This window comes from Oncorhynchus kisutch, linkage group LG3 (genome assembly GCF_002021735.2).
Source record: "Oncorhynchus kisutch isolate 150728-3 linkage group LG3, Okis_V2, whole genome shotgun sequence".
NCBI lineage: Eukaryota > Metazoa > Chordata > Actinopteri > Salmoniformes > Salmonidae > Oncorhynchus > Oncorhynchus kisutch.
This window is the reverse complement of record NC_034176.2, coordinates 15,142,034-15,214,122: the sequence shown is the minus strand read 5'-3', so window position 1 is coordinate 15,214,122 and position 72,089 is coordinate 15,142,034. Positions and strand designations below refer to the sequence as shown.

Below are 72,089 nucleotides of genomic sequence, written 5' to 3'. Positions count from 1 at the left end.
ACTGCAGTAAAATGAAAGAGTTGCCAAACTATTGTACATAATGATAGACAAGTCCAAATTCTGCAAATATGGACAACCAAATACTTCAAGAGTAACTTTCATGTCCCCTTTACTTAAGTGATAATGCCAGAGAAGCCGGTGTTTGGAGGATATATTGGATATATATATATGTATATATCCTCCAAACACAGGCTTTGAGGGCATTATGACTTTTATACAATGGGTCTCCAAATGAATACTGATTTACATATTTTCAATAGAAACTAACTTAATTTTTCTTAATTAATTCATACTAGTTCATCCTTCCACAAGATATAGTCCTGACACAAACCTAGGGTATCTACCCAAGCCGGCTGGTTGTTGGTTCTATCATTTCGGGTTGCCAGAGACGCGCCCAGTCGTTCAGTCTTTTTGTTCTGTATCTATGGACGCGACCCAGTCGTTCATTCTAAATGTTCCATTGGCTGGCAACGTTCTTATCCCTTTGCTTGCTAGCTAGCCAACGACGGCTAACTTACAGTCATGGTAAACAGAGCAGCCAGAATAACAACAGTAGCTGCATTTGCATTTGTTTAAGTTGTTTTCTAGTGACATTTATTTGGATACATCCATAACAATGAGCTAATGAGGACCTATTTTGCCTGACATAGAATATGTGCTCTCTCGTCAGAACACTGTAGTTCAGAGGAGCTAGCCAACAACACAGCTAACACAATAACTTCAAACTGAAGCTGGAAAGACTCCAAAGTAGCTGCACTTTGTTTGTTTGACCTTTTTTTCAATTGATATTTCTTTGTATGTATCCATAAAAATTATGACAGCTGATTCATGATTTCGACTGGCTGAGAAACGCTGCCTGCTTGTCTGCCTCGTCCCGCATTACTATGGGAGAGCTGGAGATTGTTTCAATATTCAAATTCAATGTTGCAATTGTTGGGAAGACCAACAGCAAAGTTTATACAAATCTCCCATGTTGAAAACTAAATGCTAGTCTGAAAGAAATGTGAGATAATGTCTAGATGCTTTTTGTAGTAGAGATCAAGTTTATAAATTGCCTGGCTGAGCTGATGAGAGTGGATTGCGCAGTCAGATGGAACAGAGTAAATAGGCATGTGTGTGTCTGTTACCATTACGCCCTAGTGGACTGCTCCAACTCTTTTCATTATATCTTGACCTATAAGGAACAGTGATGATGCATCAGTCACATCAGTCAATGAAAATAATTTTACTAACAGTGTACAGCAGGCATATCACTCCCTGTATGTCAACCATAAGTCAAAGAGGTGTTGTGCCCTCATGTGGTGATACAGTTCCATTACACTTTATACTGAATGCCCATATGTGTAAACAAACATCTGGCATATCACTCAATTATCCTGTAGCATGCATGTCTTTTAATTGGAATGATTCAGTAAACATGTCTTTTTCATTTAGGCTTCATACAAGACCTTGTGGAACATAGGTTACCAAGGGAGATTAACATGATACGTTGAAGAGAAACATATTCAATTATGCAGTACCTACATTGGAAATTGAGGTCAATGTTGGGGCTTGGAAGTAACAGTACTTCAAAGCTTCTAGAAGTTAAGTTAAGAATATGTCCATAGACTGATGTCCAATGATGGCCATGGACTGAAAATGCTAATGGTGTGATGTTTACATTAGTTCTGTATCTGTGTCATATTTGAACCCCAAAGACATTTTTCTAAACAATAATATGGAATAGGATTTATTTTTAAATGATTGATCTGCTTTCACTCTCACTCTCTCTCCTCGCTCTCTTCCCCTCCCTCTCTTTCCCTCAGCCACTCCCCCTCTCTTTTCTCTGGTTGATTAAAAAAACACAGTTCATGTATTCCTTTGAGCTGTTGAATGCTCTAGTAACTGCTTGCAGCACATACGGGTCTTTGTGGCTTTTCCAAAATGTCTATTTATGTCATTGTAATTCAGATATCACATAATATTTCATGTATATAGTAATATTTAGCAGCCACATGTTGAGATTATTTCAAATTTCATGTACTGTAGACACTGCACATTATATTTTTTATACTATTATGCAGTAATAAGATATTTTACAATTTACATTTCACAGTAATATTTTTTAAATAGTTTATCCACGGACTAGATTATACTTGCAGAGAATGTGGCTAACATTGGAACTTTCATGGGAGGTTATTCAATAGCGACAAATATCTGGACTCTTTACATACACTCTTGCGTCCATGAACGAGCTCATATGGGATCCCTCAGAATTAAGTGATACCAAATGTTTTTTCTCAGGCAACAATAGGCCACTGTTGAACTTGCTTGTTTATAGACTTGGGGTCGTATAATAGTAAAATGGAGATTTGAGCACTTAAGGTTCTTGACGTTAGTGGAAGGCATTAAGGGTTCACAAACAAAAAAAATCCCCACATTGGCAACCAACCTAATTGCATCACACTCTGGCAGTTTTCATAGGTTAAATTTCCTTCTGTACATTGCAACAGGAGATGGAGAGTCTGGAGATGATAGTGCTGGAAACAAAGTCTTCTGACACAGTCCATGGATCAGTATAGCATTTTGTGATAGATTGATCTCTCATAGTTGCATCCTCTACCGACTATTGTATGGCGATAGGTTTAAAGTCAGCAACTTCTTTACAGAGAGCGGGGAGCGCAATTACATCCAGATGTGTCTTGTTTAATTTTCCCCCTATGCATTGATTGTGTTAACTGAAAGCAGGGGCTGTACATTAGAACGTTGACATATTGTGGGGCAGATAACTTGGCTACTGCATTACATAAGCACACAGAAGCTTGGGGGACTCTTCTCATGCATGCCGCTACCTACAGTACCCTGAGCTGGGCCTACCCTCACAGTACCCCATGCTATGAATGACCCATAGAGCACTACCATCCCGAGCACATCCCCTCGGCTCATAGCACAGGCCAAAAATCCATCTTAGACCTGTGTATCACCCCTATACGTAACAGAGGCTCCTTTTCCCCTCTGGTAGCCATGACCCCGTAGGAGACCATGTTGCGATTTGGGGTGTGGTGAGAGGGAGGTACTCAAGCATCAAGCGTGGCATGGGGGAAGGAAGATCTTCAGAAGGATGGCATTTCGGAGCTGGGAGTTTACACGGCAGTTTATTTTTCTTTGTGTGTTTGGGGGGTTAGGGAGAGTTGAGGGTGAGAGGCAGAGAACCGCAGGCCTGCTCCTATGAAGTTGGGGCCACTGAGGTCTGGTTGTTTTAGCCTAGGAGGTCGTGGAGCGGGGAGAGGAGGCTGGAGACCCACGAGGTTGGCCCAAAGTGCACCCAGACTGCCTCCAGACTCCCTGGTCGCCAAACCTGAACACACAACTACTAATAACTACCATCGCTTGGTCTTTAGTGGTTTACATACTCCAAAATTCACTAGAAATATATTGAACAGTATCATTTAGTTACCATATTTGTCTGCATATTTGATCTGTGCTCTAAACACGAATGAAGAGGTGTTGAAAAGTCATAATTTTGAGTAAAATAATTGCAGCAAGAGCTCCAACAGCTCAATTCATAATTGAGCAAGAAGTGAACAAGGAGTCTACATAAGACCTCATATGCTGTCCAGCCTCCCACTCAGAGGAGTGGATACAGTGCATTAGACAGTAGGGTGCATTTTGGCTCATTTTGCACTTTGTACTCAAAATACTGGTTCAAGAAGACTGCCGGCCATTTAAAGTTTCCACTTGGCCTTAAATGCCTGTGGAAAATATATATGCATCCAGCAGATCCGTGTATCTGGGGGATGACTATCTACTTATAGCCAGGGGGAGGAGGGATAGAGAATGTACATACTGTATAGGGGGGGGTGTCTCATGTCTCTCTCTTAATTGTCCTGGAGCTCGTTCATCAATAAGGTTTTTAACAATGCGTCCGTACAATTCTCCCTACGTTTTTATGCCTTTAATCCCATTACTGCCTGCTGGTGGGAAAGACAGAGCGATGGATGAGAAACAGATTGATGTGCGTAGCCAATGAGCTTTACTGCCCAGAAGGGAATTGTATTCTATAGGCTGTAAACTGAAACATAATTATATCAATATGCAGCCTTTGGTCATTTGTTTTCCTTTGCTGGTATGATCTAAGCACAGTGTGCATATGGGACACGTACAGAGCCTTCGGAAAGTATTCACACCCATTGAAGTTTTACACATTTTGTTGAATTTAAAATGGATAAAATTCTATTTTTCTTGTCACTGGCAAACACACACACTATAATGTCAAAGTAACACATACAAATAATTATTTGTAAGGTCACTCAATCGAGCAGCAAATTTCAAACACAGATTTAACCACAAAGACAAGGAAGGCTTTCCAATGCCTCGCAAAGAAGGGCACCTTGGTAGATGGGTAAAAATGTTTAAGCTTTGTTTAACTAGACAAGTCAGTGAAGAACAAATTCTTATTTACAATAACGGCCTACCCCAGCCAAACCCTTCCTTAACCCGGACAACGCTGGGCCAATTGTGCGCCGCCCTATGGGACTCCAAATCACGGCCTGTTGTGATACAGCCCGGGATCGAACTCGCCTCTGTGGTGACGCCTCAAGCACTGCAATACAGTGCCTTAGGGAAAATGCTGAATTTCCCATATTACCAAAAAAATGCATTAAAAAGTGTGTATTTATTGTTACATAAACAACGATTGGTGTCTCAGCATTGAATTGCCAAATACATTTGTTTAATGTAAAAAGTATAAAAACAAAGATCTACTTCGTGCTAGCTCAAAGGTCTTCCATGTTGTCTGTAATCCAGTAGATACTCTTCTTCATGTTTCTAAAATTGATAATTACAGAAGGCAGGACAAAGGAGCATCTTATTATTGGTCTTCAAGAAAATAAATCAGAACGAAAGAGATGGTAGCTAGCTAGACTAGCGGTTAGTAATCTCTGAAGTAAAGTAAGGCTCGGCGAATAACGTTAGTAATCGAGTAATCGTGACATTTGTCAAAATAAAGTGCAGTGCTATTCCAGTCAGATACAAATACACTAGACATTTCCACTCTTGTCCTGACCGCGATGGAGATTTCTGTCAGGCATGGCTGCAGGCCATCCGACATTGTGCTTATGGTGTCGATGCGACGCCTAAAGTCATTCACCAGCTTAGGTTGACCGTGTCCAGTGATCACTTTGTGGCCAGGTTCTGTTCCCACCGTCTTTCCACCACGGACGGGAAAGCGCCAACCATTGAAGGTATGTTGCTAGCTAGCTAAGTTGCTAACACCTGTACCTAGTCACCACAAAGTCATTTATAACATTATTTGTTTGCCATTCCTTGAACTAATTTGTGGTGTTTTTAGCTTAGCGGCTAGTGTAACGGTAATGTTATCCTGTCCTGCTGACTGTTTTGTTTGTTTATCTTTGTGATGCAATTTCCTATTTCATTATAACGTTACTGATGATAAATAGTATATTATTTTCCACCTCACATCACAGTTTTCTGTAGTGCTATTGATTGCATTAATGTACTTGCCAGAGTTAAGGTTAATGAGTAGGACACAACCCTAGCCAGAGCTATATACTGTAGATAAACGTAATTCCCTGTCCCTAGCTGGTACATGAGTTGTAATGACAACAATCTAGCCCAACCTTTACATTATTTACATTAAACCATTTAGAATATGAGCTCATGCACTAAATTGACATGTAATGACTGACTCTGTTTTATACCATGCAACTTCACCAATCACTCGTTCTGTTTCTGCCTGCCTGGAAGGGAATGGAAGAAGGAGAGGGGTAGTGGACCAGGCATGAGGATAGGAAAATTAACTATACAGTCTGGGATTTTATCTTTGTTCAATTTCTCACATCTTCTGTCTTTGCATCCTTTTCAAACCCTTTTCAAAGAGGGGACCCAATGTTCCTCCAAACATTTTTCAGGAGGATGCAAGGAAAGACTTAATTAGGACTCATTTCTATTTTTAGTTTTGTTATTCTGTTACACATCTTCAACCTCAGGAGGCTGAAGAAATTCGGCTTGTCACCAAAAGCACTCACAAACTTCTACAGATGCACAATCGAGAGCATCCTGGCGGGGTGTATCACCGCCTGGTATGGCAACTGCACCGCCCTCAACCGTAAGGCTATCCAGAGGGTAGTGAGGTCTGCACAACGCATCACCGGGGGCAAACTACCTGCCCTCCAGGACACCTACACCACCCGATGCTACAGGAAGGCCATAAAGATCATCAAGGACATCAACCACCCGAGCCACTGCCTGTTCACCCCGCTGTCATCCAGAAGGCGAGGTCAGTACAGGTGCATCAAAGCTGGGACCGAGAGACTGAAAAACAGCTTCTATCTCAAGGCCATCAGACTGTTAAACAGCCACCACTAACATTGAGTGGCTGCTGCCAACACACTATCAATGACACTGACTCAACTCTAGCCACTTTAATCATGGGAATTGATGGGAAATTATGTAAATATATCACTAGCCACTTTAAACAATGCTACCTTGTATAATGTTACTTACCCTACATTATTCATCTCATATGCATATGTATATACTGTACTCTATATCATCGACTGCATCCTTATGTAATACATGTATCACTAGCCACTTTAACTATGCCACTTTGTTTACATACTCATCTCATATGTTATACTGTACTCGATATCATCTACTGTATCTTGCCTATGTACCATAACTCATTCATATATCCTTATGTACATATTCCTTATCCCCTTACACTGTGTATAAGACAGTAGTTTTTTTGGAATTGTTAGTTAGATTACTTGTTCGTTATTACTGCATTGTCGGAACTAGAAGCACAAGCATTTCGCTACACTCGCATTAACATCTGCTAACCATGTGTATGTGACAAATAAAATTTGATTTGATTTGATTAGATCTTTCAGGAGATACAAGAAGCCATGTGGATTATTCCAAACAGGCCAGGGACTGGGTAGAGAAGAGTGTATGAACAGAAGACATTAAACTTTAGAACCCGAATGGTCGAGCAGGCTGTCTTGAACCCAATTGGCCCAGCCGGCTGGACCAGTTGACCAGACCTACCTCCCAACATCGCCAACCAACCAAGGAGATTGCCTATAGAAAAACGTTTCAGCCATACTTTGCAACTAAATTTATCTAGCCTAATGATGGCAGTGTGATATTGTGGAATGCCATCAATGACATGTCATGCAATCAGAACAGGCTTGGCTTGAATAGAACAGGCTTGGAATCTCTAACCCTGGTAATTTGACTGGTCAACTCATGGGTACATTTGCATGGGCTGCCTGGTGTCGTCATCAAATCAGATTATATTTGTCAGATGCTTTGTAAACAACAGGTGGAGACTAACAGTGAAATGCTTATTTCCCGGCCCTTCCCAACAATGCATAGAGAGAGAAAACAGAGAAATAATAGAAAAGTAATAACAGTTAATAATAAAAGTAATTAGTAATGATAACTTGGCTATAATAATATGCTATAATAATAATAATTAGTAATGATAACTTGGCTATATGCAAGCGGTACCAGTACCGAGTCGATGTGCAGGGGTACATAGTAGTTGAGGTAGATATGTACACATAACTGGGAATAAAGTGACAGATAATAAACAGGAACAACAGCGTACGTGATGAGTCAAAAAAGTATGGCTTGGGGAAGAAGCTGTTTAGGGTCCTCTTGTTTGCAGACTTGGTGCATCGGTACCTCTTGCCTTGCGTGATGCAATAATTTCCGTGGTAATGTAGAATGTTCATTCAAATGATGCTAACTGATGTGGCTCATGCAATGGAATGTAATTTTTGTAATGTCAGTTGAGTTGATTCAACAAATCACAGCACAGATTGATGGGGTACACTTCCTGCTTTTACTTTATGCTTTTACTTCCTGCTTTGCTCCTATGGTACACTCGCAATGGCCAGCAGTCCACCCATTATACCATCATTCCCTTGAATGTGTCACGCCCTGACCTGAGTATTCTTTGTTTTCTTTATATATTTTGGTTAGGTCAGATTGTGACATGGGTGATGTATGTGTTTTTGTACTGTCTAGGGGTTTTGTAATACAGAACATGTATTCATATCATGCTGCGCCTTGGTCTCCTCCGTACAACGAACGTGACAGAATAACCCACCATAAAAGGACCAAGCAGCGTGGTAAAAGGCAGCAGCAGCGATCGCAGGACTCATGGACTTGGGAGGAAATTCTGGACGGCGGAGGACCCTGGGCACAACCAGGGGAATATCGCCACCCCAAGGCAGAGCTGTAGGCAGCGAAAGCAGAGAGGCGCCGGTATGAGGAGGCAGCCCGAGAGGCAGCCCCAAAAATTGCTTGGGGGAGGGCACTTGGAGCAGTCGGCGAAGTTGAGGGTTGAGTCTGTAAATTTGTTTTAGTGTTCTTTCTTCATTAAATATAGAACATGTATTCATGTCCAGTACGCCCTGTTCCTTCTACCCGCACTCGCCCTGAGGTGCTTGTCCTCTGCCTAGTACCACCAGTGCCAACACCACGCACCAGGCTTCCTGTGCGTCTCCAGAGCCCTGTATGCCCTGTACCTCCTGCCCACACTCACCCTGAGGTGCGTGTCTCCAGCCCGGTACCACCAGTGCTGGCACCAGGCCACCAGTGAACCTCCAGGGTCCAGTACTCCCTGTTCCTGCTCCTCGCACTCGCCCGGAGGTGCGTGTCCCCAGCCCGGTACCACCAGTGCCGGCACCACGCCTATAGTGCGCCTTGGCAGTCCAATACGCCCTGTTCCTCCTCCCCGCACTCGCCCTGAGGTGCGTGTCCTCGGCCCAGTACCACCAGTGCCGGCACCGCGCACCAGGCCTACAGTGCGCCTCGCCAGTCCAGAGTGTCCAGCGACAGTACCCAGTCCAGAGCGTCCGGCAACAGTACCCAGTCCAGAGCGTCCGGCAACAGTCTACAGACCGGAACCTCCTACGACGGGTCGCAGTCCGGAACCTACCACGACGGGTCGCAGTCCAGAACCTACCACGACAGGTCACAGTCCGGAACCTACCACGACGGGTCGCAGTCCGGAACCTACCAGTACGCATCCGCCAGAGTCTCCCTCCAGTCCAGATCTGCCAGAGTCTCCCTCCAGTCCGGATCTGCCAGAGTCTCCCTCCAGCCGTGTATATTCCCCCTCAAGCCGATACCACGGCGGCCCTCAAGGAACTACACTGGACTTTATGCAAACTGGAAACCACATATCCTGGGACCACATTTATTGTAGCTGGTGATTTTACCAAAGCAAATTTGAGGAAAACGCTACCAAAGTTCAATCAACACATTGACTGTAGCACTCGCTCTGAGAAAATATTAAACCACTGCTACTCAGCTTTTCGAAATGCCTACAAGGCCCTCCCCGCCCTACAATCAGCAAATCTGATCATGACTCAATTTTGCTCCTCCCTTCCTATAGGCAGAAACTCAAACAGGAAGTACCCATAATAAGGGCTATTCAACGCTGGTCTGACCAATTGGAATCCACGTTTCAAGATTGTTTTGATCACGCGGACTGGGATATGTTCCGGGTAGCCGGAACTAAGAATAACATTGACAATACACGGATACGGTGAGTTTATCAGGAAGTGTATAGGAGATGTTGTATCTAGTTACAGTATCTAGTTACAGTAGATGTTGTATCTACTGTAACTATTAAAACCTACCCTAACCAGCAACCATGGATAGATGGCAGCATTCGTGCAAACTGAAAGCATGAAACACCGTATTTAACCATGGCAAGGTGACTGGGAATATGGCCGAATACAAACAGTGTAGTTACACCCACTTTAAGGCATACGTCAGTATAGAGACAAAGTGGAGTCGCAATTCAATGGCTCAGACAAAAGACGTGGCAGTGTCTACAGACAATCACAGACTACAAAGGGAAAACCAGCTACGTCTCGGACACCGACGTCTTGCTTCAGGACAAGCTAAACACCTTGGCCAGCTTTGAGGATCAGACAGTGTCACCGATGCAGCCCGCTACCAAGGACTGGGGGCTCTCCTTCTCCATGGCCGACATGAGTAAGACATTTAAGAGTGTTAACCCTCGCAAGGCTTGAGCCCAGACGGCATCCCTAACCTGTCCTCAGAGCATATGCAGACCATCTGGCTGGAGTGTTTACGGACATATTAAATCTCTCCATATCCCAGTCTGCTGTCCCCACTTGCTTCAAGATGTCCTCCATTGTTCCTGTACCCAAGAAAGCAAAAGTAGCTGAACTAAATGACTATTGCCCCGTAGTTCTCACTTCTCTCATCATGAAGTGCTTTGAGAGGCTAGTTAAGGATCATATCACATCTACCTTAACTGACACCCTAGACCCACTTCAGTTTGCTTACCAACCCAATAGATCCACAGGCGATGCAATCGCCATCGCATTGCACACAGCACTATCCCATCTGGACAAGAGGAATACCTATGTAAGAATGCTGTTCATTGACGATAGCTCAGCATTCAACACCATAGTACCCTCCAAGCCAATCATTAGGTTTGGGGCCCTGGGTCTGAACCCCGCCCTGTGCAACTGGGCTCTGGACTTCCTGAGGGGCCGTCCCCAGGTGGTGAAGGTAGGAAACAACACTTCCACTTTGCTGATCCTCAACACAGGTGCCCCACAAGGGTACATGCTCAGCCCCCTCCTGTACAGTACTCCCTGTTCACCCATGACTGTGTGGCCATGCACGCCTCCAACTCAATCATACATTTTGCAGACGACACAACACCAATTGTGCTATTGTGTGTGTTTTTCACCTTATTTGTAATTTATTTTGTACATCCTTTTTCTGCCACCGTCTCTTATGACCAAAAGAGCTTCTAGAGGACAGCAATTACTCACCTCGTTCTGGAGGAAGACTCATTATTTTACGAGATGGACACAAAGGATTCACTTCAGTCACCCGACAAGGCCCAAATCCCAATGATTTGCATGAGAAAGAGACAGAGATATCAGGGACGTAGGTCAGTGGCCCTTGTAAGGATCCTCCCGGGTGGCGCAGTGGTTAAGGGCGCTGTACTGCAGCGCCAGCTGTGCCATCAGAGTCCCTGGGTTCACGCCCAGGCTCTGTCGTAACCGGCCGCAACCGGGAGGTCCGTGGGGTGACGCACAATTGGCCTAGCGTCATCCGGGTTAGAGAGGGCTTGGTCGGTAGGGATGTCCTTGTCTCATCGCGCACCTTGGATGCGTGCACCTTGGATGCGCGCTGTGTTAAGAAGCAGTACGCCTGGCTGGATTGTGTATCGGAGGACGCATGACTTTTAACCTTCGTCTCTCCCTAGCCCGTACGGGAGTTGTAGCGATGAGACAAGATAGTAGCTACTACAACAATTGGACACCACGAAATTGGGGAGAAAAAGATGGTAGTGGGTAATCTGCCTCTACCATCAGTCCTATTAGCCAACATACAATCATTGGATAAGAAAATAGACGAACTATGAACTGCGACCACTCCAATTCGCATAACGCCCCAACGGATGATGCAATCTCTATTGCACTCCACACTGCCCTTTCCCACCTGGACAAAAGGAACACCTATGTGAGAATCCTATTAATTGACTACAGCTCAGGTTTCAACACCATAATGCCCTCAAAGCTCATCACTAAGCTAAGGGCCCTCGGGCTAAACACCTCCCTCTTCAACTGGATCCTGGACTTCCTGACGGACCGCACCCAGGTGGTATGGGTAGGTAACAACACATCTGATCCTCAACACGGGGGCCCCTTAGGGGCGCGTGCTCAGTCCCCTCCTGTACTCACTGTTCAGCCATGTCTGCATGGCCAGGCATGACTCCAACACCATCATTAAGTTTGCTGACGACACAACAGTGGTAGGCCTGATCACCGACAACGATGAGACAGCCTAGGTCAGAGACCTGCCATGTGGTGCCAGGATAACATCCTCTCCCTCAACGTGATCAAGACAAAGAAGATGATTGTGGACTACAGGAAAAGGAGGACCGAGCACTCCCCCATTCTCATCGATGGGACTATAGCAGAGCAGGTTGAGAGTTTCAAGTTCCTTGGTGTCCACATCACCAACAAACTATCATGGTCCAAACACACCAAGACAGTCGTGAAGAGGGTACGACAAAGCCTATTCCCCATCAGGAGACTGCAAAGATTTGGCATGGGTCATCAGATCCTCAAAAGGTATTACAGCTGCACCATCGAGAGCATGGTTGCATCACTGTACTCCGGCTCAAATCAATATGGCACAACAGTAACATTCTGAAAACAAGGCAGGCCTGCAATTTCCTCTTCTTTCTACAGGTGACATTCTTTACTGTAATTAAATTTGACGAAGGTACCAAATACTATGAGGGCGTGAGAACAGAATATGATTGTTTTCTTGCGGCGCCCATTAATCTACTTCATGGGTTTCAATATAAGACAATAACTAAATACATTGCCGAAAAATGTGCCGACTGAAATAAATTAGCTGAAAAATTGTGCCTAGAAAGTCATTACAAGGACCATTGCGGTCATGGGAGGTCAGAGCGGTGTGTTTGGGAGGTATTTATGATGGACTTTGACGTTACATGTGGAAGGTGGGGGTAGAATCAGCTTATTACCTAAATCTAGATACTCAAGCAAAGGATCTAAAAACTGTCTGGGGTAGTGACAAAAGCCCAGGCAAGTATTTTGAGTTAACTTTTAAGGACTGCAGAGATTTTCAGGCTAAAAAATAAATGGAATGGAGCTGAGCACAGGCAAAATCCTTGAGGAATACCTGGTTCAGTCTGCTTTCCACTAGACACTGGGAGATTAATTCCCCTTTCAGCAGGACAAAAACCTAAAACACAAGGCCAAATCTACACTGGAGTTGCTTACCAAGAAGACAGTGAATGTTCCTGAGTGGCTGAGTTACAGTTGTCACTTAAATATGTTTGAAAATCTATGGCAAGACCTGAAAATGATTGTCTAATAATTATCAACAATCAATTTGACAGAGCTTGAAGAATTTTGAAAAGAATAATGGCCAAATATTGCACAATCCAGGTGTGGAACACTCTCAGAGACTTACCTAGAAAGACTCACAGCTGTAATCGCTGCCAAAGGTGCTTCTACAAAGCATTGACTCAGGTGTGAATACGTATGTAAATGAGATATTTCTGCATTTCACATTCAATACATTTGTTACATTTTCTAAAAACATGTTTTCACTTTGTCATTATGGGGAATTGTGTGTAGATGGGCGAGAATCTATTTACTCCATTTTGAATTCAGGCTGTAACAGAACAAAATGTGGAATAAGTCAGGGGGTATGAATACTTTCTGAAGGCACTGTAAGTAATGGATTCCATGAAGTAACCTCCTCCCTATAGCTGCCCCCATCGACAGTGCAATAGTGCTCGTCTGTTGCAGCATCTGGTTCATTATACAAGACTGATGAAAGCTCTTTAATATGAACTCGCCGAGCACAGTGCAGACCCCCACCTTCCTCCCCTCACCCCCACCACCCCTAACCCTCGTGTGAGAACATGTGGAAGCCATTCACATGCTGCAGCGGTAGAGGGACTCCTGGTTAGATGGGAACAGAATGGGACACAGGCAGGGAGAGAAGGAGACAGCTGTAGCTCTGTTGTATTGGCAGCACAATCAACCAGTTAAACAGGCTGATTTAAAACAGGCTGAGACCCATGGAACATGCTGTACAGCCAGCCACTACGACAAGAGAGGAGAGGACAGGACAGGACTTTTGAATTTTCAGACTATCTTCTGATCAGTTTTCCACTTTAACCACTGCTTGTGTTCTCTTTCTTGCAATATATTCAAATTGTGATTGATGTATGTTCATGTGAATGGAAGATAGGGGTTGTTTGAAAGGGTTTAATAGAAGGGGTAGAGGGAGTTTTAACAGGGAAAGGGAGGTAGATGGAAGGAAAGTATTTGAAGAGATTTGAGAGAGGGAGGAACACATACAATACTTTCAGTTGGATAAAGATGAACATCAGGGCAACGTTGTATTCATGTACTCTAAGTGATCACAGTAGCACCCCAGTATTTCTGAGCCTGCATCTGAAGTAAGAATGACCGTCTCCTTGTCTGGTTGGCATGATAGACACAGATGTGATTTCATACAAAGGAAATAATGTATTTACATTTTATTAAGAGACACTTTGGGAGGGAAGTTCCTTGGGTTTTAGAAAATAAGTAGCATGTTCCATTCTCTTTGGGTTACAGAAAACTGTTCCAATGCATGTAGAACTTTATAGGTTTGTCTGATTCCGTTTGTCTGAAGTTGGCAGGTCAAGTACTCACGAGGGAAGTCATTTCGTCAGTCAGGCTTCTCTCTTGTATGTGTTACATTGTCTCTGAGAGGCAGGAGTTAGGCTATGACTGATGGCAGGGGAACAGATAAAGAGCCATAAGCAAAAGTCCCCATTAAACCCACATGGTTCTTCAGGTGTTGAGATGAATCTACAGGACCTCTAAAGAAATGCCTAGCACAGAATGGCAACAGCTGGGGACTGTACCACAACACTGTCACTGAACCCATTTGAGGTTTTTGCGGATGGTCTCTAGCCCTTATGGTGTTTGGGAGTTTTAGGGTGGTCTGCTTCCCCTTTCTCAACATTTCTGAACCTCACTTCCTTATGGGGCTGTGATAATGGACCCGAGATGGTGAGAGAGATGCACTGTCTAATTGATTGTTTTGTAAACATATGGACATTGAGTTTACAGACGTAGTCAAGCAGAATGGAAATTGAAGGGTTAAAATTCCAGAAAAACAATCACTTCCTGTTTGGCTCTAAATTGGAAGGTGGTATGTGGGAAGTTAAAAAGCTCCAACCTCGCATGAGGGGCTTGCAGTAAAACATAATTATCATTATTTTTGCTGAATCACGTTAGCACTAATCCTTCGAAACATTTATATCGCCACCCGTTAGTTTGTGTAGTCGGTGCCAAGCGGTGGAGCTCTCATGTAGGGCTAATACACGTCAGTGGGTTGCTGAGTCACTGACCCTAAACCGCCAGGACTAACCTCTGAGTGTGATGATAGCCACCCTGCCTAGGTGAAACATCCCGCTAAAGGCCTGGAACATGTGCCACTCTGGCCTTTAAAAGTGTGATCTTCAGATGTTGGGAAATGCCCCTGCTTCACTATAAAACCTATAATGAACTAAAGTAAGTTTGGACCAGCGATTTGAAGCGAGAGTGTTTATAATATTTTTTATTTTTTTATTTTCCCCCCCTCGTCCTCCCCCTTCCCTGTTTATTTTTTACAGACTGATTCTCGTGAATGCTTTGCCATTTCCTTTTGTGTGTTTCGTCCTGGTCTTTGAAAAGGGAGGAAGGAGGTAGATTGTGTTGGGTGGAGGAGAGCAGGGTGCCTCCATTTTGCCCTGGAGCTCTGCATGTGGATGTGAAGCCACATCTGATGGGCAGGGGGAACGGGAGTGGGAGGGTTCTGGTATCATGGCTGTAATTACTGGGGCACTGACGTTGAGAGATTGATTGGGTTTGTACAAGAACCGAGCAAAGCCATTCAAACAGGGGTCCGTTCAGGGGAACCAGTAAAGGAGGAAGAGTTAAATAGGGAAAGGATACTCACTCCCTTGTTTGCATGGATTGTTCCAGGTACACAAAGGGTCCTCTGTCAAAAGAGGAGGTTTGTTTAGGATGTGGTTAGGACAGGACTGGTGTCACAGCAGAGTAGTTAACCATGCATTTGTTACACTCAGTCAGTAACATGTTGCATAACAATTTTGGGGATTGACGCTTGAATATTTGCATTACCAATGGGCCTATGTTGAAGGCCCAGTGCGGTCAAAATTCGGTTGTTCCTGTGTTTATACCATATTATACAACAGCTGATGAAACTAACACTGTAAAAGTGTGAAAACATTTGATCAGTGTTATTTCCTGATAGTTGCTGGTTGAAAATACAATACAAAGGACTTTCTAATCAGCAGGCTTGCATGGGCAGGAGTTTTGGTTTTCCATGGTGACATTACATTTTTACATTTGACATTTTAGTCATTTAGCAGACGCTCTTATCCAGAGCGAATCACTGTATTCTTTTGCATTCTTTTTCGACATCACCATGCAGAGTTCCAAACCTCTCGGCCAACAACAGCTAGTTTTTAGTTTTCCCTTCCCCACTCAAGACCACTCCAAGATAGGCCTAGCAAAAAATGGGCAAACAGCTTTTTTGCCCATTTTAATTGGAAATCTATTACTGTAAAGTACTTAAGAGTTATTGTTTGTTACAGTCCTATTCATCAGCCAGTATGATGTGGATGAGTGAGTGAAATAACTGCCTTTTAATGCTCATGAGACCGATGTTGTTACCAGTGCTTATTTTCTCAGGCAAATGAACCATCTATTAGCAGAAATTAGTATATATCTTGGACTAAAATAGTCTAGACTACGCCCTCTGAACAATCACGCTAATCACAATTTCCCAACAAAATGATTATGAAACAATTCCATTGCCAGAATTGTACATTTAACTGATGGGGTTTGAACGCATATCTTCTATGTACCTGATCTTCTATTAGCCCACTGAGCTAAAGCCTAGGTATAGACACAATACCAATGAATAACATAAGCCAATGAATCTCCTTGTTCCAGTTCGCTCCTCGTTCTAGTATTTCTTGATCTCTTCTTTAAGTATGGACCCAGAACTTCATTGAGCAGCTGAACAATTACGTGAGAGATTACACACACAACAAGTAGCAACTTTTCTTGCAATGCCTTGTTTTTAGATCCCACGAGAGACATGGCTTTTAAGAGCCCCTTGAGCATAGGATAGATAACTAAAATACACAACCTTCAGAGCTGTTTGTACCCTAATGACTCGATTGCTACCCGCACTCTTTTCCAAACCCTAGCGTGCTCTCACTTTGGCTAATCCAAATCTTAGTGCTGTTTCTGTCCCAGTGTAAATGTTGAGTGCTTGTTGAGGATAGTCTTTTGTCCCAGAATAGGACACAAGGGTCTGTGACATGATTTGGGCACAAGCATATCTTTAAGGTTACAAAACAGCGACATAATATAGGGCTGTTTTGCTGGAGCCAGATTATGCCCGCTCTTGGACTAAAAAGAATACTAAATGAAGAGTCTCCATTAAAAATTATTAATCTGGGTCTGTAGGATGAGCTGATGAATGATGGAGAAGATCGTATGTGAGATGTTTAATGAGAGACAATGTGGATGTTTGTTTGAACCTCCCAGCTGACAAATTGTAAGCAACTGTTGATCTCCCTTCCTCACTCATCTTCAAAGCTGTGCACGGAGGCTATTTTGCTTGTGGGGCTGCATTGGTATTGGTTTGTTCATGGTCGAACGGCACTGAGTGAGAGATGTTGAGTGGTGTTGCTATGAGCAGAGACAACCTAGACCAGGGGTGACTCTACCGATCAGTTCTGCTTCGTGTGTGGCTCCCCGTGCTGTACGGAGACCGAATTAAATGTAATGTGAAAGAAGATTAACAGCTGTGGGGGAAATGACTGACAAATCTTTACTAAACCCAGGTTTTGTTACGACTGCATTTCATCTCCCTATTTTCCTTTCCTATCTCATAATAACGAACATGGTAAGAACTTACTTTCCACCGTGTTACCCTTTCATCTGAAAGCTCTTTTTCTTTCTATTACGTACTCACATAGGAGAGAGCTTGGCTCTCTGCTCGGGTACATTGTAGACTATTAGATCTGTAAAGTGATTCATCTGAGCCACACACTGTTCTACATCTGTTCCCTGGCCCTCTCCAGCTGTTCTCTGACGGGGTTCTTCTCAAATGAATCTAAAGGAGATCGCTAGGGTCACTGACAAAGTGTTCTGGCTCCCAGTATATAATCTAGTGTGATCCCTCCAGTCCCTTTACGTCTAATGTTTATCAATGCATCCAGTTCTGATTCAGCTCCAGCACTGTTCACTGGCCATGTGTTTTCAATATGCAAGTGTATACCGAAAAGCCGTCTTTAACAATTGGAACTAGAGAATTACAGTAGATGATGTAAAAGCTATTCACTGACAATAAAAGATTGTTGATTAAACTGTAATGAAAACCAACATTAAACAACTGACATGACGCGCAGAAGACATTTGAAGTTTGTCTTTTGTTTGCAATGCCAGGTGGCTCTGCCTAGCCCCACCCATGTCCTTGGCAAGGGACCCTGGACTCCAAAAGATGTTGTGAATTTTTCGACCTCTTAAATCAATTATGAATCAAAAACGTGTGGCTGTGAACTTGGCCCTGTCCGAACTCTTTGGTCATTCATTGAATCATCTAGAAGCACAGTGACAGTCATGAATCCACCTCTCTACCCACTACCCCAAGACACACCCCTTTCAAATTCCAATTGTCTTCAGTTTCATCTTTCCCATCCATTGAAGCTGACTTCAGCCACATCTGGCATCCAGCCTCAGCAACGCTCTGTGAAAGCACTCACAGACTAATCAATTAGTTTCAATAGGACCACAGAATGCTTATCAAAAAGAAGAGGTAAAACTCTCATCCAACGCATCATCCAAAGACTTGCAGGATGAGGACAGAAGCTCATCTACATCGTAATGACACTGTGTCTCCAGCATTCCAAGCCCCCTGCCTTCCATATTCTCCTGTCCTTTCACAGTCCAAACCATGCCCCAGACTGCAGACCTAATGATTCACCACCATTGTCATAATACTGTCCTTTGGGTTAGGTTGGGTCTGTGACTTAGTTCAATTTGGGGAAGGGAGGTGTACATCTCCACGGTCATTAGGGATCTAAATATGTTATCGGTTAGACGTCTCCCTAAAGCCATGTTTCTTCATGGCACCATCATAGAAATAGAATGAATAGAACAGGCTTGGAACCTCTAACTGACTGGTAAACTCATCCTGGCACATTTTTGCAAAAGGCTAAAAAATGTCGCAGGGTTTTTTATCAATACATTGCGGTCAATCCCCCTCCTTTCCCCCTCTATAATATTTCTAGACAGACATACAGACAGACACATAAACTCACAGACAGACAGAGAGACAGACAAACAGGGATAATATATATATATATATCCCTGTTTGTCTGTCTATCTGTCTGTGTATATATATATATATATATGTACAGTGTACAGTTAACTCGTATGTAAAGGTTAGAAATCTTAGTAACAAGTAGGCTATTATTACTAAAGCATTATTTCAGGTGAACAAAAAAAAGTCAATATCAGAGGTGGCCAACCTCGCTCCACTAATCCCTGATCTACTTGGTGAGCGGACTTCTATTCCATCTCAGAAATAGCACACTTGATTATTAACTAATTAGGTTGAATAAATTGCATCAGTTGTGTTAATGATGAGCTGTACCAGAAGCCTGCACACCCAGTAGGGTTGGCCTGCTCCAGTTGTAATACGTTTATACATTGTGTGTGACTGTTAAAGGGTAGGTCGCATAAATGTAACCACCTGACATATGGATTCACATTAGAATGCGCATCAGAAGGCCCAATGCAAAGTTACAACTCTCCTTTCAATTTGTTGAATTATTACAAAAAACTGATCAGAATTCTAAAGAATGGGGAAACAACATTTGCGGGGTGTGACGCAATATGGAAGACCCAGAAATCCAACCTATTCCCTATAATTTAAATCAAACCAAGTCGTTTGTACTCATGACTTCTGGTTTCAATAAAAAAAAAAAATCTGCCAACTCACAAGCAAATAATTTATGAATATATTACAAATCAGCTTGCAAGGCCTTATTCTAATGAACCCTGTAAAATAGCCTCATTCTAATGAACCCTATAAAATAGTCTCATTCTAATGAACCCTATAAAATAGCCTCATTCTAATGATCCCTATAAAATAGCCTCATTCTAATGAACCCTATAAAATAGCCTCATTCTAATGAACCCTGTAAAATAGCCTCATTCTAATGAACCCTGTAAAATAGCCTCATTCTAATGAACCCTGTAAAATAGCCTCATTCTAATGAACCCTGTAAAATAGCCTCATTCTAATGAACCCTATAAAATAGCCTCATTCTAATGAACCCTATAAAATAGCCTCATTCTAATGAACCCTGTAAAATAGCCTCATTCTAATGAACCCTGTAAAATAGCCTCATTCTATTGAACCCTATAAAATAGCCTCATTCTAATGAACCCTATAAAATAGCCTCATTCTAATGAACCCTATAAAATAGCCTCATTCTAATGAACCCTATAAAATAGCCTCATTCTAATGAACCCTGTAAAATAGCCTCATTCTAATGAACCCTATAAAATAGCCTCATTCTATTGAACCCTATAAAATAGCCCCATTCTAATGAACTCTCTTTTTCCAGCAGTAACCCACAGAACATAACTAAAACAAAACCCTCCAGCTGATAAAAACAAGTAAAGAGAGTGCAGACACTTAAATATTGCCGGCTAGCACTCATCAAGGTAAAAACTGAAGGCTGAGTTTGCTACCAAACAAAGGACGAGCCAGAGAATGAGGCACTAACTAGCCTTGCCAGCTAGCATATCACTGCAGAGGAAACTTCTGCCAGATATGAAATGTCAAAATGTGAGACAAAAGCAGCAACTCCAAGCATAGTAGGAACTCTGTTTCTACTGGGCCTGACCTTTTTGGAGAATATGATGAAGACCAGGTGTTGTTAATGTTAGAGCATGCAGCGGAGGTAGGGATCCTTCTCAATTTGGAGCCCGAAGCAAGGTACCGAGAGCGCACTGGGGGTAGGGAAGCTTCAAGTAGGGAATGTTGATTGGTAATATGGCTAACTAGTTAGTTTACTACTGAAAATACACCCTATAATGTCACTCCCTTCATAACTAGGTCTGAACCATGTACAAATCACTTGTTGTACGTGCTCGTGAAGCAGGTATATTCACATGTCGACAGCCATGAAGTCTGTCTGCTGTCAGGAATACAAGCAGACAATGTCCAAGTTGATAGAGGAAGGAATGGGTTGTATAACGCAATATTCTAGCTTCCCCGTGGTGTGCCTGGATGGCAATGTAATGCGCACTGCCTACAATATCTACCAGCAAGCAGTGTTGACAATTCCTCAGTAAGGAACGTAGCTATTGCCTGTCCTAAAAGTCGCTAGAAGTCACTAAATGACATCATCACCTATTTGCATAATTGGCCATGTGCATGTAATTGTGATGGACGCTGTAGGAGAGGGGAATAACGTTGTGGGAGAAACAAAAAGTGAGCAAAAAACACCCTAAATATATTTTGAACTACAAATGAACTTTCTTCTGTCGATTCTTGTTTTTTTTAATGTCACAATTCCAACCCTCCTCCTTTATCCGGGCTTGGGACCGGCAACAGTGACCCAATAGAGACACTCTGGCGGAGTTACTATGTTTGTTTGTTTTTTAGTTTAGTTTTCTTAATTTGGTTTGGTTTTTAACCTTATGGTCCACTTAGGAGCCTACAACAAGTCACATTAAAACATGAACATTTTTAACCATAATATTTATTACATTTTTTTGTATACAATCTACATTAACAATCTAAATGAACCAAAAAGAGACAATAGAAACAAACTGGCAATGGCAATGTGAGAAAATTATGGTAACTAGTCTGGCCCTAATTCTGGAAAAAAAAAAAAGGAGCACTAGAGGGGTCTGAATACTCACTAAATATAGCAACTAAGTCGCTAAATTGGCAACACTGCCAGCAAGACTGTGCCCCGAAGGCTGACAGAGTCCATAGTCAACTAAGTTAGTTCATCTACAAATAGAATCCTCACTAATTGTGTGCAATAATGAAGTCAAATAATGTTACACCACTCCCCCTACCAATAAAGTTTCTCCCTAGATATTTCAGACATGTTTCCTATAGGCAATTCATCAGCTGGAATTGGGTCTATCTCGGGCAGTACAATGGTGTGCCAATTCCAGCATGTGTGGTCAATGGGATATGAGGAGAACATGCGCCACACAGGCATCAAGTTACCATTCAAATAATTCAAACATGTTTTTAACAACACTTCTACAAATATATATATTTTTAATTTAACCAGGCAAGTCAATTAAGAAGAAATTCTTATTTACAATGACTGCCTACCCAGGACGACGCTGGGCCAATCACAGCCGAATATGATACAGCCTGGATTTGAACCAGGAACTGTAGTGATGCCTCTAGCACTGAAATGCAGTGCCTTAGACCGATGCACCGCTCGGTAGCCCTGCTGTACCAATACTGATGAACTACTTTTGGCATGGGTCTTTTTTTGTTGTCACATTTCACTTCGTGGTCACAGTCCCCATAATAATGATAGTTAATGTACAATAACATTTTGAAATACAATGAAATAATTGTATATATTTTTATAGATTTCCTTATGGATGATTGAGACGTGCAGCACTTGGTGTGAGGAGTTTCAAGGAGCCCAATGTCCGATGAACATAGTTTGCGGGTGGGTGTGTAGGTGTGGAGTTAGGCTTGCTACCGACTCAAAGTGCTGCTTACACTTATTCAATTATCTCAGCTAAGTAATGGGAAGTAAAAAAGGACAGAGGGTACAAGAGAACAACTCTGTGTAACAAAACCCTAATGAGAGGAACAACTCTACTCTAGCAGACAGAAATCAGCATAGGTTTGGATGCAGGTGTGTAGATGGCATAGATGGCAGTGCGATGTAAGAAGGCATATGTTGAACTGAGGTGGTATTCAGGTTCGTAGAGGAAGAGGGAGCAAGAAAAAATCATTTGAATGTTAATCAAGTTCTCACGTACTGTAAAACATTTAGGCTTTGAATCATTATGACACCGCATGTTACCAATATGATAACAATGCTTCCTGCATGGAAAGACTGGTGTGAATTCAGGTGTTGATGGCAATGTGACATTAGAAGACTGATGTTGGACTGAGGTGGTATCAGATTCCTAGAGAAAGAGGGAGGGAGAAAGACAAAAAATAAATTATTATGTTTTATATAATGACTTGATAAAATATGAAGAAATGTTACCGTAGGTGGGTTTGGTCTTCACTCGTCCGTTCTTCTCATTGTAATGCAAGGCTGAAAGGTATGATCTAAAATAAAAAAGGATTAAAAAAAGAAGCACAGGATACATTTGATGGGAAGGTGACAATTGACAGACAAACAATGGAAAAAGGGCTTTGATACACTTGACTACACTCTTACTTTGAAATGGCTTTACCAACCTTGCTTGCATTCCCTTGTAGAAGGCAGTGTGCTTCGGCAAGAAGCTCAGCATCATAAAGGGGTATGCCTCTAGCCCGATGTCCGGTAGTCAGAGCATAGTTGTGAGATGTCCTTCAGGATCAAGGCCCCATGTAGAATCTTCTCCATCCCCACTGCCACTGAGTCTGGAATTACATTTAAAAACAGAATGAACCATAATATTCTAAGAATATAAGGCTGTTCTATAAAAACACATGTACTACATGTTAGATGTGGACACTTACAGTGCCTTCGGAAAGTATTCAGACCCCTTGACTTTTTCCACATTTTGTTATGTTACAGCCTTATTCTAAAATGGATTAAACTTTTTTCCATCCCTCATCAATCTACACACAATATCCCATAATGACTAAGCCAAAACATGTTTTTAGAAATACCTTATTAACATAAATATTCAGCCCCTTTGCTATGAGACTCGAAATTGGGCTCAGGTGCATCCTGTTTCCATTGATCATATATGTCAAGATAGCTAACTAGTTAATATGAAGTTAGCTCGCTGGTGATATTTAATTCACTTAGCTAGCTATACAGTATGTAAAGTTAGCTAAATATATTTACTTACTTGAATAGGTTCTCCCACTGCCTCCATTGTCTGGGTCCTTCAAAAAAACAAAATAATGTGCAATCATAATGGGTAATCTTCCAGATGTTTCCGGTGGTAGCAAAACGCAGCCAGCCATGTGGACGATCAGAGGACTTCTCCAGACTGACTCTGGTCTTCCCACATGGCACCTAGAGTGGTTGCTAGGTGATTTGTGATGCAACTGTAACCCTCTATTGATGGGTTGCACGTTTAACGTTAGCTAGTTGGCGAAGATTGAGGGGAGACCTCCTGATTTTAGCTAGCTAATGTTAGCGTTGCTATCTATTTTTGACAAACCTTTGCTAGCCAATGACAACATTGCCATCTGTCTAAAGTAAATTTGACAAGATGATGATGATGATGGCAAAGTTGCGTCCTACTAAATATGTGCAGACTTTACCAATGTCATTGTATTCCCAAGCCCCTATAATGTAATTTAGACGAAACAGTCATTAGCCCCGGTGCAATGTTATTAGGCCACGTTCTATTTTTGAGTATCAGTGTGGCTGTGGCGTCTGTAGAATGTTGATAACAATGGCAACGAAGTGACCGAGTGACAGAGGTGCAACCCATGAATACGGACTGGGACTGTGGCTGCCTGATGTTGTGATGCCATAATTCCCATGGTCATGTAGAATGTTCATTCAATTGATGTTAACTGATGTGGCTCATGCAATGTAATGTATTTTTTGTAATGTCAGTTGCCTTGAATCAACAAATCACAGGTTATATTGATGGGTACACTTCCTGCTTTTACTTCCTCCTTTGGTCGCCAGGCAACCCATTATGATATCATTGACTTGAATGGGGACGCCCGTTCTATTAATTATATTTATATGGGCGCCACCTCAGCATCTGAACCTGGACCTTAGAGAGGCCTCGTTTCATCATGCTTAAATTATTCAGGGAAGAGCAAATGATGTACATGGAACTTGTCCCTTGAGCAGTGGACCTTTGTCTATAATCCTACAATAGGGTGTGATATTTCAGCTGATGGTTCAGGGGGAGGGGGGTGTTGAAGGCATTAGAGGGAAGCTTACAGTCCACCGTAAAGAAGGCTAGACCACCACCACCTTTGTGCGGCTAGTATGTTAAAGGTATGATTACATACAGGAATATAACATATAACATGATAATGATGACTGTACTGTACAACTCTTTACCGCTCAAGGAAACCATAAACAAATGTGCTTTAACAACACCAGTGTGCTCAGTGAAGAGAGCCAGTGAACTTAAACAAAACTCTAAGAGACTGACACTGCACTGTAATCACATCTGGGTTCTATGGAGTGTACACTTTCTTTATCTTCAGAGATATTTTTTGCAAAATAATTGTTTTGGGTTTGAATGTTTTCCTTTCAGATGCCATACATTCAGAACTAACAATGAGACATAATTGTCCGATGCTTAGCCCTCCCTTCCAAAAGCAACTGAAACTGATGAAGAGAAAAACATAGTGTTTTATTGTTCCTCACCAGTGAATTCCCCGGACTGTTAAGGAACATAGACATGTCTGTCTCCATCCAGACACATGTTGGGAAGCCTGCCAACTCTTATGTACAGGCTACAGATCACCACTTCCTCCTCCCCATACTGGTTCTACCAGAGCCTGACTGGAAATGATGGGGAGAGTGTGCCCACTTCAGAGCCTCACCTTGTGTCCCAATCCAATATGGCTGACTATATGGCAACTCTAGTTATTGAACGTAATGCATTTAGACCATTTGGTCATTTGTTTTACAACGCTTTTGTAGCTAGGTTTCCATTCAACTGGCGACAGATTTTCATGCGAATATTGTAGAATCTGCATGATGAAAATATGCGCATTTCCCACTAGTGGTGTACTTCCAACAAATGAACTAAAGTTGCTGATAAAGTTTGGTGCGTGATGACATAGTGCACACAAAATGTACTTTTTCGGATAGGTTTTCATGTACCAAATAAAAATAAAATGTTCAATATGTTTCCATCGCATTTTTAACTCTACCGATATACCAACAGTTTTGTCACAAAAAAAGTTGTGTTAAATAGAAATTGTGCCTAGTCTGGTCTTGGCATGTGGGCTTTAGCCAACAGCTCGCACATAAAGTGCAGATAGGCTGGGCGGGTTTGGCTAGTCTACATGAGGAGATTATTATGGATAAGAGCGAGAATATTTTTATTGGTCAAATGGCAGTCGAGTATCGATCATGTCACCGGAATAAGACCCTTGATATGTATTGGAATGGAGCAATAAGATCACAGCACACTTTCACCACTCTGTGAAGTTCATCATCATTTATTTAATCTGTAGCCTAATAAACTGCATGTTTCCCGAGTAGTAGTTAGTAGTTATTTTAGATCATAAACACCATATTATCAAGTGACTCCAAGTTTACTTCGATGCAATTGTTATTATATCAATATTCACACATAAAGGCATTTCCACCGCCATTTCTCACGTAATAGATTTTACAGACACAAGAAGATCCCACCATGTCGAACCAACAAATTATCTGTCGGCATTTATTTAAAAAATTTAAATAAGAATTTGTTCTTATCTGACTTAGTTAAAAAAGGTTAAATAAAAATGTAAAAATTCTAGCAAATTTTCCTGTTTCCATCCCAGCTGTCATGATGTTTTTATTTATACGGTAAGACTTTACTCGCAGAAAAACTGTTGATGGAAACATGGTTACTGACTCAGATATATACTGTTCCATGGAGACATTTCCCTCTGTAGCACTCTCAATGTCTCTATTCTACGCCAGCTGTGGGGTTTCAGCCAGCAAGTAGCTGGCATGAAAGAAAGTTCACTGCCCCTTGACTGCCAGCTTAGGCACCACCACAAATAACCAAGGCTTTGCAAGAAATCACGTCTCAATAATATGTGAAGACTGATCTCTTCCATTGCAACCCCCACGTATTTAACCAATATTTGTTTCATCAAATAGAATATCAAAAGAGAGAGCCACAGACAGAGTGAACCCTGCCAATAGCTGATCACCCAGTGGTGAGTCTCCATCCAACGATGACCTGGTTAACTGTTACATGTAATAGTCTTAAGAGGTGTAATCATTAAAGTTTGTCTCTTTAAACAATCAAAAGGGTACAGGAAAATGTAAAGATCAGATTTGTCTTATTATGAGCCCTACATGGTTATTCAATGCTGTTACGATCAACTCTGGCAAAAACATAACACCACAGACTGTAAATGGTTCTTCCCAATAGCTCCCTACAGTAGAATCATGATTTATAGTTGAAGTCGGAAGTTTACATACACCTTAGTCAAATACATTTAAACTCAGTTTTTCACAATCCCTAGTAAAAATTCCCTGTCTTGGGTCAGTTAGGATCACCACTTTATTTTAAGAATGTGAAATGTCAGAATAATAGAGAGAATTATTTATTTCAGCTTTTTTTTATTTCATCACATTCCCAAGTTTACATACACTCAATTAGTATTTGGTACCATTGCCTTTAAATTGTTTAACTTGGGTCAAACGTTTTGGGTATTCTTCTACAAGCGTCCCACAATAAGTTGGGTGAATTTTGGCCCATTCCTCCTGACAGAGCTGGTGTAACTGAGTCAGGTTTGTAGGCCTCCTTGCTTTTTGCTTTTTCAGTTCTGCCCACACATTTTCTATGGGATTGAAGTCAGGGCTTTGTGACAGCCACTCCAATACATTGACTTTCTTGTCCTTAAGCCATTTTGCCACAACTTTGGAAATATGCTTGGGGTCATTGTCCATTTGGAAGACACATTTGCGACCAAACTTTAACTTCCTGACTGATGTCTTGAAATGTTGCTTCAATATATCCACATAATTTTCCTCCGCCATGATGCCATCTATTTTGTGAAATGCACGAGTCCCTCCTGCAGCAAAGCACTGAATGGAATTGTGATACAGTGAATTATAAGTGACATTATTTGTCTGTAAACAATTGTTGGAAAAATGACTTGTCTCATGCATAAAGTAGATGTCCTAACCGACTTGTCAAAACTGTAATTTGTTAACAAGAAATTTGTGGAGTGGTTGAAAAATGACTTTTAATGACTCCCACCTAAGTGTATGTAAACTTCCAACTTCAACTGTACTATCATAGGCAGTCATACGTGGTGTAATAACTCATGTTGGGCTCTTATTAATTATGGTGACGCTCCCACGGTCCTTGGCCAGAATGTTCGACATCTGTGGCCAAAGCAGAGCCGTATACTTCCATGCCCCCCAAAGAAAACTCACAGTGGCCAAGGGAAAGAGCCAGGATTTCAGAAAGAGGAAGAAAGAGAGAGAAAGAGAGAAGAGAAGGGAGTTGGGAAAGACAGGGAAAGGGAAAGGGGACTTTACACTGGGATCTTATAGGTGTGCTTTACGCCTTCTTGTGTTTTATGTGTACTATATATTGTAAACTGGGTGGTTCGAGCCCTGAATTCTGATTGGTTGACAGCCGTGGTATATCAGATCCTATTCCACTGGTATGACAAAACATTTATTTTCACTGCTCTAATTACATTGGTAACAGTTAATATTAGCAATAAGGCACCTCTGCGTTGCACCGTGCATAACAACATCCCTTAGCCGTGGTATATTGGCCATATATCACACTCCTCTGACCCTATTGCTTATTTACAAGCTTTGTCGAGTATCAAAGACTGATCAGTGCTGTTCTTGGAAGGAGTTGTGGGTACTTGCGCTCCATCCATTTGCCTTTGTTCCTCATGGAGTGGTGATTTTATAACTGTAATGTATGGTTGTGTGTTTCCATCTGAAATAAAACAGATGAGCCAAATGAATCTTTAGCATTTGTTGCATTTGATATGATGTGCAGTGACAAGGAGCTGGCATGGGCATAGGACACTCCTGCTATTTCCACCCTGGATGCCAGGCATTGCGCACAGATGGCACATGAATGGGGACGCAGTGCCAAGGCAACTCTACCGTGCGTCGAGCCATCCTTAATAAGGATCAGATGACAAAGTACGTCCATTATGACATGGCGTAACAAAATACAGTGTTTTTGTTCCTCCCTGATCTGAAGCGAGGCTGAAACCATGATACACCATCTGTGAGGCGTCTCATCACTTCTGCTCATGCATGGGTCCAGCCCTCTCCAAACGCACTAAGCTCATCCTCCCCTTTTTGTCCCCATCCTGTCCTCATGTTGAGAGAAGCAGCACGTTGTCTGAGCGTTATTAACCAGCAATAGTCCTGTCCCCAATCACATGTCGTGTCTGTGACGATGATTAGAAGCACATGTTTGGCGGTGGCTAACATGGACACCCTCTCCTAGTTCAGCCTTGACCTGTTCTCCTCAGTTCTGTGTGAAGGTTTATGTAAAGAACACCATGGGTCTGAGACGACCATTGTCCTGCGACCCCCGATGGCAGGATCCCAGGAAGGTGCTATATGTATATTAACGGGAACCATACCACCCTGTCAAGTGCAGGAAGCACAGACCTCAGCCAGCTGGGAATCCGCTTATGGCCCTGACACTAGGCCATAAGGTCAGCATGTACTCTCCCACACAAACACTCCCACAAGTACACAGATGGACAAGCTAATGGACACACTAAGAAATACTTACGTATGCATGCACAATGAGTTATTGCAGATAGTCATAAACACACATACACGTCACACACACATACACACCTACACATTCACATGCACACATACCCAGTACCCAACCACACAAATGACTCTGCCTATGCACTGTATATAACTGCCCCAACTGTCAAAGTGCTGATGACTACTTTCCATTGCAGCCTTTATTGCCACTTCGACTAGAGCTGGTTGAATTGTGTTTCCGTTGGACTTTTTCCCATTGCTAAGCAGTGCTATTAAATCAGGGGCGTTCAGCATTATTCATCCATCCAAATTAATGCATTAACCCTTTTTCTTCACGTATAGTTTTGTACTCTGCAGTCCCATACATATTCTGTGCTGATTTCATCATTTGGGTCATGTCACGTCACATGGACACTCTGCAGGACATTTACGTTACTCGTGCTGTTGTCATGTCGCCCTAGCTGTGAGTTCATCTTTTAAATGGGTGGCTTTTTAACAGTCTTTCATCAGGTCTGTAATAGGTCAATTCGCCAGCGCTGAACTTCTACACAATAAGTTGGTTTTCATTGCACTGTTAGGGAGGGATCTGTTTCATGGTCAGTGATCTTTGGCTTGAACACTCACATGAAGATCAAAGTTGATGCAAAAAAATCTGTACAACAGAAAGAAAAATGGCTGGGAAAATCAGATTTTTAAGCATTGACCTAATTTAAAATTCATGAAATGTAACCGAGAACGGCAATTTTTAGGGAACAGAAGTGATTAGTTGCATCCTTAAACGTTGATTGTGTGTCCAAATATACTTACACCATTTTTCCAATAGAAAATTCGTTTGCAGCAATAATCTAGCAAAACAATACTGCTGAAATCTGCTCACATCCAAAATGAACTGGTTCAATGGTAAGTTTGGCTGCATAATGGTGGCTGTGTTTCATGGATCTACGTTTGTCCCTGAGGTTTGTTTGCAAGTGTTTCCTTCACTGTGGGTGAAAAGTATCTCAATCATAGCTGTGCTAGCTAGCTAGCCTTCATTAGAGGAGAACACTATGTTGTGGTAAAATCCCCCAGAGTCATACATTATATCTACTTTCTAGCCTGGAGCAGGACTGAAGTTCTGCTGTACATACCCTACAAACTGCCAATCATTCTCCCGGTAAATACTTTCTCCTTCTAGTCTTCTATTTTAGCCCTTGGCAACGCAGATGCTTGTTGGCCGCGTGCGAGCAGTGTGGGTGCAATAATTTAATAATATAGATTTCTACATTTATTTTGCAACGCTTGCGCACACGATGCAAGCATTAAAGTCAGCCTGTCGGGCAGTAATCTATGTGATATTGCAACTCATGCACCATACATTGAATTCCCTTGCATTTCAGGTCAATCTCAACTGAATCCCATGACTACCACTAACTTAGGTCCTGTGTGGCTCAGATTGTGAGTTCGATTCCCACGTGGGACCAGTATGAAATAATATGAAAACGTATGCACTCACTACTGTAATTCGCTTTGGATTAGTTTACGTTCGGCATTCAGATCTTATGTAAGATATCTGGTGGATGGCGATCTAGGTGGGGAGGATGTCATTAGCTAGGGCTTTAGTCTATACAACAGGGGCCCATAGGGTCTTCTGTGACAGGGGCATTGTCACATTTCAGGGAGTGTAAAAGAAAGATAGAGAGAGAAAAAAGTTTCAATTTCCCCAGCTGTAGCAACTCTTATGATCGAGAGGCCCAGGACACCGTCTACAGGGTGTTCCTCCAATTCCAATGCAGCTGTCACTCAAGGACCATCCGGAAAGCTGAGAAAACTATTAGAACAGACCACCCCCCCCCTCCTGACACCCCTCACCAATCACTCCTCCTTCTTTGTTCAGTGGACTAAGTTCTGGAGGTGTTTCTTTGTTCAGTGGACTAAGTTCTGGAGGTGTTTCTTTGTTCAGTGGACTAAGTACTGGGGTTTTTTCTTTGTTCAGTGGACTAAGTCCTGGAGGTGTTTCTTTGTTCAGTGGACTAAGTCCTGGAGGTGTTTCTTTGTTCAGTACATTAAAAGTCCTGGAGGTGTTTCTTTGTTCAGTGGACTAAGTACTGGAGGTGTTTCTTTGTTCAGTGGACTAAGTACTGGAGGTGTTTCTTTGTTCAGTGGACTAAGTCCTGGAGGTGTTTCTTTGTTCAGTGGACTAAGTCCTGGAGGTGTTTCTTTGTTCAGTGGACTAAGTCCTGGAGGTGTTTCTTTGTTCAGTGGACTAAGTACTGGAGGTGTTTCTTTGTTCAGTGGACTAAGTCCTGGAGGTGTTTCTTTGTTCAGTGGACTAAGTCCTGCAGGTGTCATATCAACAAAGGGGACAATTTGAGGGCAATATAGTTTACCTCTTCTGCCCCTCTGAGAGGCCAAAGTGAAGGAACATGGCGTTGTGGGGAGGTTGAGGAGAGCTGTTCATAAATGACGTGGCTGAGTGAAGCCTATACAGAGCTATGTCGAGCCAGAGCGATGGGGAGGGGGAGTGGTCTCAGCCATGCTGGGCTACAATAAAAGAGACCTCATATCTGAGGAGTCCAAACTGTCCAGTAGCACCACCGGTGTCTGCTGTTCCAGGGTTACTGGCACACCTCATAAAAGAAAGAAAATAAAGAAAACAAACAAAGAGCTTTTGATTCTGATTCCTTTGTTACCTTGCTAATTTGTGTGATTTTTATTTTTGCATTTCCAGTGAAGAGGCCCCTTGGTGTGAAAAAAAAAGAAAGAGACAATGATCACCATGCTTTGCACCGTTTTTCTTTCCCTGACCCTGGCCAGCAGTGTGTACAGCGAGACCAACAGCCCTGCTTCTTCACCAGCCTACACAGCAGGTAAGATTGTGTGTTTGTGTGTGTGTGTGTGTGTGTGTGTGTGTGTGTGTGTGTGTGTGTGTGGGTAGGGGTGTGTATGTAGTGTCTGTACATGTGTGTGTGCTATGGGGCCTCAGTAAAGTGGTACCATAGACTTATAACAGCAGGGTAATTGTAGTGGTTGGTAATAGAAGCCTCTCTGGGCTGTCATACTCAGTCTGACTCACCATGCTGGCCACTGGCTGAGCATAAATCAGCCTGTCACTCACAAGGGCTCACTGTCCACACGTCACAATCTACTAGTTTTACACTGCATATTTGGACAAAACTATTATTTTCAGAATTCAAATGTGGACCAACCCCTCCTTTTTACTCTGAAAATTAGTCACTGTTTCCATTGTAGTTCAAAATATTATTATTAGTATACCTTTATTTCAACAAGGAACAAAGACTGAGGCCAAGGTCTCTTTTACAGCTGGGCCCTGCGTATACATGTTTACACATACAGTTTAGGTACAATGATTTTAAAAAACTAAACATTACAAACAAAACGATCACAGATAACACACAAAAAAATACAGCAACAGATTACATTTACACTTAGGTTATTCTACTAACAGGTTATTCTACTAACAGGTTATTCCCCTAACAGGTTATTCCCCTAACAGGTTATTCCCCTAACAGGTTATTCCCCTAACAGGTTATTCTACTAACAGCACAAGAACTTGCATTACCCGAAGCAGTTGCAAGCAATACAAAAATAAAAATGCTCCAATAAATGTTTAAAATGTGCGACAGGGGGACAAGGTTATTCCCCTAACAGGTTATTCTACTAACAGGTTATTCCCCTAACAGGTTATTCTACTAACATGTTATTCCCCTAACAGGTTATTCTACTAACAGGTTATTCCCCTAACAGGTTATTCTACTAACAGGTTATTCCCCTAACAGGTTATTCTACTAACAGGTTATTCTACTAACAGGTTATTCCCCTAACAGGTTATTCTACTAACAGGTTATTCCCCTAACAGGTTATTCCCCTAACAGGTTATTCCCCTAACAGGTTATTCCCCTAACAGGTTATTCCCCTAACAGGTTATTCTACTAACAGGTTATTCCCCTAACAGGTTATTCTACTAACAGGTTATTCCCCTAACAGGTTATTCCCCTAACAGGTTATTCCCCTAACAGGTTATTCCCCTAACAGGTTATTCCCCTGACAGGTTATTCTACTAACATGTTATTCCCCTGACAGGTTATTCCCCTAACAGGTTATTCCCCTAACAGGTTATTCTACTAACAGGTTATTCCCCTAACAGGTTATTCTACTAACAGGTTATTCTACTAACAGGTTATTCTACTAACAGGTTATTCCCCTAACAGGTTATTCCCCTAACAGGTTATTCCCCTAACAGGTTATTCCCCTAACAGGTTATTCTACTAACAGGTTATTCCCCTAACAGGTTATTCTACTAACAGGTTATTCTACTAACAGGTTATTCTACTAACAGGTTATTCTACTAACAGGTTATTCCCCTAACAGGTTATTCTACTAACAGCACAAGAACTTGCATTACCCGAAGCAGTTGCAAGCAATACAAAAATAAAAATGCTCCAATAAATGTTTAAAATGTGCGACAGGGGGACAAGAGTCTCAAGTTTAAGTTTAGTCTGCAGGCTATTCCATAGGCAAGGAGCGTAACAGGAAAAGGCAGCCATACCCAACTCTGTGGAAATCGCACGGGCCTCAAGTGTAATCCATGCTTGAAACCTGGTTTTAGGAATTCTAATTCTAATATTGATGAGTGATGATAAATAAGAAGGTAGCTCATTCAGAAGTGCTTTATAGACAAACACGAGAGCATGTTTTTCTCGTCTCATGGACAGCGAAGTCCAACCCACATTTTGATATTAAACACAGTGGTGAGTTCTGTAGCTAGCACCCGTAATAAACCTAAGTGCAATATGATAAGTAGCATCCAGCGATTTAAGTGTTGATGCCGTAGCATGAATGTAAATAATATCCCCATAATCCATAACAGACATAAAAGTAGCTTGCACAATTTGTCTTCTATTTGTAGAGGACAAACATGTCCTGTTTCTATAGAGGAAGTCTAGCTTGATTTTGAGCCGTTTACAAAGTTCGTCAATATGTATTTTAAAAATGGACTTATAGGTCAGAATTTGTCAAAATTGTGTTCTGATAAACTGCAGCTACGTGCTTTTTATGTCTACAATCAGACCACTTGTTCTTTTCTTTCCCACACTGCATTCCTATTAGGAGGGAGTGTGAACGGGGAAATTGGAACAGCACTTTTTCAGACTGCACCTGCTCCAGCTACATCCTTAAGTATTATTTGAAATAGCACATGTAGCTTAAATCAAATACTGTGGGATACCTTACTGCCAAATGTAATAGTCAAAATACCACTAGAAACACATTGGTCTAGCTCAAACCAGAGTCTCAATGGACAAGGTTAAGAGTAGTATGAAATGTAATTTCTTCAGTCTGTCAGGCTGACTCAGGGGATTTGAGCAGTAACACGGCAGACAGAGAACCACGGCCAAGTAGGAAAAATGCACTTTCTCAGAATCTGTAGATGAGATGCTGTCCTGTCTGTGCAAAAGTTTGTTCTACTCATGTGGGCTGATGATGTCAGAAATGTGTGTGTGTGTGTGTGTGTGTGTGTGTGTGTGTGTGTGTGTGTAGCCCCATGATGTCATAACCTTGGCTCTGGCCGGCACCCAGTCCAAATCTATACAGTAGATCTTTATTCTAACACTATGGGAAAAAAGCCTTAATGTACACTTATGCCAGGGGCATTGCCTGCTCCACTGACTCACCCAGACCTCTGGGTTAAGATTAAAAGCCACAGTAAAACATATAGAGCTGAACTCTAGCCAAATGACTCTCCCTTTCCCTCTGAGGTAATGGTCTGTTAACTCTGGAGATTTTTGGGGGCTGGTGCTTAGACAGGACTGGGGATTGGACAGGGCTGGGGTTTGGATAGGGCTGGGGATTGGACAGAGTTGAGGCTTGGACAGAGTTGAGGCTTGGACAGAGCTGGGGCTTGGACAGGACTGGGGATTGGACATGGCCGGGGTTTGGATAGGGCTGGGGCTTGGACAGGGCTGGGCATTGGACAGGACTGGGGTTTGGACTTAAGTAGGGTTTGGTTGGAACTGGGCCTGGGCCTGGGATGGGACTTATACAGGGTTGGGGGTGAGGTTGTGGCTTTGACATAGTTGGTGCCTGGGAAGGGGCTTGGGCTCGGGCTTGTTTGGGAGGGGGTTGGTGCTGTGTCAGGAGGGGGCTGTGATGCTGGTACAGCAAGTGAAGTTTGATGTGAAAGTTTAAAGGAACTGTCCAGTTTTTCCACATTTCTATGAAATACGACCTATAATTAATTAAAATATGAGTGAAAATGTTTCCTTTCCCAAAAGTATAATGATTTTCTGTGTTGTAATGATACGGGTCGACCCCAACAACAGAATGGTGTGGACATATACCGGTCATTAAAAATATTATTGCGAGTAGACCGCTGATTGGCCATCTCAGCCAATGAGGCAGGAGACATCATTCTCTATGAGGAAATATCAAGCATTTTTTAAATGGTCTATTTGAGATACAAGTTTGAGCTGTTTTTTAATAAATGTTTTATTTATGCTTTGGCCACAAATACCAGTATAGGATGAGTCAACAACATTATTTGGGTATGAGTTATTAAGAGAATATTAACTTTGAAACGGGAGCTGATTTATAAGGCGATGGCAACAGCCAAGAAGTCATGGTGACATCATAGTACCATTCCCAGAGTATGTGTGTGTTTAAGAGAGTTGAGGTGTGTATGTGTGTGCATAAGTTCGTACACACCTGTGTCCGTGTATATGAGAGTGAGTGCACGTTTTTTGGGCACGTGCGGGGGTGTGTGTGTAGGCGTGTACCTTGGTCACAGCTGCCTGTTAACTAGATCTCCCTGTTGACTCAGGAGCATAGCTGCAGTGCTGCAGGATGTTGTAAAGGATAGCATGTCTAGCTGGTCGGGGTGGGTGTGGTTTTACACTGGATGACACACATGTAGTTACAGCTGTGTAACATACTCTCTGTATACATACTGTTGCTCCTTCAATGTCTCAAAGACCATAGTAAAACTAAGTTAATGAACACTAGGTTAGGATAACATTATGAAGTGCCTGTAGACTCTAAACATGTATGTCACATGGCAACGTTGGACCATTATGATGTTACTGTCAATTTATTACTCTCTCAGATACAGCTGTTTTCAATCACTCAGTACTATAACATTTTACGGAGTGAGAGAGAATTGTATATGATCGTAAAATGGCAGTAGGTCATGGCTACCACGGTACTTTTTATTGTCATGCACATGTGGTCATTTACTTATTCGCTTTCCTCTTTTTCATTCAACCCCCACCCTCAAAACCCTTAGTTCTAAGGGCCCGGGGCTGGGTTTCTACTAAGCTAACATGTGGATGGTCATACCCAGATCATTTAACTATTTAATTTAACATTTTTGGACCCCTATAGGTACAAAAAATAAATGAGAAAAACCTATTTGATGAGGCATTGAATTTGGCCTTATTGCTGTTAGCCCCGTAGAAACACACTGAAGATGGAGCAGACAGAGAAGGACGACGTCTTACGAGTTCCAATATAGTGACATTTATCATGTTTATCGTAACTTTTTTTGTACAGTAGTTCATACTATTATCACATATGACTGCGAAGCACTTCTGGACATCAGATTGCCAGTTACTAATCCTTGATTTCAACTTCAACAAGAGTCTTCTGTCATAGAGACTTGAAAGCTGCTATATCATATGTCTTACTGCTGTAAAGTGGCTGTAGCTATGATGAAGCTATGCACGTAGTACTCAGTGGCTATAGCTATGATGAAGCTATGCACGTAGTACTCAGTGGCTATAGCTATGATGAAGCTATGCACGTAGTACTCAGTGGCTATAGCTATGATGAAGCTATGCACGTAGTACTCAGTGGCTATAGCTATGATGAAGCTATGCACGTAGTACTCAGTGGCTATAGCTATGATGAAGCTATGCACGTAGTACTCAGTGGCTATAGCTATGATGAAGCTATGCACGTAGTACTCAGTGGCTATAGCTATGATGAAGCTATGCACGTAGTACTCAGTGGCTATAGCTATGATGAAGCTATGCACGTAGTACTCAGTGGCTATAGCTATGATGAAGCTATGCACGTAGTACTCAGTGGCTATAGCTATGATGAAGCTATGCACGTAGTACTCAGTGGCTATAGCTATGATGAAGCTATGCACGTAGTACTCAGTGGCTATAGCTATGATGAAGCTATGCACGTAGTACTCAGTGGCTATAGCTATGATGAAGCTATGCACGTAGTACTCAGTGGCTATAGCTATGATGAAGCTATGCACGTAGTACTCAGTGGCTATAGCTATGATGAAGCTATGCACGTAGTACTCAGTGGCTATAGCTATGATGAAGCTATGCACGTAGTACTCAGTGGCTATAGCTATGATGAAGCTATGCACGTAGTACTCAGTGGCTATAGCTATGATGAAGCTATGCACGTAGTACTCAGTGGCTATAGCTATGATGAAGCTATGCACGTAGTACTCAGTGGCTATAGCTATGATGAAGCTATGCACGTAGTACTCAGTGGCTATAGCTATGATGAAGCTATGCACGTAGTACTCAGTGGCTATAGCTATGATGAAGCTATGCACGTAGTACTCAGTGGCTATAGCTATGATGAAGCTATGCACGTAGTACTCAGTGGCTATAGCTATGATGAAGCTATGCACGTAGTACTCAGTGGCTATAGCTATGATGAAGCTATGCACGTAGTACTCAGTGGCTATAGCTATGATGAAGCTATGCACGTAGTACTCAGTGGCTATAGCTATGATGAAGCTATGCACGTAGTACTCAGTGGCTATAGCTATGATGAAGCTATGCACGTAGTACTCAGTGGCTATAGCTATGATGAAGCTATGCACGTAGTACTCAGTGGCTATAGCTATGATGAAGCTATGCACGTAGTACTCAGTGGCTATAGCTATGATGAAGCTATGCACGTAGTACTCAGTGGCTATAGCTATGATGAAGCTATGCACGTAGTACTCAGTGGATTCTCCATCCAGTGGCAGGATCAGTCAGTGGATTTAGGGAAATCGAAAGGAGAATAAGTGTGTTTTTTAAAATAAATAACAACTGGTGTGCTACTTCCAGCGCAAAGGAAATCTCTAGCTTTGGGTCACCTGATACCCTCTTACTGCAACAACCCTCACACGGCAGCCCCTCAGGGGTGTGTGCTTAGTCCCCTACTGTACTCCTTGTTCACCAACAACTGTGTGGTCGCACACGACTCCAACACCATCATCAAGTTTGCTGATAACACAATGTTGATAGGCCTGATCATCGATGGCGATTAGTCAGCCTACAGAGAGAAGGTCAGACATTTAGCGGTGTGGTGCCAGGACAACAACGTCTCCATCAACGTCAGTAAGACCAAAGAGCTGATCGTGGACTATATGAGACAGTAGCCTCCCGAGTGGCGCAGAGGTCTAAGGCACTGCAGTGCTTGAGGCGTCACTACAGATCCTGGTTTGATCCCGGTCTGTGTCGCAGCTGGCCGTGACCGAGAGGCCCATAAGGCGACGTACAATTGGCCCAGCGTCATCCGGGTCATGGGAAGGTTGGTGCCTCTTTCATTTGCTCTAAATCTCTCTACATCTGTCTCTTCCTCTATTTGAGAGATGAGAGAGGCCTGTAATTTTCATCATAGGTACATTACAACCATGACAGACAAAATGAGAAAAAAAATCTAGAAAATCACATTGTAGGATTTTTTATGAATTTTTTTGCAAATTATGGTGGAAATAACTATTTGGTCAATAACAAAAGTTTATCTCAATACTTTGTTGGCATATATCCTTTGTTGGCAATGACAGAGGTCAAATGTTTTCTGTAAGTCTTCACAAGGTTTTCACACACTGTTGCTGGTATTTTGGCCCATTCCTCCATGCAGATCTCCTCTAGAGCAGTGATGTTTTGGACCCACTGGATTTGTAAATTACAAGTGAAAAAATATGTGTGTAAACAATTGTTGGAAAAATTACTTGTGTCATGCACAAAGTAGATGTCCTAACCGACTTGCCAAAACTATAGTTTGTTAATATGAAATTTGTGGAGTGGTTGAAATATGAGTTTTAATGACTCCAATCTAAGTGTATGTAAACTTCCGAATTCAACTGTATCTACCTCAAGTACCTCAATACCTCTTCACATTGATCTGTTTTTTGTACTCCTTGTATATAGCTCCATTCTTGTGTATTTTATTGTATTCCTCTTACTCAGCATGGAAAAGTCTACACCAGTTGTATTCGGTGCAAGTGATAAATACAATTTGATTTGAATAACAGATTCATACATGGAAAGAAAGATGGGTGTCATAGAGAAAAACAGAGAACACCATCATATTCGTGAGAGTCTCGTCTTTCCATCGAGGGGCCATATTCATTTGTACAATTCAGATGTTTTTTGGAGAAGATCAAAAGGTGCTGTAGCTCTGCCACCTCCCACAGACAGATTTTGATGGGGATTGTTTTATTATGCTATTTCGATTAGTAAATAAGTGGGGGGGAAATGGTTGGTAATGGTTTCATAAAATGTTTGTATATGTTACATTGACATTTTAGTCATTGAGCAGATGATCTTATCAAAAGCGACTTAAAGGAGCAATAATGGTTACGTGCTTTGCTCAAGGGCACGTTGACAGATTTTTCACCTAGTCGGCTCAGGGATTTGAACAAGCAACCTTTCCGTTACTTGCCCAACGCTCTTAACTGCTTAGCTACCTGCCACCCCAATTAGGGGGAACCCTTGACCCAAAACAAATAGCCCTGTGTAAATAAGCTAAGGCTTGATATACACTGAGTGTACAAAATATTAGGAACACCTTCCTGATATTGAGTTGCACCCGCTTTTCCCCTCAGAACAGCCTCAATTCGACGGGGCATGGACTCTACCAGGTGTCGAAGGTGTTCCACAGGGACGCTGGTGTCATGCACGACTGGTGCTTTTGATGAGGGGCCATTGTGTCATTCTATAGCAGAAGTGGGATAAACTCTTTGGCGTGCGTTTGGTGGGTAATGAGGGGAGGGGTGAAGGAAAGAGTGGTTGGATTTAGGGCTATAGTGGAAGATTAAATGCGCAAGGCAGCCCCACTACTAATCATTAAATCAGTCTACAGGATAGCTTGCAACTGATAATGTATAGGTCATGCTAGTAAATCCAGCCACGCGTCGACTATGTGCTCTGTGTGCATAGAAGAATTGGGTTGAGGTGGGAAACAGGGGTGGAGGAAGAGGGGTGGGGGTGGGGAGATGACTGAACCGGGAGGCAGTTAACCTGGAGCGCCTGGTAGTGATTCCTGCATCCATGTTTGTAAAGTATTTTCCCGTTGAAGAGCCAGTGGAACCGTTTTCAAGTCATGGCTTTGGTATGGCTCAAGAAGCCCGCGGTTGTACGACTCTCTGAGTGAGCCTCCGCCAGACAGATGTGGAACAGAACCCAAGAGAGATACAAAAGAGGAAGAAAAATAGAGGAAGAGACAGATGTAGAGAGATTTAGAGCAAATGAAAGAGGCACCAGGAGATAGTCAGGCACAGAAGGAGAGGGAGGAAGGGATACTGGCTAGGATGCCACTGGGGACACCAGTTAGTACTGACATCATTTGATCTATCACTCAAAAAGGGACTTAGTTTTTACCAAATGCTGCCGATTATTTCTCCAGACATATTCTGCTCAAAGGGAAAGGGATGTGAAAAGTCTGCTTTGCATCAAATCAAAGTTTAGTAGTCGTGTACACAGTTTGGCAGATGTTATAGCAGGTGCAGTGAAGTGCTTATGTTTCTAGCTGCAACAATGCAGCAATATCTAGCGTTACAATAACAATACACACCTAATCCAAAAGTTAATCCAAAATGAACAAGAAATGAAGACCTATCAGAACGAGGTTGGTGGAACGTTAATGTTGGTGGCACCTTAATTGGGGAGAACTAAGTGGAATGGTAGCTAATACATCAAACACATGGTTTGCATGGTTTCCATCTGTCTGAAGTCATTCCATTTGCTCCATTCCAGCTATTATCATGAGCTGTCCTCCCCTCAGCATCCTCCACTACAGCAATATCAGAACAAGCAATGTCAGCAGAGGTGTGATACCCATAGGGGGCACAGGGGCATGTGCCAACAGATTTGTCCTGTTTAAAAATATATATACACCAAGTGTACAAAACATTAAGGACACCATGACATAGATTACCCAGGTGAATCCAGGTGAAAGCTATGATCCCTTATTGATGTCACTTGTTAAATCCACTTCAATCAGTGTAGATAAAGGGGACGAGGCAGGTTAGAGGGATTTTTAAGCTTTGAGCCAGTCGAGACTTTGTGTATGTGTGCCATTCAGAGGGTGAATGGGCAAGAAACAATATTTAAGTGCCATTGAACGAGGTATGGCAGTGGGTGCCAGGCACACCGGTTTGTGTAAAGAACTGCAACGCTGCTGGGTTTTTCACACTCAACAGTTTCCAGTGTGTATCAAAAATGGTCCACCACCCAAAGGACATCCAGACAACTTGACATAACTGTGGGAAGTATTGAAGTCAACATGGGCCAGCATCCCTGTGTAACGCTTTTGATACCTTGTAGTCCATGCCCCGACAAATTGAGGCTGTTCTGAGGGCAAAAGAGGGGGTTCCTTGGCTGAGATGGGAGAACCTGCCATAAGAACAAGAGTCTCTACAGCACTTCACCAATCTGGGCTTTATGGGAGAGAGGCCAGAAGGAAGGCACTTTGGCCTGAATGAAAAGCGCTATGTCTGGAGTAAACCATCTCATCACCCGTCTAACACCATCAGTACCGTAAAGCATGGTGGTGGCAACATCATGATATGGGGATGCTTTTAAGGAGCAGGGACTGGGAGGCTGGTAAGGATAGAAGGAACAATTAATGGAGCCAAATACAGGCAAATCCTTGATGAGAACCTGCTTCAGAGTGCAAACGACCTGAGACTTGGGCAACGATTTATGTTCCAACAGGACAATGACCCCAAGCATACAGCCAAAGCAACGCTGAAAGGCTTCAGAACAAGAATGTGAAAGTCCTTGAGTGGCCCAGCCAAAGCTGACTTGAATCTCACTGAAAATCTCCCCCATCTAATTTAACAGAGCTTGAGAAAAGCTGTGAGGAATAATGAGAGGAAATCCCCAAATCCAAACGTACAAAACTGATACAGACATACCCAAGATGACTCAAAGCTGTAATCGCCGCCAACTGTGCTTTGACAAAGTATTGACTCAGGGATGTAAATGAGATATTTCTGTATTTCCTTTTCAATACATTTGCAAAAATGTCTAAAAACATGTTTTCACTTTGTCATTATGGGGTGTTCAGACGGTTAAGAAAAAATATATTTAATGTATTTTGAATCCAGGCCGTAACACAACAAAATGTGGAAAAATCTAAATACATGACACGAGTAATTTTTCCAATAATTGTTTACAAACAGATTATTTTACTTACCCTGTATCACAATTTCAGAGGGTCAGATGTTTACATACACTAAGTTGACTGTGCCTTTAAACAGCTTGGAAAATTCCAGAAAATGATGTCATGTGTTTAGAAGCTTCCGATAGGCTAATTGACATCATTTGAGTCAATTGGAGGTGTACCTGTGGATGTATTTCAAGGCCTAACTTCAAACTCAGTGCCTCTTTGCTTGACATCATGGGAAAATCAAAATAAATCATTCAAGGTCTAGTTCATCCTTGGGAGCAATTTCCAAACGCCTGAAGGTACCATGTTCATCTGTACAAACAATAATACGCAAGAATAAACACCATGGGACCACGCAGCTGTCATACCGCTCAGGAAGGAGACGAGTTCTGTCTCCTAGAGATGAACATACTTTGGTGCGAAAAGTGCAAACCAGTCCCAGAACAGCAGCAAAGGACCTTGTGAAGATGCTGGAGGAAACCGGTACCAAAGTATCTATATCCACAGTAAAACGAGTACTATATCGACATAACCTGAAAGGCCACTCAGCAAGGAAGAAGCCACTGCTCCAAAACTGCCATAAAAAAGCCAGACTACAGTTTGCAACTGCACATGGTGATGAAGATCATAGTTTTTGAAGAAATGTCATCTGGGCTGATGAAACAAAAATAGAACTGTAGAACTGAGGATTGCAAGTAGGGACTGGTTCTTTGCTGCAGGAGGGCCTTTGCTGCAGGAGGGACTGGTGCACTTCACAAAATAGATGGCGTCATGAGAAAGGAAAAGTCAGGAAGTTAATGCTTGGTCTCAAATGGGTCTTCCAAATGGACAATGACCCCAAGCATACTTCCAAAGTTGTGGCGAAATGGCTTAAGGACAACAAAGTCAAGGTATTGGAGTGGCCATCACAAAGCCCTGACCTCAATCCCATAGAACATTTGTGGGCAGAACTGATAAAGCGTGTGCGAGCAAGGAGGCCTAGCAACCTGACTCTGTTACACCAGCTCTGTCAGGAGGAATGGGACAAAATTCACCCAACTTATTGTGGGAAGCTTGTGGAAGGCTACCTGAAACATTTTACCCAAGTTAAACAATTTAAAGGCAATGATACCAAATAGTAATTGAGTGTATGTAAACTTCTGACCCACTGGGAATGTGATGAAAGAAGTAAAAGCTGAAATAAATCATTCTCTCTACTATTATTCTGACATTTCACATTCTTAAAATAAAGTGTTGATCCTAACTGACCTAAGGCAGGGAAAGTTTATTTAGATTATAAGTCAGAAACTTTGAAAAACTGAGTTTAAATGTATTTGGCTAATGTATGTAAACTTCAGACTTCAACTCTATCTTTGGCTAGCGAGTGTATTTAAGAAGAGCCTGATGTGTGGTGACCATTTACTGCTCTGTCTGGCCCAGGGTGCTGTATTTCCTGGGAATCTTGCCAATGCTTTATTGATTGGGGCTACACCATTGGTGAGGGAGTCATGGACCAAGTGCATCCATCATGTCTTGGCATGGGCTTAGAGAGACGTGTGTAGGCAACCACTAGGTGGAATCCCAACAAAGCACCACTCTCATGAAGACTTAACAGAGGTCAGGGAGATTGTGGGAACTCACATGGAGTGACTAATAGCACCTACTTCTCTGAACTGAAGGGTAGCATGACTAATTGCACCTACCTATCTGAATTGAAGGGTGGTATGACTAATAGCACCTACCTCTCTGAACTGAAAGGTGGCGTGACTAATAGCACCTAACTCTCTGAACTGAAAGGTGGCGTGACTAATAGCACCTACCTCTCTGAACTGAAGGGTAGCCTTATTAGGAGGGAGCCCGGGAAGAAGGGAGGGAAGGAGGGAATAGTTGTCACCTTTTTCTGTAACCTGATGAATGGAAGACTTTGGTTCCTGCCCTGGTGGGATGCCCAACATTGTTTTTACATAAGTCACCTGGGCCGGATGAAAGATAAACATTTAATCTCGGGGGTTAACGAGTAATAAACTAGTATTTGATAACTGCCAGAGCTGGCGGTGGTATACAGTTTGGTAACTGCCAGAGTTGGCTGTGGTATACAGTTTGGTAACTGCCAGAGCTGGCGGTGGTATACAGTTTGGTAACTGCCAGAGCTGGCTGTGGTATACAGTTTGGTAACTGCCAGAGCTGGCGGTGGTATACAGTTTGATAACTGCCAGAGCAGCAGGTGGTATACAGTTTGGTGAAAGCCAGAGCTGGTGGTGGTATACAGTTTGGTAACTGCCAGAGCAGCAGGTTGTATACAGTTTGGTAACTGCCAGAGCTGGTGGTGTTATACAGTTTGGTGAAAGCCAGAGCTGGCGGTGGTATACAGTTTGATGAAGCCAGAGCAGCAGGTGGTATACAGTTTGGTAAAAGCCAGAGCTGGTGGTGTTATACAGTTTGCTGAAAGCCAGAGCAGCAGATGGTATACAGTTTGGTGAAAGCCAGAGCAGCAGGTGGTATACAGTTAGATAACTGCCAGAGCTGGCAGTGGTATACAGTTTGGTGAAAGCCAGAGCTGGTGGTGGTATACAGTTTGGTGAAATCCAGATCAGCAGGTGGTATACAGTTTGGCGAAAGCCAGCGCTGGTGGTGTTATACAGTTTGCTGAAAGCCAGAGCTGGTTTTGTTATACTGTTTGGTGAAAGCCAGAGCAGCAGGTGGTATACAGTTTGGTGAAAGCCAGAGCTGGTGGTGTTATACAGTTTGGTGAAAGCCAGAGCAGCAGGTGATATACAGTTTGGTGAAAGCCAGAGCAGCAGGTGGTATACAGTTTGGTGAAAGCCAGAGCAACAGGTGGTATACAGTTTGGTGAATGCCAGAGCTGGCAGTGGTATACATTTTGGTGAAAGCCAGAGCTTCTGGTGTTATACAGTTTGGTGAAAGCCAGAGCTTATGGTGGTATACAGTTTGGTGAAAGCCAGAGCTTATGGTGGTATACAGTTTGGTGAAAGCCAGAGCTGGTGGTATATAGTTTGGTGAAAGCCAGAGCAGCAGGTGGTATACAGTTTGGTGAAAGCCAGAGCAGCAGGTGTTATACAGTTTGGTGAAAGCCAGAGCTGGCAGTGGTATACAGTTTGGTGAAAGCCAGAGCAGCAGGTGGTATATAGTTTGGTGAAAGCCAGAGCTGGTGGTGTTATACAGTTTGGTGAAAGCCAGAGCTGGCGGTGGTATACAGTTTGATGAAGCCAGAGCAGCAGGTGGTATACAGTTTGGTAAAAGCCAGAGCTGGTGGTGTTATACAGTTTGCTGAAAGCCAGAGCAGCAGATGGTATACAGTTTGGTGAAAGCCAGAGCAGCAGGTGGTATACAGTTAGATAACTGCCAGAGCTGGCAGTGGTATACAGTTTGGTGAAAGCCAGAGCTGGTGGTGGTATACAGTTTGGTAAAAGCCAGAGCTGGTGGTGTTATACAGTTTGCTGAAAGCCAGAGCAGCAGATGGTATACAGTTTGGTGAAAGCCAGATCAGCAGGTGGTATACAGTTTGGCGAAAGCCAGCGCTGGTGGTGTTATACAGTTTGCTGAAAGCCAGAGCTGGTTTTGTTATACTGTTTGGTGAAAGCCAGAGCAGCAGGTGGTATACAGTTTGGTGAAAGCCAGAGCTGGTGGTGTTATACAGTTTGGTGAAAGCCAGAGCAGCAGGTGATATACAGTTTGGTGAAAGCCAGAGCAGCAGGTGGTATACAGTTTGGTGAAAGCCAGAGCAACAGGTGGTATACAGTTTGGTGAATGCCAGAGCTGGCAGTGGTATACATTTTGGTGAAAGCCAGAGCTTCTGGTGTTATACAGTTTGGTGAAAGCCAGAGCTTATGGTGGTATACAGTTTGGTGAAAGCCAGAGCTTATGGTGGTATACAGTTTGGTGAAAGCCAGAGCTGGTGGTATATAGTTTGGTGAAAGCCAGAGCAGCAGGTGGTATACAGTTTGGTGAAAGCCAGAGCAGCAGGTTTTATACAGTTTGGTGAAAGCCAGAGCAGCAGGTGGTATATAGTTTGGTGAAAGCCAGAGCTGGTGGTGTTATACAGTTTGGTGAAAGCCAGAGCAGCAGGTGGTATACAGTTTGGTGAAAGCCAGAGCTGGTGGTGTTATACAGTTTGGTGAAAGCCAGAGCTTATGGTGGTATACAGTTTGGTGAAAGCCAGAGCTTATGGTGGTATACAGTTTGGTGAAAGCCAGAGCTGGTGGTATATAGTTTGGTGAAAGCCAGAGCAGCAGGTGGTATACAGTTTGGTGAAAGCCAGAGCAGCAGGTTTTATACAGTTTGGTGAAAGCCAGAGCAGCAGGTGGTATATAGTTTGGTGAAAGCCAGAGCTGGTGGTGTTATACAGTTTGGTGAAAGCCAGAGCAGCAGGTGGTATACAGTTTGGTGAAAGCCAGAGCTGGTGGTGTTATACAGTTTGGTGAAAGCCAGAGCAGCAGGTGGTATATAGTTTGGTGAAAGCCAGAGCAGCAGGTGGTATACAGTTTGGTGAAAGCCAGAGCAGCAGGTGGTATACAGTTTGGTGAAAGCCAGAGCAGCAGGTGGTATACAGTTTGGTGAAAGCCAGAGCTGGTGGTGTTATACAGTTTGGTGAAAGCCAGAGCAGCAGGTGGTATATAGTTTGGTGAAAGCCAGAGCAGCAGGTGGTATACAGTTTGGTGAAAGCCAGAGCAGCAGGTGGTATACAGTTTGGTGAAAGCCAGAGCAGCAGGTGGTATACAGTTTGGTGAAAGCCAGAGCTGGTGGTGTTATACAGTTTGGTGAAAGCCAGAGCTGGTGGTGTTATACAGTTTGGTGAAAGCCAGAGCAGCAGGTGGTATACAATTTAGTGAAAGCCAGAGCAGCAGGTGGTATACAGTTTGGTGAAAGCCAGAGCAGCAGGTGGTATACATTTTGGTGAAAGCCAGAGCTTCTGGTGTTATACAGTTTGGTGACAGCCAGAGCTTATGGTGGTATACAGTTTGGTGAAAGCCAGAGCAGCAGGTGGTATACAGTTTGGTGAAAGCCAGAGCTGGCAGTGGTATACAGTTTGGTGAAAGCCAGAGCTGGTGGTGTTATACAGTTTGGTGAAAGCCAGAGCAGCAGGTGGTATACAGTTTGGTGAATGCCAGAGCTGGTGGTGGTATACAGTTTGGTGAAAGCTAGAGCAGCAGGTGGTATATAGTTTGGTGAAAGCCAGAGCAGCAGGTGGTATACAGTTTGGTGAAAGCCAGAGCAGCAGGTTGTATACAGTTTGGTGAAAGCCAGAGCTGGTGGTGGTATACAGTTTGGTGAAAGCCAGAGCAGCAGGTGGTATATAGTTTGGTGAAAGCCAGAGCAGCAGGTGGTATACAGTTTGGTGAAAGCCAGAGCAGCAGGTGGTATAGAGTTTGGTGAAAGCCAGAGCTGGTGGTGGTGTTGTACAGTTTGGTGAAAGTTTGGTGAAAGCCAGAGCAGCAGGTGGTATACAGTTTGGTGAAAGCCATAGCAGCAGGTGGTATACAGTTTAGTGAAAGCCAGAGCTGGTGGTGTTATACAATTTGGTGAAAGCCAGAGCAGCAGGTGGTATACAGTTTGGTGAAAGCCAGAGCAGCAGGTGGTATACAGTTTGGTGAAAGCCAGTGGCTGGTGATTTGCTCCAGAGGCGGGAGACTGGCTGGTGCCCCAAAGTGGAATCTAATCAGGACTAGAGGCCCACTTTGATGATAGAGCTTACTGGATCCAACAGAAGTGTGTGTGTGTGTGTGTGTGTGTGTGTGTGTGTGTGTGTGTGTGTGTGTGTGTGTGTGTGTGTGTGTGTGTGTGTGTGTGTGTGTGTGTGTGTGTGTGTGTTTCTGTGCATATGTTTTATAACACACAGACACCATAAATTATTCAAATAATAAGCCTACAATATATAGTGTGACCCAATTGTGTAACAAGCAATATGTTACCTACTGCAAGACCCAGATTGTGCTAAGGAATCTTTGGTGACAGTCAGTTTCACGCTGGTACAACCCTACCACAAGACACTGTACAGATAAGCTTATACAGTAAAGTCCGTTTAAACTGCCCCCCATTCCCCTACTCAACCACTAGTGCCAGGAACATGGAAAATTGCTCTGCAAATTATAGGAAGGGACAGAGCCATGCCACAATGGGAAAGAGGTTTTGAGACAAACAGTCTGAAGTTCCCATAGCTATATTAACATTGTCCAACTCCAAGCCACAGTCATTATGGGTTTTAAAAAGTGGTTTATAGGCAATGTAGAGAGGTGCATTTTTCAGAGAACCTTTAATACTTTTTTGCTTGCCAACCACATGCAAAGCCACAATTCTTGTTGGCCATCTTTATTCTGGTACACTTGAATGTCCTCGAACGTCAATCATTAATACATATGCATAAACCCATTACTCACTCAAAACATTACCAGACATGTCAGTCTGCTTTTTGGAAGCGGTCCTTTCTGAACTGACACCAGTAATTAATACATTGTTCAGTATTCTACCCTGTTGTCCTGAATCTTAACACACTCTACATCTTCTCTTGTCTTTCACAGAGACTGAACTAGGTGATCAGAACCGGGTGTTTGCCAGCCGTGGCTCCAACGTCACTCTACCATGCCGGCTCCACCGCCAGCATGGGATGTCCTTCGGCAGCGTGGGCATGAGAATCAAGTGGACCAAGCTGTCTGCAGACGAGTCTGTGGAGGAGGATGTGCTAGTGTCCATGGGCTTCCACAAAAAGAGCTACGACAGCTTCCAGGGTCGCGTCCACCTGCAGGAAGCCGACGATGACGACGCCTCGCTGGTCCTTAGCGACGTGTCCCTAGATGACATGGGAAAGTTCCGTTGTGAGGTCATTGATGGCATTGATGATGTCATCCATGAGGTTACCTTGGAGGTGCAAGGTAGTGTAGGCTACAGCGATGGTAAATCCTTCTCTCTTTACTTCTGCCTCCGGCTCTGCGATGGGCATCATCTCATCACATCATCCCACATTTCCTCATCACCCCCCACCATTTTATCTTGTCTTCTTTGTCTTTATGTTGTGGTTATACTTTACCCCGTAAATAGAGAGGAGTTTTTCAAGACCAAGTAGCCTGACCTGCAGGGGAAAAAAGTATCTTGCATTTTAGCAGACACTCTTATCAAGAGTGACTTACAGGAGCAATTAGTGTTAAGTGCCTTGCGCCACGGCACATCGGCATATTTTTTTTTTTACCTAGTCGGCTCTGGGATTTGAACCAGCGACCTTTCGGTTACTGACCCAACGCTCTTAAGCTGCCCTAGTCCTACCCATGAACTACTGTCTGGTGGAAATGAATGGTTTAAAGACCAGAGCCAATAAATCTCTTTCACGGACTGACTGTTCCCTTATTTTCAACACCTCACCACCACATCATTGATTTCTTTGCAGAGAGACAAAAGACGAAAGAGCTGACATCTTTTGTTCATTTATTCAGATCTTGTGCTGAATACATTCACGCAGTCTAACACTGCAGTAAACTAAAACACATTTTCCAACTGAACTAATACCACTCCACATCTATCCAGACATCCTCATTACTTATACCATTTGTATAATGATGAAATGAGTCCTGAGTCCTTCCTTTTAATATGTGGCACAAATACAACCACATGGCAAATTATCTATCGGTAAAAGTGAGTCAGCCTAAATGCATTCAATACTATTATATGGTCCTCATTCCTATTTGGGCCAAGACCGCCAAGAACGCCTGAGCAGATTTGGGTCTTGGGTAAGAAAAGGGATCTTTAACAGAGAGAAGCTAGTTCGCTAGCCATGATGAAAACATGCTGGTACAACTAGCCATTGTTAACATTGGAACAAAATAGTCCAATAAAAAGCCTTAATGTTGGTTGTGATTTTTCTTCAAAGTACCGGTAATCAAATCAAAATGTTATTCTGTTTGCGGCTGTGCACATATGACAATCCAGCACTCGGGTACTTAGGCTACGATGGGATGCAGGGTTTTGTAACAGATGTAACTACAGATCGGTGTCTGGTCTACTTAGTTCATTGACTGTACATGAACCAGATAAAATGAGGGAGTGGAATGTCTCTCTTCCTCTTACATCTCTGACACAAAGAACATTAATGAAGGCTGAAGAAGTGATGTTGAGGTCAAATTCTGTGCTCTCCAAGAACATGTCAACAATCACTAAAGCCTGATGATAACCACCTTCCCCTCAGGATTTTCACATTTATAAGGGATTACATTTGGGTGGAGGCCGGACAAATAAAATATTTAACAGGACAATAGAGGAGTGGACCAGCAAAGTCTGAATCAAAGGAATGACTTCCATTACAAAACCATCACACTCAAGGTGCTGTTTTACAGCTGTTAATTACATAACTGAACCACCCAATGATTGACACCAGAAGTTCCATTTGTACTTTGTATTATAGTGCATTCAGGTTGTTTTGGCCTAACATACTTACATACATACTTACATACATAGATCTTAATGTGAGCCAGTTTGCTACAGCAGGAAAATAATCCTGACAGCAACAGGAAATGTGAATTATTATGTGGATTATAATTAATAGACATTTTTGTAGGAGTTGACACATTTTTCGTAAGGTTATATCAAGTCTGAAATTTCAAAGAAGAAATTACAAACTTCAGAGGCCATTTAAACCTCAAATACACTACACGTTTTAGATTTCCTGCATTTCAGGAAATATCTCAAGCCACAGGGAGATCAAATCAAGGTCATGCATCTGTAGCTTGGCAGTTGCAGCCTAATTAAAACATGAACAGCTTGTTTGGTAAAAGAGCAGAGATCACACCTAGCTTGCGTGAGATGAATCTCCCTTCCCTGCTGAGGGGCAGACAGCCACGAAGTTAGATAGTAAGCGAAGTCTGGAGATTCTCTGTCTCTCTGGAGACGGCTGCTCTTTTAACACTCACCAGGAGCCGAACGACCAAGAAGAGTAATGGCTTACACTCACTAACATGTACTATCAGATCGTATGTCAGAAACCCCCATTCCCTCGTGACTGGTCCGGTCTAGACCCAGGACCACACACATTCTTCATCCCACTGGATGTCTTGGTCTGTAAACCAACAGTAGGAGGAGTGTGTTAAACATAAATCCAAAATCCTTTATTCCATACACTTCCTGAAACTGGAATTACAAACACGGTGCCACTGGTTTAAAGGGAATAATGGTCATCTTTAGAATCATATTCCTCACCTCAGTATGTAATGATGTTTTCTGTGTATCTGTATGTTTACGGTATATTTCGATCTACTGTATGTACAGTTGAAGTCGGAAGTTTATATACATTTAGGTTGGAGTCATTAAAACTCGTTTTTCAACCACTCCACAAATTTCTTGTTAACAAACTATAGTTTTGGCAAGTCGGTTAGGACATCTACTTTGTGCATGACATGAGTAATTGTTCCAGCAATTGTTTACAGACAGATTATTTCACTTATTTCACTGTATCACAATTCCAGTGGGTCAGAAGTTTACACACACTAAGATGACTGTGCCTTTAAACAGCTTGGAAAATTCAAGAAAATTATGTCATGGCTAGAAAATTATGATAGGCTAATCAACCAGATTTGAGTCAATTGGAGGTGTACCTGTGGCTGTACTTCAAGGCCTACTTTCAAACTCAGTGCATCTTTGCTTGACATCATGGGAAAATCCAAAGAAATCCGCCAAGACCTCAGAAAAAAATTGGAGACATCCACAAGTCTGGTTCATCCTTGGGAGCAATTTCCAAATGCCTGACGGTACAAATTAATCTGTACAAACAATAGTACGCAAGTATAAACACCATGGGACCTTCATACAGCCTTCATACTGCTCAGGAAGGAGACGCGTTCTATCTCCTAGAGATGAACGTACTTTGTTGCGAAAATAGTGAATCAATCCCAAAACAACAGCAAAGGACCTTGTGATGATGCTGGAGGAAACAGTACAAAAGTATCTGTATCCACAGTACAATTAGTCCTATATCGACATAACCTGAAAGGCCGCTCGGCAAGGAAGAAGCCACTGCTTCAAAACCACCATAAAAAAAGCCAGACTACGGTTTGCAACTGGACATGGGGAAAAAGATTGTACTTTTTAGAGAAATGACCTCTGGTCTGATGAAATTTTTTTTGAACTGTTTGGCCATAATATCGTTATGTTTGGAGGAAAAAGGGGGAGGATTGCAAGCTGAAGAACACCATCCTAATCATGAAGCATTGGGGTGGCAGCATCATGTTTTGGGGGTGCTTTGCTGCAGGAGGGACTGGTGCACTTCACAAAATAGATGGCAAGGTAAATTATGTGGATATATTGAAGCAACATCTCAAGACATCAGTTAGGAAGTTAAAGCTTGGTCGCAAATGGGTCTTCCAAGTGGACAATGACCCCAAGCATACTTCCAAGGTTGTGACAAAATGGCTTAAGGACAACAAAGTTAAGGTATTGGAGTGGCCATCACAAAGCCCTGACCTCAATCCTATAGAAATGTGTGGGCAGAACTGAAAAAGCATGTGCGAGCAAGGAGGCCTACAAACGTAACTCAGTTACACCAGCTCTGTCTTGAGGAATGGACCAAAATTCACCCAACTTATTGTGGGAAGCTTGTGGAAGGCTACCCGAAACGTTTGACCCAAGTTAAACCATTTAAAGGTAATGATACCAAATAGTAATTGAGTGTATGTAAACTTCATGTCATAAAAAGGATTAAAAAATATTTTCCACCTTGTTAAAAGAGAACAATTAATCTTATATTATACAATGGGGGGTCTAATCCTGGATGCTGATTGGTTAAAACCGCGTTCCAAACAGTGTCTATTCGTCAAGTTACCGCCCGGCTAAAGCTGTGACGTTAAAATGCCTATTTACTGTTCCATCTGACTGCGCAATCTACTGTTTCATCAGACCAGCCAGGCAATTTATGAAGTTAATCTCCACTCTAAAAGGCATTTAGACATTATCTCCCATTTCTTTTAGACTAGCATTTGGTTTTCAACAGCGGAGATTTGTATAAACCTTACTGTCTGTCTCTCTCCAAAATTTGCAACGTTGTTTCAATCCTAAAATCCGGACGAGACAGACAGGCTGGCAGCTTTTTTCAGCCAGTCGAAATCATGAATCAGCATTATTTTTATGGATTATAAACAAAGAATTGTCAATATAAAAATACGAAAAGCAGCTAGTTTGCTGTCATTCCAGTTTCAGTTTGAAGTGAATGTGTTTGCTGTGTAGTTGGCTAGCGCTTCCGGCGAGAAAGCAAATGTTCTATGCCAGGCGATATGATGATTCATTAGCACATTGTTATGGATGCATCCCCCAAAAAATCACTAGAAAACAGCTTAAACAAACACAAATGCAGCTACTTTGCTGGTTTTCTGGCTGCACTGTTTGTCATGACTGTGTTAGCCGAAGTTGGCTAGCTGGCAAGCAAGGGATAAGAACGTTAACAGCCATCATGACAACGGAACATTTAGAACGACAGGGTCACGTCCATAGATTAAGAACAAAAATAAATTAATCAAAATATTTTTTTTATCAATAATTATTTGAATATGTTGTTTAACCTGTTGTATACACGTGATAATGCCCTCGAAGCCAGTTGTTTGGAGGATATATTGGCACAGTTTGCCAGGCCCTCAACGAAACAACCCCCATGTCAATATATCCTCCAAACACCGGCTTCGAGAGCATTTTCATTTAACCCCAGCTCCTTTCTCATTCCCAGGTGTGGTGTTCCCTTACTCCCCACGGCTGGGCCGATACAACCTCAACTTCCACGATGCCGAGCAGGCTTGCTTGGACCAGGACTCTGTGGTGGCCTCCTTCGACCAACTCTACGAGGCCTGGAGGAGTGGCATGGACTGGTGCAATGCCGGCTGGCTGAACGACGGGTCGGTGCAGTACCCCGTCACCAAACCTAGAGGGCCCTGTGGTGGTGCCAACGCCAGGGCGGGCCTGAGGAACTACGGCCAGCGTGAAAAGTCCAAGAGCCACTATGATGTCTTCTGCTTCACCTCTGGCCTCAAGGGTGAGTTGGTGTTTCCTTTGTGTGGTTGTTTTCATGTTGATCATAAAAAATGCAGTGTGTTATGTATCATTGAGACACAATTATTCAAGTAGCAGAAATAGATGGACATACATTGCAGTAGGGCAGAGTTCATCAACATAGCTAATAGACCTTTTTGTAAAGTGAGGCAGAATACCCTCAACCCAAATCCTCTGTTGACTTTTGGCCGACCTCAGGTCGTCTCTACTGGCTGGTGCAACCCGACAAGCTGACGTTCACAGAAGCTGTTCAGGCGTGCCAGGATGACGGGGCTGAAATCGCCAATGTGGCCCAGATGTACGCTGCCTGGAAGCTGAACGGTTATGACCGCTGCGACTCTGGCTGGCTGGCTGACGGCAGCGTCCGCTACCCCATCTCCAGACCCCGCAGGAACTGCAGCCCAACAGAGGCGGCCGTGCGCTTTGTGGGATTCCCTGACAAGAAGCAAAAGCTCTTTGGTGTCTACTGCTTCAAGGGCCAGCAGTGAAGAGGGAATGCCGGGACTTAGCCCTGTTCACAAAACCAACTTAACCACCAAAGAAAAATAATGACAACAACACCAATAACACCAATACATGTCGGGAATTCATTCGCATGAACTAGCATGAGCTCATTACCTTACCAAAACTGTGCACATTTTTTTTATTCTTACAAACTATGAATATTGTCAAAACTAATTTTCATACTGCAATGACCTAAATATATTTTGTAAGCTGAAACAGGAGTTATTCCTCGTCATGTAATAACACAGCACCATGGTTGAAATTGTGACAGAGACCAGGCCTGGATGAGTTACATCATCCTCGTTTGTTTTGTCCTCCACAAATTGAGTGTGTGAAGAAATAATGATTGCGGCGTTTATGCTCTATTTGGCCAGGGAATGCTTTTGAAGTTTCAAAAAATGAAAAAAATTGTCTGTGACAAAATGCATCAGGTCTAACTAACATGCATATCAAGCAATTTATGGACTAAATTTCATTAACATAATAACCACAGTTTGACTATGGAAGTTCTGTTTTCAGTAACACTTGCACAGTAATGCTACCACAAACTACGACAGACAAAAAACAAAAACAACAACAACAACAAAATCATATTTTAATCCCCATCTCAAGTGAATCTTCATCTAACATTTGACAAAGGAGATTCAAGTCAGCAAGCTAACTTTCCTGTATGTCCTGAAACGGTGAACCACACCCATAGAAAAAATGGTTCCAAAAGGGTTCTTTGGCAGTCCCCATAGGAGAACCCTTTTTGGTTCCAGGTAGAACCATTTTTAGTTCTAGGTAGAACTATCTTGTGTTCAATGTAGAACTCTATGGGGAAAGGGTTCTACGTGGAACCCAATAGGGTTCTACCTGGAACCAAACATGGATCTTCAAAGTGTTCTCCTATGGGACAGCTGGAGAACCATTTTAGGTTCTAGATAGCACCTTTTTTTTTTGGTTCCAAAGTTTTAAAAAGTTTCGGAAAACTTTGTCTGCTAACTCATAGACCCTTGTCCCTTCTCTTTGCAAGTGTTACTTTAATAATGCATGTCTCTCCTCAACATCTAAATACTTCCCCCTCTTACTAAGAATCCTCCGGGGTGCTTTTCAACTTTATGAATTGTGATCCGATCTTTTAACATTTCTGTTTAAAGCAAAGCATGAATGTATGTGTCCCGGACTGTCACTCCTCTTCATAGATAGTTTAGATCAATAGAGAATCATAAGTCATACTGAGCAATTATTGTAACTAATATAACCCGTTTTGTTATTCTTTATAAAGTGTTTGTATTGCCTTTTTCTAATGTTCTTTTTATGTCACTATGTGTGGCATATTGCTTTGTCAAATTGTTTTTTATCGTTTTTTTTGTGACTCTTTTGAGAGAATCTTAATATGTACTCCCCACACTTGCCCCTCACCCAAACCTTACTTAGTGTACAGTATTATATTGGACAAAATTATCAGATTGAAATCGCAACAATTCCTAGGTATAATTTCAGCTAAATTTCAGTGAAGGAAAAATCTCAACGTACTATAGTGTTGATTGTACGGCATCACATAAGAGGCATCCACTTTGAGAGTTTCCAATTAGATTTTTTTTTTAAAACAATGTTGAACAGTTTTTGTCTTCAAATCAATGAAACGCAGGGTCTGACTTAAATCCTGACTCGAAGAAGTTGGTCCAGTCCAGACTCGAAGAGCAAAAAAATCACGAAGTATTTGCTACCAATTTTAACTCAGACTTGAGATTAGCCTCTTCTGAAGTTAATTGTGGAATGATAATATCCAAGGGCAGTAACCAGATTAATTGTATATGCAGTGGCAAATAAAGAGAGTGATTAGAAATACCACCTGACTTCTATGTCTCCATATCATGTTAAATGTTTTAGTGTTCCCTCAGCATTACAACACTAAAATGGACCCATTGGATAAGCAGGAGGTTGACAACTGAGATGTGTGTTGACTATAGCCATAATCACTAGCCTAGTGGAGACAATATTGGTCAGTAAAACTGAATATACAAATGAAGGAGGTGATCTTTATTTTCTTTTTGTGTTGCATTTAGGCTTACCTTTCTCTCACTCTCCTAGATGGCATTGACACAGTAGCATGTGGTTATTTGATTGAACCTGGTTTACTAACTGCAGTCACATAAATAAAGAAACAGACTTTTCTAAAGCATGATACACATTTGTGTTACCTTTTTATTCACACTTCCCTTGGTGGAGGTGTTTTTTGTTTTCTAATGCCATTTACCATTTTGAACATAAGACAAAACTGAAAATAAAGACTTGGTAATAAACTTTTGACACTGACTTTTTCCCCTCCATTTAATGGTAGTTCTGTGTATTTCTGTTGTCGTTGGATCTGGACCAACATACATGGATTATGTTTCTACTTTCTATAAATGCCAAGGTTGACATTGGTGCAGTAGAAAGCTGCTGGAAGGAGCAAAGGAGTTGGCAAATGAAGGGCACTCTCCTGTCTCCATGTTCTGTGTACAATGGTGTTTTATATTGAAAGTAAATTGCCTGCATAAGGCTTTAATATTGCATGTGTATCAAACACTAGGATATAAATGTAGGGATTGATCTAAAAAAAAAGGCTCCACTTACACTGCAAAGGCCTTCATTCAGAAACCAGTTACAAATCAATATTTTGTGATATGAAAATGTGCAACCTTGGTATAGATTTAATAATAGCCTATAAAGTGTGGAGGTGCTTTGTGTGAGCTATAAGACACTCAAGACCAGGCCTACAGGTAACCTGTGTAAATTACTATCGCCCCGTAGCACTCACGTCTGTAGCCATGAAATGCTTTGAAAGGCTGATCATGGCTCACATAAGCACCATCATCCCAGACACCCTGGACCCACTCCAATTCGCACACCGCCCTGACAGATCAACAGATAACGCAATCTCTATTGCACTCCACACTGCCCTTTCTGGACAAAAGGAACACCTACATGAGAATGCTGTTCATTGGCTACAGCTCAGTATTCAACAATATAGTGCCCTCCAAGCTCATCACTAAGCTAAGGACCCTGGGATAAAACACCTCCCTTTGCAACTGGATCTTGGACTTCCTGACTGGCCACCCCCAGGTGGTGAGGGTAAGCAACATCACATTTGCCATGCTGACCCTCAAAAGGGGGCCCCTCAGGGGTGCATTCTTAGTCCCTTCCTGTACTCCCTGTTCACCCATGACTGTGTGGCAGTGCACGACTCCATCTCCGTCATTAAGTTTGCAGATGACATGACGTTGATAGGCCTGATCCCCAACGTCGATGAGACAACCTACAGGGAGGAGGTCAGAGACCTGGCAGTGTGGTACCAGGGCCACAACCACTCCCTCAACGTCAGCAAGACAAATGAGCTGATCGTGAACTACAGGGAATGGAGGGCCGAGCACACCCCCATCCATGTCGACGGGGCTGTAGTGGAGCAGGTCGAGAGATTCAAGTTCCTCGGAGTCCACATAACTAAGGAATTATCATGGTCCACACACACCAACACAGTCGTAAAGAGGGCACGACAACGCCTCTCCCCACTCAGGAAGCTGAAAAGATTTGACTTGGGTCCTCAGATCTTCAAGAAGTTCTACAGCTGCACCATTGAGATCCTCTTTACTGGCTGCATCACCGTTTTGTATGGTAACTGCTTGGCATTCGACCGCTAGGCGCTACAGAGGGTAGTCCATACGAGCTCCCTGCCATCCAGGACCTCTATACCGGTCGGTGTCAGAGGAAGGCCCTAAAAATTGTCAAAGACTCCAGCCATCCAAGTCATAGACTGTTCTCTCTGCTACCATACGGCAAGCGGTACCGATGCACCAAGTTTGGAACCAACAGGACCCTAAACAGCTTCTACCCCCAAGCTATAAGACTGTTAAATAGTTAACCAATAGCTTCCTGGACAAATCTGCATGGATCCTTTTTTGCACCAGCTCTTTTGACTCATCACATATGATGCTGTTAAGGTTTATTATCTATCCTGTTGACTCACATCAATTCAGTACTGGTACCCAGGGTATATAGCCACGTTATTGTTACTCATTGTGTATTTATTATGTTTCTATTTTCTATTAGTTCTATATATTCTCTCTGCGTTGTTGAGAAGGGCCTGTTACTAAGCATTTCATTGTTAGTCTACACCTGTTGTTTAAGCATGTGGCAAATAACATTTGATTTAATATATAGAAAATAAGTGTATTTCCCCTTAATCTTCCCTGGCTGTTTATTCTTGTCTATAGGAGACCTACCGGCTGTTTATACAGTACTTCTCCATGGGAGACCTGACAGCTGTTAATACAGTACTTCTCCATGGGAGATCAGCCAGCTGTTGATACTTCTCTATGGGAGATCAGCCAGCTGTTGATACTTCTCTATGGGAGATCGGCCAGCTGTTGATACTTCTCTATGGGAGATCAGCCAGCTGTTGATACTTCTCCATGGGAGATCGGCCAGCTGTTGATACTTCTCCATGGGAGATCGGCCAGTTGTTTATACTTCTCTATGGGAGATCGGCCAGCTGTTGATACTTCTCTATGGGAGATCAGCCAGCTGTTGATACTTCTCTATGGGAGATCGGCCAGCTGTTGATACTTCTCTATGGGAGATCAGCCAGCTGTTGATACTTCTCTATGGGAGATCGGCCAGCTGTTGATACTTCTCTATGGGAGATCAGCCAGCTGTTTATACTTCTCTATGGGAGATCGGCCAGCTGTTGATACTTCTCTATGGGAGATCAGCAAGCTGTTGATACTTCTCCATGGGAGAGCTGCCAGCTGTTGATACTTCTCTATGGGAGATCAGCCAGTTGTTTATACTTCTCCATGGGAGATCAGCCAGCTGTTGATACTTCTCTATGGGAGAGCTGCCAGCTGTTGATACTTCTCCATGGGAGAGCTGCCAGCTTTTGATACTTCTCCATGGGAGAGCTGCCAGCTGTTGATACTTCTCTATGGGAGAGCTGCCAGCTGTTGATACTTCTCCATGGGAGAGCTGCCAGCTTTTGATACTTCTCCATGGGAGATCAGCCAGCTGTTGATACTTCTCCATGGGAGAGCTGCCAGCTGTTGATACTTCTCCATGGGAGAGCTGCCAGCTGTTGATACTTCTCTATGGGAGAGCTGCCAGCTGTTGATACTTCTCCATGGGAGAGCTGCCAGCTTTTGATACTTCTCCATGGGAGAGCTGCCAGCTGTGCTTCAACTGACTATTATTTAAGAAGTGAGAGAGCAGCAGGACATACAACTTCTACCTCCTTTGCTTTGGTATGCTAAGTGTTGCCTAGCCAACCAGGTAGATTACAGGGGGCTGTCTCTCCAAGTGGTTCTATTTGTGGTATATTTCAGTGGGGAGACATTTACTGTGTTAGCAGAAGGAAACGCCAGACAAATGTAAGGGTGTTGTTTGACTAGCCCAAGAACCCATTGACATGCCACTTCCAAAGGTTGTGTTAGAGACTCCTTCAAGACTACTTCAAAATACACTGCTGCACACGCCAGGGAGATGGCAGGGAATATCACTATAGCCACAAAAAACAATAGTGGAGAGGTGAAAAGCAATGCTGTTTTATTATACAAAGCAAAGCAGTCATGAGTATACAGACAACGTGGGGGCTTGTTAAATGTCTGTGCGTATGTGTGCATGCACGTGCGCATTCATGTGTGCGTGTGCGTCAGGGCTAAATCCTCTCCATGTTTCATGCTTGTTACTGATATCCAGATTATGTTACATGGCTGCGGAAATGCCAAAGTAATGAATAAACGATGGACATGGAGCATTAGACTGAAACAGACCCTGAGACTATCAGGATAATCCAGCGCACATTTCCTTTTCAAAATGTTTCTATTTTTTTCGAAAGAGGGAAAAAAGACTCCGATATCCCAGAGAAACCAGCTGAGAGAGTGTTCTTTTCCTGAGCTTATTAACTGTTTCATGAGGAAGATTGAAGGGTTTCTCTCCGTGGGACACCCAGCCAGAGGCCTGTAATGCTAATGACAGCTAGAGCAGCAATGTTCACAATAAGAACTGTACACAAACCTCAATCAATACAAAGATTGCATTCATCTACTCACTGTTATTGTATGTAATAATGGTGAAATGGTAATGGTGTTTCACACCATTGCATCATTGTAGATCAGGGCTCCCCAACTCCAAGTTTTCTGAGGATTGATTTGTTTGTTTTTTGGACTATTTTTTACATTATTTTTTATTGTTGGACATAAAATACTGTACAAACACCAGGAAATCACGTTTGCGGTCAATTTGGTCAGTCTACAAATGATTTGTTAATATGTTCTGGCCACCCCGACCATCCACTCAAGACAAAATCGGCATGCGACTGAATCTAGTTGATGATCCCTGTTTAGACAGAGCTTCTCAATAAGCAGGCACTGGGGACCAATGGCGTGATGTTCAGTGGAACTGAAGGGGGCACTGGCCCCCCTATTTTAAACCATTATTTGTACTGAATTATTTTTAAGGCATTGCATATGTAGAAAAGTAAAGCCCCCACACGCAGATGCTCCAACAAAACATTGAAGGCACCAACCCATACCAACTTTTTGAGCCTCACTGATATTTCCTGCTGAGTACCTTAAAAGACATGTGCTTCTGACCTCATATGTTAAAGGAATTGAGTATGGTCACCTTTGTCCCCTAAAAGTGAACATTGTGTGCTGTGGAGACAGGGCGGTGATATATCCTCTGTTCTGTACTGTCTTTGACCTCGGGTCACTGGCCAAGGATTGAGTATCAGCCTGTTTTCTCTGTGTTTCACAGCACAGCCCAGCACTCCGGAGCCAAGAGGAACAATTTAACACGTTAATGAAACAAAGTGTATGATGTATGAACACTACTCTTTCTTCAATGTCATTCATTTGGACATGAGTGACAATTTCTCATCTCTCTGTTCCATATGCTGACCATAATTCAAACTCAGTCTACCAATGACCTCTCCCTGAATGTATGTCAGTAGAGGGGCTTGTGGAATAAGTGGAATACACTTTACAGATTCACATGTAATGTTTCTCCCTGCGAGGATGTGTGCACAAAAGCTCTGGTGAACTGTAATAGTGTGCTGTGCAGGGCTCCAACCCATCAGGGATTTGTGTTCAGATGATAATGGTATGGAAAGCAGAATACCTTAAAGGTAATGACTTCTGAGAGGGTTGTGTTACAATGTGAACTGTACGACAATATGGAGTCTTTGCTTTGGTAGACATATTTTCTCTAATTCAATACATTTCTTTTCTTATATCTCTCACATTTTCATATCTATTTTAATTCAAACATTCAGGCAGCAATAGGACACCTCCTGGATACATGCTGCATTATCGTAAGGAACAAATGTTCAGGAGTTACTCAAGATTTTCAAGTGAAAGTAGCCATCCCAGTTCATTGACAGTAACTGTTTCTGTAGACAAAGCTTTGAGCAGGAAATGGCATGTCTTGCAACTAGTTCAATGTTAAACAGCGCTACCTGCTGGTAGTAGGACTGTACTACTAACAAAGTGAAGTCCTGTTGATCACCATGATCACAGTAAAAGTCCAAGCTTACTGTTGAACGTTAAATCATGGATTGTAACATGGTTTGAAACCTAGCCTGCCCCAGACTACAAAAAGGAGACGCGAGTAAAATTGGCAAACTTTTTATTTTATTTCTTTGGTGACTGAGAGCAGGTTAAACAGTTTTGTTTCATTTAGAAATGTATTTCTCGAACATCCCAGACTTTCACATTGTAAAAAAAAAGTTATACTGTAAATGTTATTATGTGCACTTTGATGCTAAAACACAAATAAAAAAAGACAAACAACAACTGCTGGATGACCGTCATCAATTGTGCAACACTAAATCTGTACAAAGTGTTTTGTGACAGAAACACTGCAATTTCAGCTGATTGAAGCCCTACTCTTTGGTCCATTGTTGACCCCTAAATGTCATACTATAAGGCCTATCGAACATAGTGTGTAGTAAAGGAATATCTTCATCACATTGACTCAGATACTGCGATGTTAGCTGTCTCCTACAAAGCATGTAAATACATTCTAGTATTGAGACAAGTAAGACCAAGTGATTGCATCGTCAGAATATTTCACTTACAAAAAATTACGTAGCAAGAAGAGCAGCTTGAAAAATAAATTATTTGTATCTTTTGTTAAAAAAGGTGTTTGTTCAAGTCTTTCGAAGTGTTTCACTAAGTACATTCTCTCAATAGTAGTTTTACATTGACCTAAGAAAACAGCACATGGAAGCGAAGAGCTTGAGTCGCCTACAGTGTCAGGAAACAGAAAAGTTACCCCCTCGGGCAGAACAGAAGCAAAGCTCATTTTTTAAAGGATTTTTAAAACATTGTTTTAGTAACATTAAAATACCTCGCATTTGCTGTAAACGTAGCAAGGAATTCCAGGTTATATTGTCTAGAAAACATACATTCCATAACCCTCCTTTCCCTTCTATAGTTTCATTCAACACAGTCAAATAATTTACAGGTCGATGGCTTCACTTCAATGTATAAGGCCTTTAGGGCTTAGGAGGAGACACTCATTTGGCCCTCAGTCAAATAATACTTAGAAATCTCCTCTCTAGTTTCTCAACATACAATAGAAAGCAAAAGTGTTAAATGGATGTGCACAAATATTAACCCATTATCATCGCATCATATATTCTTTATATATCTATGGATGCGACGGGATGAAGACTGCAGCTGATGACAAAGAGCTAGTGATAAAAAGACTCCAGATATCTCAATTCTGATTGGATGGGCCTTCGCCATGTTTCAGTTTTTCTTTCTGTGGAAGATGTGTCATCAGATAGTCCCAAGTGTGGTATTGGATGAAAAACGTTGTATAAATTGCATACAGTAATCATTTGTAACAACAAGATAAACACAAATATAGAACCTCTTTCTTTGAAATGTCATTCCCGGAATAATGTAGAGAAGAGAGAGATGGATTGTGTACTGTGGATTCATTTGATTGTCAGTGCCTGCGTAGCACAGACTATTTGTAAATTAATTGTATTCTTTTGCATAACATAAGCGCTATAATTTCACAAAAGCTGGAATTTGCCGGTATCTTTTTCCCAATGTAAGAGTTGAACGCTCTCCTGTCTGTATAAAATGGAGAAAATCGTATAGTTGCGGATAAATGCATTATTTGGTCCAAAGTACATCTCCAGCACACTTTCCCAGTAGCCATCTGAAGGTATCCACTTTGGCTTTGTTATAAAATAGTGTCCCTTTATAAGAATATTCTTTAAAATCACATCATTCCAAGATTCCACCATCAAAATTGCAAGAAAAATTGTAAATATCCTTTGGGTTTCTTCTTTTTGTCCTTTCATTCTTTAAAGTTCTTAAAATGTTTTAATTCGATTAAAAAATATATATATATCCACATAACTAACAGTCCTGCGTTCCTATGGTTTAGGCTCTGCTAGTTCTGAGTAAACGTAACCTAGCGTAATCATGGCGATCATTGTCTTCTGCTTGTCTTCTGCCTCTCTGCTCTCTCCTTCCTCGATGGTGAGGATGATGTCGGGCCGCCGCCTCGTCAGACCGCCGCTTATATTTGTTGCTACTGAACAGGCTGTAACTCTGCCTCCTCGCAAAGGCCCTCTGGAAGTTTGATGCTGGGGAAGAAACAATAGCACTTGGTCAGAAAATGTGGAGAGATCCTCACTAGAATTAATCAATCAATCGATCTACTGTACTCACGACTCATGCAGGCGATTTTGGGGATGTCCCATCGGCCGTCTTCACGGCAACGGATGGTTGGCACGTGCCTCTGGATGAAACCGTCCCTACACTGGTACCTCACTAGTGCGTTGATCTCATAGCGTGATCTCTTTCTGCCGAAGGTACGAGTGTTCTGTACCAGAGGGGGCTGGTTACAGGCCACTGGGAAGAACACACAAGGGTTGATGGGAGAATGAATGGCTGAATGGATGGATGGATAAACAAATGAATTAATGGATGGATGAATGGGTGGGTGGAAGAATGAATGAATGAATGAATGATAGATTAATAGATAGATAGATAAATGTACACTGTCAGTGGATTGAAATAGCTCTCAACATTTCAGTCATTTAGCAGACGCTCCTGTCCAGAGAGACTTAAATGTTAGTGCATCCATCTTAGGATATCTAGGGGGGACAATTATTATGGGACAATTATGGCTAACATTAAAGTACTTTTGTGGCATTTTTAAACTGTATTTCTGTCTTACCTGTGCCTTTCTTGCAGGTGAAGGTGAGATGGTAGTTGCAAGGCACGTCATTCCACTGGCCGTCCTCGTGCCAGATCATCACCACACAGTCCTCTCCAGATGAGAAGAAACTGTCTGGCTGGTTGGGACGCCAGTTCTCATATTGCTATGGGAAAATAAGAAGAAACAGACCATCACGACTGGATCATCATCATCATTATAAGAAGGATCGGAGCAGGATCACAGTAAAGACACTTTAGTAAATTTCCTCTAGCAAGTGCCTCACTTTGTCCGAGCTGAAATCAGTACAGATACACACTCTCTTTATTTAAGAATAACAGCTAACAACATGCTGGCAGCACGCGTTATCTCTGGGGTATAATTGGAACAATAGATATGGTCAGTGATAGTCCAGTCTCAAGTCTCCTCTGGGGTAAAGGCCATTAAATTGGTTATCAAAGAGGTTAAAATAGCTTTCCGGTGTGTAGTTAGGTTGGTGGGGACATTTCTGAATGACTTATAAGTGGCAGCTTAATGTAATGCTGATATCATCCACTGGAGGTCTCTATGTTCCTTCTGCCTGTTCAGATCAACACAGACGTATTGACACATCTGGAACTAGAGTCATTACGACAATACTTTTAAAAATCCGATTTAACCTTCATTTTACCAGGTAGATGGAGTGAAAACTATTTTTCACTTACAGCGACGACCTGGTGAAGAGTTGCAGGGGTGATAGATAACGGTAGAATGTACTGTGACTTTGAGGAATTTAAATCACTTTTTACTTTCTCCTACTTTCAAACAGACTATCCTAATCCTCTGTCTCTCCAACCACCCTCTCTCCTCTCTCCCTACCCCTCCTCCCCTCTCTCCACCCTCTCCCCACCCCCTCCTCCCCTCTCTTCTCCACCTTCTCTCCTCACCCTCTCCACCCCCTCTCCTCTATCCCCACCTCCTCCACCCCTCTCCCCCTCTCTCCTCACCCCCTCCACACTTCTATACTCCACCCTCACCTCTCCACACTGCTGTCTCAGTTCCCAAAGGACACTGTAACCCACTGCTCAGCTACACTATGACATCACCCTCCAGACTTTTCACTGGGACCCTGTGAGAGACTTTTGCTCCACAGCCAAACAAAGGAACAGAAAAGAGGCCAAATCACTAAGTAAACTGAGCCTGTGAGTCCTGCTCAGATAAACATTATACTGGTACAGTTGTGCTGTGCAGGAGGAAAACAGTCATGGGAAATAGAATGTTTCTAACACATGTACACTGTCATATTGCACATTTGTAAGACGGAGGAAATATTGATCCAATGTGGAGTATTGGATATTATAAACCGGGTAGGTTGGGTCCTGGATGCTGATTGGCTGAAATAGCATTTCAGCTGTGTGTACACCGAGTGTACAAAACATTAAGAACAGCTGGTCTTTCCATGACATGCCAGTCAGAGGGTGAATGTGAAAGACAATAGGTTTAAGTGCCTTTGAACAGGGTATGGTAGTAGGTTCCAGGCGCACCAGTTTGTGTCAAGAACTGCAATGTTGCTGGGGTTTTCACGCTCAATAGTTTCCCGTCTGTATCAAGAATCCACCAACCAAAGGACATCCAGACCATTTTTGAATTGCAGATAAGTTATCCAGAAACAGGGTGTGTACGACAATTATCGTGTGTTGAAGCAGAGTTACACTAGTAATGCCAGGCATGTATTGAATGACACACCATTACTGTGTAATGTGGAGGGACCATAGCAAAGCATTGAGAAGCCTCCTCTTAGCTCCTCTCCCACCTTGTTAGAAATACAATTGTTCCTGTCACAGGGAAATTGTATTATTAATGTGGCATTGTAAATATACTTTACTTGGATGAATAGAGAATTAAGCAATATGTCCCGAGGGGTATGGTACAGTGCCTTTGGAAAGACCCCCTTGACTTTTTCCACATTTTGATAGGTTACAACCTTATTCTAAAATGTATTAAATTGTTTGTTTTTTCTCATCAATCTACACACAATAGCACATAATGTAAAAGCAAAAACACTTTTAGAAATTATTGCTATGTTTTTATTTATTTTTAATGAAAATATCATGTTTGCATTAGTATTAAGACCCTATACTCAGTACTTTGTTGAAGCACCTTTGGCAGCGATTACAGTCTTGAATCTTCTTGGTATGACGCTACAAGCTTGTATTTGGGGAGTTTCTCCCATTCTTCTCTGCAGATCACCTCAAGCTCTGTCAGGTTGGATGGGGAGTGTTGATGCACAGCTATGTTCAGGTGTCTCTAGAGATATTCGATCCGGTTCAAGTCCGGGCTCTGGCTGGGCCACTCAAGGACATTCAGAGACTTGTCCCGAAGCCACTCCTGCGTTGCCTTAGCTGTGTGCTTAGGGTCGTTGTCCTGATGGAAGGTGAACCTTCGCCCCAGTCTGAGGTCCTGAGCGCTCTGGAGCAGGTTTTCATCAAGGATCTCTCTGTACTTTGCTCCGTTCATCTTTGCCTCTATCCTGACTAGTCTCCCAGTCCCTGCTGCTGAAAAACAACCCCACAGCATGATGCTGCCACCACCATGCTTCAACGTAGGGGTGGTGCCATGTTTTCTCCAGACATGACGTTTGGCATTTAGGCCAAAGAGTTCAATCTTGGTTTCATCAGACCAGAGAACCTTGTTTCTTTAGGTCTGAGAGTCATTTAGGTGCCTTAGGCGAACTCATAGCGCGCTGTCATGTGCCTTTTACTGCGGAGTGGCTTCCGTCTGGCCACTCAACTCATAAAGGCCTGATTGGTGGAGTGCTGCCGAGATGGTTGTCCTTCTGGAAGGTTCTCCCATCTCCACCGAGGAACTCTAGATATCTGTCAGAGTGACCATCGGGTTCTTGGTCACCTCCCTGACCAAGGCCCTTCTCCCCCGATTGCTCAGTATGGCAGGACGGCCAGGTCTAGGAAGAGGCTTGGTGGTTCCAAACTTCTTACATTTAAGAATGATGGAGGCCACTGTGTTCTTGGGGACCTTCAATGCTGCAGAAATGTTTTGGTACCCTTCCCCAGATCTGTGCCTCGAAATAATCCTGTCTCGGGGGCTCTACGGACAATTCCTTCGACCACATGGCTTGGTTTTTGCTCTGACATGCACTGTCAACTGTGAGACCTTACATAGACAGGTGTGTGCCGTTCCAAATCATGTCCAATCAATTGAATTTACCACAGGTGGACTCCAATCAAGTTTTAGAAACATCTCAAGGATGATCAATGGACGCAGGATGCACCTGAGCTAAATTTTGAGTCTCATTGCAAAGGGTCTGAATACTGATGTAAATAAGGTATTTCTGTTTTCATTTTTTATTATTTTGCTAAAATTGCTATAAACCTGTTTTTTCTTTGTCATTATGGGGTATTGTGTGTAGATTGCTGAGGGAATTGTTTTATTTAATCAATTTTAGAAAAAGGCTGTAACGTAACAAAATATGGAAAAGGTCAAGGGAGTCTGAATAGTTTCCGAAGGCCGTTATAAAACTGGGTGGTTCGAGCCCTGAATTCTAATTGTCTGACAGCTGTGGTATATCAGACTGTATACAAAGGGTATGACAAAACATTAAATATGTATTGCTCTAATTACTTTGGTAACCAGTTTATATTAACAATAAGGCATCTGGGAGTTTGTGGTACACAGTATGCTCAATATACCACGGCTAAGGGTTGTCTCCAGGCACTCCGCTTTGTTCCTGCGAACAGCCCTTAGCCGTGCTATATTTAAGCAATAAGCCCCGAGGGGGTGAGGTATCTGGCCAATTTACTACAGCTACGGGCTGTTCTTATGCATGACGCATCATGGAGGGCGTGGATACAGCCCTTAGCCGTGGTACAGTATATTGGCCATATACCACAAACCCCCAAGGTGCCTTATTGCCATCATAAACTGGTTACCAATGTAATTAGAGCAGTAAAAAGGAATGTTTCGTCATACCCGTCGTATATGGCCAATGTACCATGGCTAAGGGCTGTATCCAGGCACTCTGCGTTGGGTCGTGCTAAGAACAGCCCTTAGCCGTGTTATATTGGCCATATACCACATCCCCTCGTGCCTTATTGCTTAATTCTCTATTCATCCAAGTAAAGTATATTTACAATGCCACATTAATAATACAATTTCCCTGTGACAGGAACAATTGTATTTCTAACAAGGTGGGAGAGGAGCTAAGAGGAGGCTTCTCAATGCTTTGCTATGGTCGCTCCACATTACACAGTAATGGTGTGTCATTCAATACATGCCTGGCATTACTAGTGTAACTCTGCTTCAACACACGATAACTGTCGTAGACACACACACATACAGATGTAAGATCTTAATTTGATCACCCTGTTGCAGGATAACTGTTGCAGGATAATTGTCTGGATGTCCTTTGTTTGGTGGACCATTCTTGATACAGACAGGAAACTATTGAGCGTGAAAACCCCAGCAGCGTTGCAGTTCTTGACACAAACTGGTGCACCTGGTACCTACTACCATACCCTGTTCAAAGGCACTTAAACCTATCGTCTTTCACATTCACCCTCTGATTGGCACACATACACAATCCATGTCTCAATTGTCTCTATTGTCTTAATCTACACTGATTGAAGTGGATTTAATAAGTGACAGCAATAAGGGATCATAGACTGACCAGGTGAAAGCTATGTCATGGAAAGACCAGCTGTTCTTAATGTTTTGTACACTCGGTGTACACACAGCTGAAATGTTATTTCAGCCTACCAGCATCCAGGACCCAAACTACCCAGTTTATAATATCATACAGATGTAAGATCTTAATTTGATCACCCTGTAATACTAGAGTAGTTGAGCTACAAAAAAAGCTTCTGAATTGTCTAATTTCCTCTTTGAAATGTCAGACTTGATTTTCCTAATTGAAAACTGTGTCAACCCTACATATACAAAAATGTACATTAAATATAATCCACATAATAATTCACATTTCCTGTTGCTGCAGGATTATTTTCCTGCTGTAGCAGACTTGCTGCAGCTGTATACACACAGCTGCAGAGCTGCGTGGAATGTACCGCTGCATTGATCAGAGCTACCATCTTTCAGCTAGGCTTTAGGTTCAAACAGTCTGTTCAAAGACTTGACCCCCCCCCCCTCCCCCCACCTTGTTCCTCCCCCGAGGCCCCATGCAAGATCCCACAAGGAACCTTGTTATTACGGTTAGCAAACACAATCTCAGCAAACACAATCTCAGCTTCCTGCTCAGCTGACTGACGTAGCAAATGCCCACAACAGCCCCCACGCATCCTCCCCAAAATAATCAAACAGCCTCTCCCTCCCACAAAACCAAAATGACCCCAAACATGCAAATTATAATTCCTACATTTCCTGAATGAATTGAGAATCAATGTTGTGTGTGTTAAATGTGTTTGTTGTTTTACACAAGAGAGAATGTAATACTGTTAAGGTATATACACTCTGTTCCCACATAAAGCCGCAATACAGTAATGCTGACCACCCACCCAGGCCCACTACCGTACCCCACCCCCCTCCTATCTCTCTCTGCTGCCGGGGACAGGTGCTGCCCATCTGTGTGTCTGGCTGCCTGATGTGCTTCCTGAGGAGAGGGGGAGGCCTGTACCTGTCTGCGCCTGTCAGCTCCTCTCTCTGCTGCGTCATTGACACCTTTATTCCCATCTCTCTCAACTGAGAGGGGGTTCAATCTGCCCGCAAAATGACACCGCTTATCTCCTGCCCCCCAGGCCCTCTCGGTCCTCCGCCCTTCCCCCCCACCCCTCTCTCTCTGGTGATGGTGGGGTCTTATCTTTGAAGTGAAGAGCCAATCTGTACAACCTGGCCGAAAGTAGTAATTAACCACTTTCCTGTCTAGTGAGGGGAATCTGCAGTGCGTTTACATGACCACAAACAAACATGCTCCCACTTGTGCAGACACATACACTACATATACTGAGGCTCATTATGTCTATTTTTCTCCATCTCTTACAATCAACAGACACACACAATTCAAGCCAGTGTGGTTATTGTTATAGTTTGTGAATGACAGAGATTGTTGTTAGTGAAAGGCACCACATGTCACTGGACATGTAGAGTAGCATTTCCATAGCAATAGAATGAAAAGAACGGTCTTGGAACCTCTAACCCTGGCAATTTGACTGGGAAACTCATGGGTACACTTGCAATGCCTGCCTGGTATTATGATGCAATAATTCCCATGGTAATGTAGAACGGTCATTCAAATTATGTTAACTGATGTGACTCATGCAATGGAATGTATTTTTTTGTAATGTCAGTTGATTCAACAACTCACAGCACCGATTATTTCATATTTAATTTTTTATTTGTTTTACACCCTTTTTTTCTCCCCAATTTCATTGTATCCAATTGGTAGTAGTTACAGTCTTGTCTCATCGCTCGGACTCGGGAGAGGCGAAGGTCGAGAGCCATGCGTCCCCCGAAACACAACCCAACCAAGCCTCGCTGCTTCTTAACACAATTCCCATCCAACCCGGAAGCCAGCCGCACCAATGTGTCGGAGGAATCACAGTACACCTGGCGACCTGGTCAGCGTGCACTGCGCGCAGCCCACCACAGGAGTCGCTAGTGCGCGATGAGACAAGGATATCCCTGCCGGCCAAACCCTCCCTAACCCGGACAACGCTGGGCCAATTGTGCGCCGCCCCAAGGGCCT

The 72,089-nt window shown here is 42.7% G+C and overlaps 1 protein-coding gene across 2 annotated transcripts; it reads left to right on the top strand.

The window, feature by feature from the left end:
- The first annotated feature begins 31,808 nt into the window (after positions 1 to 31,808).
- Positions 31,809 to 57,493, top strand: LOC109875890 (hyaluronan and proteoglycan link protein 1). Of its 2 annotated transcripts, none has more exons than XM_020468331.2 (4): positions 31,809 to 32,121; positions 49,201 to 49,572; positions 54,375 to 54,677; positions 54,893 to 57,493. In XM_020468331.2, exons 1-4 carry the CDS (start codon positions 32,022 to 32,024, stop codon positions 55,180 to 55,182), a joined length of 1,065 nt encoding a protein of 354 aa, XP_020323920.1. In that variant the 5' UTR covers positions 31,809 to 32,021; the 3' UTR covers positions 55,183 to 57,493. The 2 variants fall into 2 exon arrangements, with proteins under 2 accessions (XP_020323920.1, XP_020323927.1); XM_020468338.2 differs by having other exon boundaries at positions 31,830 to 32,121; positions 49,201 to 49,551.
- Positions 57,494 to 72,089: the final 14,596 nt, after the last annotated feature.

Coding starts and splice junctions, on each gene's coding strand:
- LOC109875890 (XM_020468331.2), top strand. CDS start 32,022: ATGATCACCATGCTTTGCACCGTTTTTCTTTCCCTGACCCTGGCCAGC. Junction 49,573..54,374: donor TAGTGTAGGCTACAGCGATG/GTAAATCCTTCT, acceptor TCTCATTCCCAG/GTGTGGTGTTCCCTTACTCC. Junction 54,678..54,892: donor CTTCACCTCTGGCCTCAAGG/GTGAGTTGGTGT, acceptor GGCCGACCTCAG/GTCGTCTCTACTGGCTGGTG.